The sequence below is a fragment of the Anabrus simplex genome, chromosome 7 (genome assembly GCF_040414725.1).
Source record: "Anabrus simplex isolate iqAnaSimp1 chromosome 7, ASM4041472v1, whole genome shotgun sequence".
Lineage (NCBI taxonomy): Eukaryota > Metazoa > Arthropoda > Insecta > Orthoptera > Tettigoniidae > Anabrus > Anabrus simplex.
The window spans coordinates 81,005,562-81,077,650 of NC_090271.1; positions in this window are offsets into that span (position 1 = coordinate 81,005,562).

The window sequence follows — 72,089 nt, forward strand, 5'->3', positions numbered from 1 at the left end:
TTGGAAGACAACTACAGAAATATTCTACTCCTATATTAATGCTGAAAGATAAAAATGAAAAAAATTCACATAGCAGTAGTGAAAATGCTGAGATTATGGCAAAAGCATACAGTAAACTTTTGAACTGTGAAGAACCTGAAGAACTATTACAAATTAATAAAAATACTCCCATAAAAACCAAATTTAATAACACAGATCCTTCAACATTTCAAGAATTAGAAAAAGTACTAAAAGAACCTAAAAATTATAAGGCATGCGGAGAAGACCAGGTTTTTGTAGAGATGTGAAATTATTCAAGTAGCACGGTCCGGATTTCCTTACACATGGCTTTAACTAAAATATGGATCGCTGAACAGTTTCCAGAACATTGGACAACAGCCTTAATACACCTTCTTCATAAAAAAAGGAGATAAGAGTAATCCGGATAATTATAGAGGATTGTCTATCTTCGATTGCACATACGCAATTTTTTAAAGATATTATATGGAAGGATTAAAATCAACTAGAAAAAGAGTTAGTAGAATACCAAGGAGGCTTTAGAACCTGGAGAAGTTGTGCTGAACAGATCATCACTCTAAAATTAATAATGGCATACTACAGAAAACAAAACTAGCCTATATTAATAACATTTGTTGACTTTACGAAGGCATATGATTGTATACATAGACCTTCAATGTAAAAAAATTACTTAATTTTGGACTCCATCCTAAATTAATTAAACTGATAGAACTTACTTTAACTAATACCATATCAAAAATAAAGTTTAGAGGAGAGGATTCTGAACCATTTTTGATTAAAGCAGGTTTAAGACAAGGAGACTGTTTATCGCCATTACTATTTATGTGCATTAGAATTTATAATTAGGGAATGGTGCAAGGTCAACTTAAAGAACATAAAAGTTGGAAGCTCCAAACAAAATTTAAGTTTAAACTGTTCATGATTTGCTGATGACCTTTCTCTATTGTCCAACAATATTCAGGAAACTCGACACCAAATAGTACACAGGAAATAGTACAAAAAATAGTTCTTACAATATCCGTTGAAAAAACTGAGATCATGTTTACACATCCCCCACTGGTAAATAACATAACACTTGATGGGCAAGAAAAATCAAAATTGTTGATAAATTTAAGTATTTAGGAGAAATAATATCTTATAGTTTTAGTTTGGCATAACAGAATAAATAAATTAAAGAAAGCAAATTATATTCCCAAGACAACATACAATAAAAAAAGCTTATCGATAGCAGCCAAAAAAAAAAGAAAAAAACAGCCATACAGCCAGAAATAACTTATGCCAGTGAAACCATTTTTATAACTACTAATACAGCTGAAACAGACAAAATACTTAAGACAGAAAGAAGAATAATTAGAACATGCGTAAATAAACAGTATCAAGTACGATTAGACAAAAACAAGTATAATTATTTGGGCATCTTATCAGAACACCTGACACCAGAATTAGCAGAAGAATGATTGAAAAATTATGGAATAGCAAGACCAATATTAAATGGATCACGGAAATTAAGGAGGATATAAAAGAACTACAAATAACAATAGACAATCTCCAAAAAAAATTACAATACTTCAAGACACACACACCAGCCTACAGACCAAGATCAATAAAAGGTCTAATGGGAGAGTATTTTCAACAGAACAAAGGAAGTCGGCATCTCTCAGAATTAAAAAATATTAGGCTGATAGGAAATCAAGAAATGCTTTGCATAATTGACTAGAGTGGTCCAATGTAGCCCATAAAATGTAAAATAAAATAAATAAATAATAACATACATACACCGGGCGAGTTGGCCGTGCGCGTAGAGGCGCGCGGCTGTGAGCTTGCATCCGGGAGATAGTAGGTTCGAATCCCACTATCGGCAGCCCTGAAAATGGTTTTCCGTGGTTTCCCATTTTCACACCAGGCAAATGCTGGGGCTGTACCTTAATTAAGGCCACGGCCGCTTCCTTCCAACTCCTAGGCCTTTCCTATCCCATCGTCGCCATAAGACCTATCTGCGTCGGTGCGACGTAAAGCCCCTAGCAAAAAAAAAAACAACATACATACATACATACATACATACATACTACATACATCATTACAGACAGTTATGCCTTTCAGCGTTCAGTCTGCAAGCCTCTGTGAATTTACTAAATGTCGCCACAATCCTCTATTTGCAATTAGTGCTGTGGTCTCATTTAGTTCTATACCTTTTATCTTTAAATCGTTAGAAACTGAGTCTAACCATCGCCTTTCTGGTCTCCGTCTACTTCTCTTACCCTGCATAACAGAGTCCATTACTCTCCTAGGTAACCTATCACCCTCCATTTGCCTCACATAATAATAATAATAATAATAATAATAATAATAATAATAATAATAATAATAATAATAATAATAATACACTGTATTACATCGCCGACTGCACAATGCAAATTGGAAGTTTTATAATTTTTAATATTTTAGCGTAATTTCTTTTCTGATATGAAACCATTTCCCAGTATATTAGCACATTTCCTGTGGATAATAACAATAACACTTGAAAACTTGTAGGCTGCGGATCTCCGACCTGCATAAGTGCAGGTTTTTGGCCCTTAGAAAGTATGTGATTTACATCCCCAGTATGTATTTGTTGCACTACAGGGAAGGATGGATGTAGCGGTGACTCCATTCTGCTTAAATGCGCCGGAAATATCCCATGAGATGCCCATGATTATAGTTATGTGACCTGCGGCCTATCTTACAACAATATATCATGATTTGGCTGAACAGACGCGTAATATCTACTGTTGCTTGGATGTACTCCACGAAGTTGTTCACTCGGCGGGGAAGGAGATAACATTGTCCATATTCTATTCAGTAACTAACCACTGTTGTTCATACACACCTACCTGAGAGAGGCAAAACTTCTAATAAAGAAAAATGCGAAGTCATCTCCGTACAGGTCATGAAGGCCTTTGGACGGGTGGAAGATAAAGGCTCCCACTATCCGTAATATTGGCGCTTAATGGAGTAGAGTGGCTAGCTCTACGCCCGGCCAACTCTGACTCCAGAAATTCACCGTTACTCATTTGTGGTGCAGGATGAGTGAACCTCAGGGAGATGCGCACCTCCGGAACTGGAAATCTCGTTTGTTAAATTTTTTGACTTCCTGACGGGGAGTCGAACCCGCGTCCTCCCAGGTGAACCAAGCACGCCTTTGCCACTCCGGCCAGACAGCCCCTAAATCTTCCAATACTACACCAAACTTCACAGCGCTACAGCCCCGATGGTCGTTGGCCTACCAAGCGACCGTTGCTCAGCCTGAAGGCCTGCAGATAACAATGTGACGCGTGGTCAGCGATAAGAATCCCCTCGGCCACTACTTTTGGCTTTCTAGACTGGTAGCACCTCAACTGTTCTCACGCAGGCTGAATGGACCTCTAATCAGCCTTCAGATCCAGTTTTTTTACTGGATCTGGCCAGGAATCGAATCTCTGTCTCCTGGATCTCAGTGATAGAGGTGATCCTTTTCAAAGTTGCTTTACGTCGCACCGACACAAATATGTCTTACAACGACGACGGTACAGGAGTGGGAAGGAAGCGACCGAGGCCTTAATTAAGGTATAGCTCCAGCATTTTCTTGGTGTGAAAATAGGAAACCACGGAAAACCATTTTCAGGGATGCCGACAGTGGGCTTTCAACCTACTATCTCCCGAGTGCAAGTTCACAGCTGCGTGTCCCTAACCGCACGGCGAACTCGCTCGGTGATTTTTCATTTAAGAGAAAGTACAATTGGAAAACCATCCTCTATAAACAACAATCGGAAGGAAAATGGAAAAGGTCCGGCATTTCAAAGAATGAAGGTATCGGCAAAAGAAAGGGAAGGACTATGAAAGGCGTGAAAATAAGACTCCCTAGGCCTCACAAACCTAACATGGTCGGAGTCGAAAAAGAACAAGAGTTGACGAAGGGAGGTCGGATAGGAGAGATGAATGCGAGTACCCTGGCCCAAAAGGAAGCAATTCAAGACTCAGCTAGGGGATTCATGGTCGCCAACCCATGCTCCCAGATAGCCCCTGCTTTCCATTCCAGTCGCTTCTTACGACCGTGTATGTATTTTACTGCCCCCAGCCATAGGGGATGACAGAGTTTCACTACGCAAGACATCAAATCTTCCAATAGCATTATTAGTAAGTTGTTACTAAGTTCTAAGGAATAAACTAGGATAAAACGAGTCTTTAAAAGCGTTAGAAAATGAAAATCCATAACCTGCTTCCAGTCATTTGACCGGGTCGGGAATGGAATGAATCAAGTCCCCATCTAGCGGCGAGGATAGAAATTGTGCCGACTGCCACACTCCTCTGGGGCAATGATTAATGACTGATACATGAAAACAGATTATATTGGAGAGTGTTGCGGAAATGAAAGATGACGGGGAAAACCGGAGTACCTGGAGAAAAACCTATCCCTCGTCCACTTTGTCCAGCACAAATCTCACATGCGGTGACCGGGATTTGAACCACGGAACCCAGTGGCGAGAGGCCGGCGCGCTGACATCTGAGCCACGGAGACTCTCGAAATTCAGTAATCTTTCTTTCTTTCTTAATGTGCTTACCCTCCAGGGTTGGTTTTTCCCTCTAACTCAGCGAGGGATTCCACCTCTACCGCCGCAAAGGCAGTGTCCTGGAGCGTGAGATATTGGTTCGGGGGATACAACTGGGGAGGATGACCAGTATCTCGCCCAGGCCGCCTCAGCTGCTGTGCTGAACAGGGGCCTTGGTGGGGGATGGGCTGATTGGAAGGGATAGACAAGGAAGAGGAAAGGAAGCGGCCGTGGCCTTAAGTTAGGTACCATCCCGGCATTTGCCTGGAGAAGTGGGAAACCATGGAAAAACACTTCCAGGATAGCTGGGGTGGAAATCGAATCCACCACTATTCAGTTGACCTCTCGAGGTTGAGTGGCCCCCGTTTCAGCCCTCGTACCACTTTTCAAATTTCGTGGCAGAGCCGGGAATTGAACCCGGGCCTCTGGGGATGGCAGCTAATCATGCTAACCACTACACCACAGAGGCGGACGAAATTCAGTAATACTTTCATAAATTACGAAAAATGAAAAGAAAATAAGATTGCCTGTGTCTCTGGGGGAATCTACTTCCTTCGTGCTTGGAAAGCACAATAATGCAGGCAACCAGCGACACAGTAGTCTTATATAATGCAGACCTTGAGACTCTTCAGAGGGTTCATTACTCCGCATACCGTATCGATACACTATCTATGGTAAATTGTCAGTGGTCTGGCCAATGGTCAAATTAGACATATCTGAAAGCTTGAGATAATCCTATAGAGAACGTTTAAATTAAAGACAGCTGTCACCAAAAGAAACGCACCTTATCTTCAAAGGCAAAGACATTCCGTTCTGTTGGGAAACAATCGAACGGGGCTGTCTCGCGGTCACGACCACATGTTTCGACGTAGGCTGTATTTATTGAACTTGAGAAGGCTTTTGACTGTGTCAGATGGGACAAGCTGATGACAATCCTGAAGAAACATGGAGTTGATTAGAGGGATAGAAGGCTAATGAAGGATTTGTATTTAAACCAGAGAGCAAGAGTGAGAATAGGAGATGAGTTGAGTGATGAAATTGAATTAGGAAGAGGTGTAAGACAGGGCTGCTCTTTATCACCGACACTGTTCAACATCTATCTCGAAGAAATAATCAATGGAAGTTTTAATGGAAAAAGTGGAGTTTGTGTTGGAGGTAGGAGAGTAGAATGTATAAGATTTGCAGATGATATGGTTGTGATGGGAGAGAGCGAACGTGAAATGATACACATGTTAGATACACTCAACATGAAACTATAAGAATATGGAATGGGAATTAATAAGAAGACCAAAAGTATGATAATTGGAGGAAAAGGTAGAAATATAGGGTGGAGAAGAAATAGAGCAAGTCAGTAACTTAAAGTATTTAGGAAGTATGATCAGAGATGATATGTATTGCACGACAGAAATTAAGAAAAGAATTGCCATAGCAAAAGAAGGCTTTAAGAAAAAATCAAAATTACTTTGTGGACCACTAAACAAAGATTTGAGGAAAAGACTTGCGAAGTGTTACATTTGGAGCATAGCGCTGTATGGCGCAGAGACTTGGACATTGAGAAAGAAAGATGAGAGAAGATTGGAGGTACTAGAAATGGAGGAGAATAGAACGAGTGAAATGGGAAGACCGGGTACGGGTATTACGAAGAGTTGGAGAAGAACGAAGTATATTACATATCATTAGAAGGAGAAAAATGAACTGGGTCGAACATTGTTTGAGGAGGGACTGTTTACTGAAAGAAGGAATAGAAGGAATGGTGAAAGGCAAATGTTGGACAGTATCCAAGGAAATAAATATTCGGACATGAAAAACTTTGCGCACAACAGGCAACAGCGGAAATGACACGACATGAGGCAAAATACCTAGATGATGATGACGGTGCGACAGATCTTGTCAAAATAAGATATCAAGTCAGTATGGTTCTGAAATTTTATTGCTGACGTTTGTTTTCTTTCTTAATTCTAAACACATTTATACACCTTCAAGACCATGAGTTCTAGATCATTTTCCACCATTGGCGCAGTAGAAGTTCTTGGCTGGGGCTCCAGTAGCGCAGTACCCTCCTCAAGATGCCCGGCCGCCTTCATTTGAAACGCTTCTCGACACTCGCAAATTATGATATTGGACATTTTGCAATTCTGACAAGCCGAACTATTTTTTTCAAATGCGTTCTTGATTCTTTTGTAGCCATTTATTGTCAATTTATGTATGTTGGCTATTCAGCCCGAAGGCTGGTTTAATCCTCCACAGTTCCACCAACAGCTGTCATAGGTAGCCTAGGCGTCACTGAAGTGGCGTACTAGGGAAATGAGGAGTGAGGAAGTTTTCCGTTATTTGCTCACCGAGCCAGAAGATGCTATTACATATCAGTCTGCCAAGCCCACTGAAATGCATGAGTGACATTTTGACACCATCCATAACAGGGACTGGCTGCATAAGGAATGGTAGGCCTATTACTAGCATCACACATACCTCGGTCACTTTCATACTGTCAAAGCCAAGGATGAGACTGAGACAGGTCTATGAAAGTAACGCATTTATTCTAGCCCATACCAGAAGACATAGGGCACTGTAAACACAACATCTCGCCAGCAAATGCATTGTCAATTTTTAGCTACAATTTTAAAAAAAATCTATCTTCTTCGCAGAACAATCTTCTCAAAAATGTTGTTTATTTGATTTTTGACGTATTCGTGTAGAGCGCGGTAAGAAGAGACCACTGAGAAACTACTACGAAAATGAAGGCTATTGGACTAAACAAAAATGTGATTCAGTGGGTGGTTAAATTTCTGCAATCTAGAATGAAAATTAAAGTCGATGGAGCATTATCTGATTCTGTAATCATTAAGAGAGGAGTTCCACAAGGTTGTGTTGTTGGACCTTTATATTTTCTTATTTATATACATGGTATACATGGTATGAGTAAAGAACTGGAATTACAATTAAGGTCTTTTTGCGGAGTGTGTAGTGCAACAGATAATTTGGAGAATTGTGGGCGACTACAAAAAGACCTCGGCAATGTTGTGAGATGGACAATGGTATGATGTTAAACGGAATGAAAAGTCCAGGTTGTAAGTTTCACCAGGAGGAATCGTCCTCAAAGTACCTCAAGTGGACCACTTTAAGTACCAGGATGTTATTACAAGGGAAGGTCTTCATTGGGGTAATCACATTAACGAGGTTGTTCTAGTTATGAGGGTTATTTAGGGGTTGTATATAAAGGTGAGGGCGTATAAGCCTCCGGCAGGACCCCAATTATAGCATGCTTCCAGTGTATGGGACCCACACCAAGCTTACTTGATACAAGAACTAGAAAAGACACAAAGGAAAACAGCACTCTTTATTCTGCGTGATTTCCGACAGAAGAGTAGTGTTACGAAAATGTTGCAAAATTTGGGCTGGGAAGACTTGGGAGTAAGGAGACTAGCTGCACCACTAAGCGGTATGTGCTATTCAGTAGTGAGATGGCCCCGGGTTTGATTCTCGGCCGGGTCAGGGTTTTTTAAATTGTAATGATTAATATCCCTGGCCTGGGGACTGGGTATTTATGACGTCCTTAATCTTCCGTCCCTCACACACAACATTTCACACTACCGCCATTCCAATTACACGCAGGTTCATACAATATGGTGCCAGTAGGGGCAAAAGATCCACATGGGTCGACGCCCCGAACAAATAGCATTAAAAAAAAAGCTAGAGTGGAGGTTTTAAAAGTAGGAAATATCATAATGAGAAGACAAAGTTCGAATTCAAGAGGGGCAAACATTCATTAATAGGTAAAGGAATTAGGGATTGGAATAATCAAGGGAAATGTTCGATACATTTCAAAGTTCTTTGTAATCATTTAAGGGAAGACAACCGATAGGGAATCTGCCACCTGGGCGACGGCCCTAAATACAGATCAATCATGATTGACTGAATGTCTGATTGATCGACTGACGAATCAACTGATACCTCACACGACGCTCTATCACGCCGGAGTCCAGAGCTACACCTAACTGTTAGCCGTGTGGCACGGAGATTTTAGTACCTCAAGATGGCAGCAGAATTGCATCATTCAGTGGCGTCATACCGACTCAGAAATCCGTACACAATGTAGAATACCGTAGCGAGGCAAGGGTAAATTTAATAACGATGATAATAATAATAATAATACTAATAATTTACACCGAGCGAGTTGGCCGTGCGGTTAAGAGCGCGCAGCTGTGAGCTTTTCCGTGGTTTTCCATTTTCACATGAGGCAAATACGGTACTAGGGCTGTAATTTCGAACTTCCACCCCTTTCCTATCCCATCATCGCTATAGGAGCTGCCAGTATCGGTACGACGTAAAGCCAATTGTAAAAGAGATAATAATAATAATAATAATAATAATAATAATAATAATAATAATAATAATAATAATTTAACCGGGCGAGTTGGCCGTGCGCGTAGAGGCGTGCGGCTGTGAGCTTGCATCCGGGAGATCGTGGGTTCGAGCCCCACTGTCGGCAGCCCTGAAGATGGTTTTCCGTGGTTTCCCATTTTCACACCAGGCAAATTAAGCCCTTAACACCTTAATTAAGGCCACGGCCGCTTCCTTCCAACTCCTAGGCCTTTCCTATCCCATCGTCGCCATAAGACCTATCTGTGTCGGTGCGACGTAAAGCAACTAGCAAAAATAATAATTTATGGACTCAGCTATCGCGTGCAGGCATTTTAATCTAATTCCTGCTGGCTGCCTGATCGTCAATTTCAACGTTGCGTTTAACTGTAGGCCTTGCAGATAATTTCGTGTGGCTATTACTAGCCTGTAAGGAAGACCCTCCGACGAGTTTGGACGGCATCTGCAGTGCATGGGAACTGCGTGTTTTTGTAGTGGTTTGAGAGTTGCAGGAATGTTGGAGACAGTATAAACACCCAATCCCTGAGCCAGGAGAAATAACATTTTAAGTTTAAAATCTCAGACCCGGCCAGGAAGCGAATCTGGGGTCCTTTGAACCAAAGGCGCCTGCGTTGACTGTTCTGCTAAGGAACCGGACGGCCTATGGCGAAGTGAACCGAACCTCTTTTGGGCATCCATGGTTGCGTTTTAATTTATTTATTTTGTCGGGTAAACATCAAATGAGTCACCAGATATATTTTATATGCCGACATCGTACAACATGGAGTGTCGAATAGACCTTTTTCCGCCTTTCAAAACTCCGACTACCTCTGCCGAGTTTGAAACAGCTATCTCTACCACTGATCCACAGAGGCGGCCACTGCTATGCAGATATGTACCGAACGTATACATGTTTTATCCTCTAAAATCCAAAATAATGACAAAGTGTTACTCAGTCCAGCATGTGCTCTGTAAATCCAATTTTCTACAAAGCAAGTTCGATGCAATTTCCTTGTAATTCTACTGGTTGGCCAGGAAATGATGCTTTTACGTGTTAAATCACGCGTTGCAGAGCCTCTGAAACTAATCAACAAAAACATTGCACAGAATGACCGATTGACTGTTGTTATAGGAGGCCTATTAATAATAATGTTATTGGTTTTATGTCCCATTAACTACAGTTCCATGGTTTTCGGAGACGGCAGTTAAAGCATGCTCTGTCTCTTCTGTCACATATCACCGCTAGGTAACAGTTCTGCTGTAGTTCTACAAAACTAGCCACTCAACGATGGAACAGCAGCTATTGTAAATAAGACTTTCCAGTCCTATTCACTTTTAATATTCGATACTGACTTCGGAATTGTATTCTTTTCCTCACATAGTTTAGGAATGAAATATTAACGAAAGGGAATGTGTCGAAGTTCTGTTTCACTGGAATGAAGGATTTAATGGTGAGTAAAATTGGAATCATTAACGGATCTTAGAGGAAAGAGAAAATTACTGCCATGAGGAAGTAATATTTTTCCGCATTTCTTTACGACTGATCATTCACATTTTATAGATATATTTAAACACTATAATACTTCTGTTGTGCAAACAAAGGAAACCGTGGCACAACAGCCCATTATAGACCTTCGGCTGCCAAGATGTCTGATGATAGGCAGATGGCCTGCCGTTTCTAGACTGGTCAGTACGATGACATTCTCAGCCGTATTGCTTGGCTTTCGCGACCGGTTATTTCGTGATACACCACTCCATAAATACAAGAAAACACACTACAGTATCTGCATCTTCAAGGAAGATGAGGAAATTAGGCTAACATAGCGTAGTAGCCGGTAATTGTTTACAGAAACAGCATATATTCAAGATGGCGACTGTGCGTTAAGAACTCCCAAAAGTTTGGTTTCTTACAGTCTCTACAGCCAGCAATAGCGTAAACTATGTCAAAAGCCAAAAACACTGACGCAAATAGTTCAGAGAAATCTTTTTAAGAACATGCTCGTCAAGTTGTCAACATCATCCAAGTCGTTCTTGGAAACATAGGTATCGCAGCTCCAAATAGAAAACAAGTTCAATCAACCAACCGTACAATTAGTCATTGTTCTGACAACTGATAAGAAAAAGGCGAACAACATGTTTGTAAGACAAGTGGAATATCAGCAACACAGTCGCCACGAACAAGGGTACAGCTTTGCACTGTCGTCAGGCAAGAATGTTTGAAGAAGAATCAGGTTTTCGCCTTCTTAAGTCAGTAATTTCTACAAATAGTCTTCAAAATTTAAACCGATATTTCTTTATACGACAGAAATTTAAACATTTTTGCTACAACGATTAGCCACTAGAATCGGCGTTAAAATGTACAGGATAATTCAAAACAACACCGACATCATTGAATATGTTGTAAGGGACGACAAGCTGGTCGTATTTCAAGAGGAGACTCATGTCCGAAAATACATGGTTTGATCACTGTGAGGCGTTAACGTTTCACAACACTTCGGATATAGCGATGGGCGGGCATTCCATATTTTGTAAAGAAATCTCCACTAACCGAACAAGAGTGTCCCATAATGCATTAAAGTACAGAAGTGGTTGGAGCTGTTGACTTCCAATTTGATTACATCGCCAGTGCAGATATTGGCACACATGGCCCAAGACGTGAGGCTGTCTGCTCAGTATTTCAGTCACTGTGTGAATTCGTGTGATACAGGACTCTAGTACTCCATGCCCTTGCCAGTACCCGAAACAAAACGTCTTTGACTATGAGTGCCAATCTCTGCACTAGAGCTGTGGAAAATGACGTGGAGACTCGTTCAAACACATTTATAAGAGATGGGTATCGCCAGACTATACTAGACTTAACTAAAGTTGGTGTCTGACAGGTAAGGTTGGAGGGAGGAGCACTGCACGTGCCATTTCACGATGTTGCCACATTCCAGCATTCCTTTCTACATGCTCCCATCCCTCGCTTCCGGCTCACTTGTTCCCTCCTTCATTCTGACCGCTGTGATCTGTTGTAGACTACATGGCCAGGCGGTGTCGTCCCATTTGCGATCACTCTTATACAAACAATCAGGTTCTTATCAATGACAGTGACAGGTTTGGCAACTCCCAGCAAGACGAGCTGCCCTGAATTTTTATCTCCATGGCAACCGCAGTCGCCCCACCCTCGTTTCCATGGCAACCACACAGTTACGCCCTTTATCCCGCCTCGGCAGGCAGTAAACGGACCTCCCTCTAAGAAATGTCACACACCAACTCTTATTATTAGCAGTATAGATGAACTGGTATACCAAGCCTGTTATCGAGTTTCGAGTTTAACTTCACTCACTGTCCAAATGTCGCCCAGTTTCATCGAACAGTCTGGTTCAAGGCACTGAATTCTACATTTGTGGACTCTAAATTCCATACAAATATCTCTCGAAAACTATTCGTTAGATGCAAATAAATTAATCACTATCAATTTTAATCTCATTTATTGAAATAAATATTTATGATCATTTGATTTTCTCAAAAGGAAATTTGACATCATATTTTTGTAATGTTGGAGTCTGTGAGGAATGTTAAAGAGTTTAGTTAGAATGGCTTTGCATTCTACAACGCGAGCAGAGGGCAAGAAGTACCCAACACAACAGCTGCTGTTAGGAGCAAATCAACAGTGAACCTGGGCGTGGTACTGATAGCCCGCGAGGGAGATCGCTGAACTCACTGTTGCTGTTCTCCGGCTGAGAGGTGGTATTCTTGAGATTTACGCGGCCTTCACACTTCAGGCGGAGCGGAACGTGTCCGAGTCGAACCAATTCCACCACTGAAACAAACATGCAGCAGGGAGCGGCTATTCTAAGTGAAAGCCGAGCGAGTCCGGGCCGAGACATGCGCGGCCGAACCGAGCGAGTTGAAACAAACTTGTTTGCTTTGAGGGAGTTTTCCGCGGCCGATTCCCCTTCCGTGCGCGGGGGTCGATTGCACTATCATGAGCTATGTTGCGTGTTGCTGTAATACTGCGTATCTCGTGTTCATTACCTTGCTACATTTCGAAAGGTCGTGCTCTGTTTGGCTTTGGTAGCACGTACATCCTGAAGTATGTAGTCAAACATCCTGGTACTCATACAGAAAGTATCTCCAGAAACGTTCTACGTAATTCCGAATATCCTCATATAACGAATTAAATTCTCCGTACTTCTCACTATAAACATTCAACTCATGAAACCAATAACGTCTCTTTTTACTGCCAATTTTCCGCCACGGACTATCTTAGGAGCAATAAAACAGCGGCTGGTGGTAGAGACATATCGATACCCGAGTTCTTGGACACGAACTGTATTGACCGACCGATTGGCGCGGCTTGTATGAATACTCGGCTCGATTTTCCCAGTTCGGTCACGCTCCGCTTCTCCTGCAGTGAGAAAGACGCCTTGTAATGCCATTTCTCAGCTTTCATTTAATGGAATGAGATAAAACCAAACGCAGGGAAATTCTTGAAGTATGCACTTTAATCCAGGTTAGTTTCATGAAAAAATGGATGAGTAGTTCTTATATTTATTCGATCTAAACACAACAACAGGCAGATACACAAAACTTTCCAAAATTATAGATATCGTTACCGCATCGTGTATTCTATCAACCCTTTCAAAATCGCAACGTAAGAAAACTGATGACGACATTCCTCTGTATTAGTACTTCTGAATGAATTACAACCAAAAACACAATGAAATATTAATTGCCGCCGACCACGCATCAGAAAGGACACAACGAAGAGCAACATAACTAGCAAAGACGACCTGCAGCTCATGTCTAAACAAGCGAGATTAAACACTGCCACATTTCGCATCACGGTATGTGTTCAACCCAGAAGCTGGTTGGATCTCAAAAAGCACCACCAAAGGTGATACGGTTATAAGGAAACAGCTGGCGGTGCCGTATAGTGATGAGAAGTGAGGTAGTTTGCAATTGCTTTCCTTACTGTACCAGAAAGAGCTATTGCAGCATGAGCAGCCCTACAAGTAGCACCTTTCGTAATATCCATACACACCAATTCGAATGTCATTACTCAGCACCACTCATACATCAGCAGCTTCCAAACTGTTACAGCCATTACTTTTTGTTCTGGCATGTGTCAAGAGACAGGTGTAAAAATAGTGCGTCTATCAAGAAATAGCAACAGACTAACGCTTCAGCTTATCCAGCCTATATCTGGGGTCGCTGGGGCCACCCAGGCTCAGTTTGGCTCCGACCGAGGGTTTAACGACAGGTGCCCTTCCTGATGCCATGTGCTTTTCCGATCCGAACCCCAGTCATCCGGGTGAAAAGCCAGTAGATAAGCCTTTGCACTTATCAAGTCCTTCCACCCACCCCATATTTCACAACAGGGTAAGTACCATACTTTGTTACATCCTTACTTTTATTTAATTCTCTCGTTTACGGGCTCCCGAATTATTCCAAACATGTTCGCACGGTGTTACGCTCTTTTGGGATGTCAGTAACGTGATATTCGCAGTTATGAACTACACTCAAAGATCTTTGGCGACACATTTGCGTCAAATAATACAATAATAATAATAATAATAATAATAATAATAATAATAATAATAATAATAATAATAATAATAATAATAATAATAATAAGTCCCACTACTTTTGAAGATTTTCGGAGACGCCAAAGTGCTGGAATTTTGCCCCGCAAGAGTTCTTTAAACGTGCCAGTAAATCTACCGACACGAGCTTGACGTAATTGAGAACTTTCAAATACCACCGAATTGAGCCAGGATCAAACCTGCCAAGTTGGGGTCGGAAGGCCAGCGCCTCAACCGCCTGAGCCACTCCGCCCGGCAATAATTAAATTAAAAACGCAGCCTTAGGTTTCAATCATCTATCATTACTAGACCTCGGATGTCAGGCAAAAACCTACTCTGTTCCTGAAGAGAGAACTTAAAATGAAGTATGTATACGTTTCATGTATTTATAAAGTAAAAGCTGTGGTCCTATAGTGCCTAAAAAAGCCTAACTTGAAGTTAAACTTTTTTTGCCTATTTTGCTATATATTATCTCTAAATAGATTAATGCGGGCGAGTTGGACATGCGGTTAGGCGCGTGCAGCTGTGAGCTTGCATCCGGGAGATAGTGGGTTCGAACCCCACTGTCGGCAGCCCACTGTCACCAAAGACTACGGTCGCTTCCTTCCCACTCCTAGCCCTTTCCTATCCCATCGTCGCCGCCAGACATCTTTGTCGGTGCGACGCAAAGCAAAATTGTAAAAAAAAAAAAAAAAATCGATTAAATGCTTTTAATTTATTCCGAGAAACTAAAACATTTACCGACTTGTTTTCAATAGGCGTATATTCTTGGAAATACTTTTCAAACAAAATCTTAAAAGCGGGAATCTGTAAACCACACTCCCTGCAAATACTTAAGGACTTAAGTCTAACACGCCCGTAGTCTGCGTGCCACGAGGCGTGAGACAGCGTCCATTGACCCGCTGGGAACAAAACTCTTCATTTCATTCTCTGAGTACATTTCTGTTGTCTGTCTGTTTAGTGTATGTATTATGTCGAAAGTGCAAGTCGTCTTTAATTAAACAGTCGGTATAGAAGTTCCCTATATCACATCGGATGGCAAAGTTATATTCCGTAACGTTTGCAGCAAAGACGTGAGTGCAATTTGTTTTATATTTCCCCCTAAAGAGTTATGAATTTAGTAAAATAAAAATGGTAGTTAATTGATAAATGCTTATTAAACTACGTAAAATGCCTAAAATATATTTTAGAACCCTTTTTCGTATTTGACAGTCTATTTTAGGCACCTAGAGTATATTTATTTTTTAGCACCTAAAATCTGAGGTCTAACTAATATCGTTCTGTGGACCAGTGGTAAATTGTCACCCTCCGGATCCGAAGATCGTGGGTTCAAAACCGGCAGAGGTAGTCAGATTTTTGAACGGGGAGACAATTCCATTCGACATTCCATGCCGTACGATGTCGACATGTAGAAGATCTCTGGTGAAACATTTGGTGTTCAGCCGGAAAAATGAATTAAAACTCAGCCACGGATTACCCACAGAGATCTGGTTTACTGTGTCATCTGGTGGGGTAAAACAAAATGTAGAAATTGGCGTGCAGTCTGTCTATAGATGTCGTCAAATTAAAATGGCTGTACACGGTTGCTGAGGCCACAAGATTTATTATTATTATTATTATTATTATTATTATTATTATTATTATTATTATTATTATTATTATTATTATTATTATTATTATTATTATTATTTGCTAGTTGTTTTACGTCGCATCGACACAGATAGGTCTTACGGCGACGATGGGACAGGAAAGGGCTAGGAGTGGGAAGGAAGCGGCCGTGGCCTTAATTAAGGTACAGCCCCAGCATTCTCCTGGTGGGAAAATGGGGAAACCACGGAAAACCATTTTCAGGGCTGCCGACAGTGGGGTTCGAACCTACTATCTCCCGAATACTGGATACTGGCCGCACTTAAGCGACTGCAGCTATCGAGCTCGGTATTATTATTATTATTATTATTATTATTATTATTATTATTATTATTATTATTATTATTCCTGCCATTATCCGGTAGCGACAATTGGGAATTCGACGTGAGGAAGGGAGGGGACACAAACATTAATAGACAACAAAAAGTACCAGTGATCTGGGGAATATAGTAGAGGGTAGAATACAAAACTGAATAGAAAAAATAGCTACAAAATTGTAGATTGTTAATGCTCACCGAGCGAATTTCACCAAAAAAGTAAAGGTTGAGAGTTTACTAACCTAACTGCAGTATTATTGTAATGTTTTGGAGATTCTGATTCACTACTTAATACTCTACAATAAAACTCTCACCAAAGGAACAATTACTTATGTGCGCAACTAAGGTTTTGTGTCATCAGATAGTAATCGCGCTTCTACACGCTGCTGCGCGAGTATCCACTACTTGCTGTGGCGCTGTACGAATATGATAGTTGCGTCGAATGACTTTTTGTGCGTATTTCCTTTAAGTATTTGTGTAATATTTAATTAAACTAAAGGAAAGAATTAGAGTTCAGGGTTCCAATCAATCAATCAATCAATCAATCAATCAATCAATCAATCAATCAACCAATCAATCAATCAATCAATCAATCAATCAATCAATCAATCAATCAATCAATCAATCAATACTAATATGCATTTGGGGCAGTCGCCCAGGTGGCAGATTCCCTATCTGTTGTTTTCCTAAACTTTTCTTGAATGATTTCAAAGAAATTTGAAATTTATTGAACATCTTCCCTGGTAAGTTATTCCAATCCCTAACTCCTCTTCCTATAAATGAATATTTGCCCCAGTTTGTCCTCTTGAATTTCAACTATCTTCATATTGTGATCTTTCCTACTTTTAAAGACAACACTCAGACTTATTCGTCTACTAATGTCATTCTACGCCATCTCTCCACTGACAGCTCGGAACATACCACTTAATCGAGTAGCTCGTCTTCTTTCTTCCAAATCAACCCAGCCCAAACTTTGCAACATTTTTGTAACGCTACTCATTTGTCGGAAATCACCCAGGACAAATCGAGCTGCTTTTCTTTGGCTTTTTTCCCGTCCCATACACTGGAACCATACTCTACTTGGGGTCTTACCGGAGACTTGTATGCCCTCTCCTTTACATCCTTACTACAATCCCTAAACACCCTCATAACCATGTGCAAAGATCGGTACCCTTTATTTACAATCCCATTTATGTGATTACCCCAATGAAAATCTTTCCTTATATTAACACCTAGGTACTTACAATGATCCCCATAAGGAACTTTCACCCTATCAACGCAGTAATTAAAACTGAGAGGACTTTTCCTATTTGTGAAACTCACAACCTGACTTTTAACCCTGTTTATCACCATACCACTGCCTGCTGTCCATCTCACAACATTATCGAGGTCATTTTATAGTTGCTCACAATCTTGTTAATTATTTATTACTCTATACAGAATAACATCATCCGCAAAAAGCTTTATCTCTGATTCCACTTCTTTACTCATAACCGAGCTCGATAGCTGCAGTCGCTTACGTGCGGCCAGCATCTGTGTTCGAGAGACAGTAAGTTCGAATCCCACTGTCGGCAGCCTTGAAGATGGTTTTCCGTTGTTTCCCATTTTCACACCAGGCACATGATGGGACTGTACCTTAAGGCCACGACGATTCCTTACTACTCCTAGCCCTTTCCTATCCCTTCGTCGCCATAAGACCTATCTGTGTCTGTTCGACGTAATGCCACTAGCAAAAAAGTCTCTACTCATATTTATTTATTTATTTATTTATTTATTCGTATCAGAAACAATACTTCATATAAATTATTAATTAAGAATGAGAAAATTAGATAGGTCTAACTGGTGAAAACATACTAGAGGTATTTTCAAGTAACAATTATGTCATATCGGACCAGAATTTGACGAGATCTCGAGTATTTGGTGTGGCCTTTACCAAATGTTGCATGGTACGAACGAGAGGGCAGAGTTGCAATTGAGGTGCGCCATGGTTTGTTCTTCTTCGCAGGCACAGACGGTTAACTCTTCAGATAGACCCCACTTCTTCATATTGTTCTTAGATCGACCGACTCCATACCGCAGCCTGTTCAGACTCTTCCATGTAGACCACGACTCTTCATAACCGGCTGGAAGAGTTTCAGATGAACCCATCCATCCCCATTGAGATGGAGGTTTCTGGATCTCCAGGGAGCTAGTCTTGATGACTGAGGTGACTCCGAAAGGCACTCATATCATTTATATATATAAGAAATCATAAAGGTCCAATAATACTGTCTTGAGGATCACGTCCAGTATATTCTTCCCTTTAGTTGGTTTCATCACTTTCTGAATCAGCTGTCCTTCCCATTTTTTATAATTCCTTTTTTTCAATTGGCTAAAATGCTATACAATATTTTTTCTCCACAAAGTGTGGGTAATCTCGCCCCTCCCCCTTCCCCCACGCTAATCTTCGCCACTGTTAACAGTGTTCTGGATAAGGAGGTTCAGACTAACAAGTATATCCAGGTATTGCATAGGGAGAGGCTGTTGGAAAGCAATGCCTGTGCAACGCCTCAAAGGAAACTATCACCTAAGGGCAAAAATGCTGAAGGCCACAAGGGAAATACCCCCAACGGTAAACATTGTGTGGTTACTGATTGGTCCAATACGCTGACGGTCCTTCGAAGGTTATCGGTGGCCATGGTAAACAAGTGACGATGTATTTGTTCATACAAGTTACTCATTCCAGTTCATTATCCAGGAAATAAATGTAAAATTTTCCAGGCTCTAAAGCCATCTTTCACCGGGCTCAACCGAGCAGAGGAGGGGTGGCCACGGCTCTACCGTGGCTCTACGCCTCTGTATTCGGGAGACGGAAAGGAGCTGGTCCCCACTGTCGGCTGTCCTGAGACTGGTTTTCGGTGGTTTTCTATTCTCCTGCACTAAGGCGAATGCCGGGAAAGTTCCTAGCATAGGCGACGACCGCCAACCCTCCCACCTTCTCCGGACAACTCCTTCTCCGATACAAATCCCCTAGCCTGAGAGACGGCGTCACCGTCTAAGAGGCCCGCCTCCCTCTTCAGGGGAGGAATGAAAACATTTAGTAGTAGTCTAAAAAGCGGCGGTTGGTGATGATGTCTGTTTTAAGGACGAGATTCAGCAGCACGTGTACTTAATTATATCAATTAATTGATGCTTGACGGTAGCAGATGTGACTAAACTATTACATTACATGATGAAGCAATTATTATTATGATTACGCTGATCAACGAGGAAGAAGAAAAAAAACTGGAGGAAAAAGTGAAGGGGAATTTTATACGTTCTTTCCTCATTTGATGGGCGATGAAAGTGATTTTTTACAATACTTTTGAACGAACACTGGTACCTTTAAAAAGATACTGTCAAAAATTGCTCACGAACTTCAGAAAGAAAACACAACATTTAAAGAAACCATAATTCGAAGGCAGAAATTGGCCGTGTGTTTGATGTAACAGAATTTTTATTAATTTTAAATGAGTGATTGTTTTATTTATAATGACTGTATTAAAATTCTGAATTTTTATCACGAACAAACTCAAAATTGCAAGATAACTGTACAGCTGTTTAAAAATGGAAATATGTCACTATTTTCATTCAACACACAAAATGAATTCAAGTCTGTGATGGGTTATTTAAAAATCTAGGCAAGTTCTGGTCCACCTCTGTGGTGTAGTGGTTAGTGTGACTAGCTGCCACCCCTGCAGGGCCGGGTTCGATGACCCGGCTTTGCCACCAAATTTTAAAAGTGGTACGAGGACTGGAAGGGGTCCACTCAGACTCGGGAGGTCAACTGAGTAGAGGTGGGTTCGATTCCTACTTCAGTCATCCTCTAAGTGGTTTTCCGTGGTGTCTCACTTCTCCTCCAGGCAAATGCCGGGATGGTACCTAACTTAAGGCCACGGCCACTTCCTTCTCTCTTCCTTGTCTATCACTTCCAATCTTCCCATCCCCCACACACGGCTTCTGTTCACCATAAAAGGTGAGGCCGCCGGGGCGAGGTGCTGGTCCTCCTCTCCAGTTATATCCTCCCGACCCAAAGTCTCACGCTCCAGGACACTGTCCTTGAGGCGGTAGAGGTGGGATCCCTCACTGAGTCCGAGGGAAAAACCAACCCTTGAGGGTCAACTGGAAAGTGGGGTAGGGAGTGAAAAATGCGGGCATTATGCTCGCTTTATTGAGCCTTGCACCTGGTATATTCACACTGCTGGTCCAGTCATGGAACGGTATGATCACACTCCAGTCAAACATTTTTTGAAAAGATCGTTGCTTGCACGAGCTCGTACCTTGACTGCTAGTGTGAACAGTTCCCATCAAATCAGTTCAATAATATCTGATTGGATCTTGACTGTAGCGATACCGTAGTGTGAATCATCCCTTATCGTACTGAATACAATCCCGCTTACATGTAACTTACGAAAAAAAATGGGTTAGCAGATTCTGTGTTTATTCAACCCGCACCGAATGAACGCCACAGAATAAACTTTCAGAAACGATTGATATCTTCTCCGCATCTTGTATACCTTCAGCCCTCTCAAAAATGCATCAAAAACTAATGTACGGGCAGATACTACAATTCTTTTGTTGCTTTCTATTCAAAGGTATAGGTGGTAGTACCATCTAAATGTCAACACTCGGTACAACCTAGAAACATCCACAAATATTTTCCCGAAACACTGTTTTACATATACGTAGGCACTCTCCAAAGCCGAACGTTTTGCTCCCCTATTCTTTTTTGCAGATTTGTTATTTCTGATCCCTAAAAGTCCATTAACCACAAAAGAGTTTTTACGGGCGCGTAGCTGTGAGCTTGTATCCGGGAATTAGTGGGTTCGAACCCCACTGTCAGCAGCCCTGAAGATGGTTTTGTGTGGTGTCCTATTTTCACATACCTGCCTCTGTGGATCAGTTGGTAGAGTGTCGGCCTGCGGGTTCAAACCCGGCAGAGGTGGTCGGATTTTTGAAGGGCGGAAAAAAGTCCATTAGACACTCAATGTCGTACTATGTCGGCATGTAAACGATCTCTGGTGACATATTTAGTGTTTACCCGACAAAATTAATTAAATCACAGCCATAGATGCCCAAGAGAGTTTCGGTTTACTCGGTCTGCCATCTAGTGGGCCTAGAGTAAAACGGAACGTCGAAATTGACGAGCAGACGGCCAGATTGCGTCAAATTGAAATGTCTGCACACGGTAGCTGAGGCCATACGATTATTATTATTATTATTATTATTATTAATCGATACGGCCACCTGTGGGCCACGTTTACACAATCTTCCTTCTGTCACGCAGACTGATACCCTTCTCTTTACACTCTCGCCAAAGATTCTTGAGTCTTTGACTTCTTCTTGCTCGTTCTTCCACCGAGATGTTCCGTGGCTTCGCATGTTGCTCTTCAGACGCATCCCTCAATCCCGCAACCTTCTTCCTAAATGATGTCCTTTCTTTTATATCCTCCTCCTTGATACCTATTTCTGCCAAGTCATTGTGCACGTGTGTAAGCCATCCCGGTTGTTTTTTCCACCTTTCCTGCAGAAGAAGTATCCTGTTGGCCAATATCTCAGGGTTCATTGTTTTGATATGTCCATAAAACGTCAGTCTCCTTTTTCTCATCACAGTCATGATTCTTTCTACTGTCTTGTAGAGCTCCAAATTCGATCTTAACCGGAATGTGTTTTGGTCACTTGTCGACTTTCTAGGGCCTAAGATTTTTCGCAAGAATCTTCTTTCTCTTTTTTCAAGGACTGGGTCAGCCATCCTCGACAAGGTTTCTGCTCCATAAAGGCACTCTGTTCTAACCACTGTGCAGTAATGTTTTAACTTGGCCTGAATTGAGAGAGACTTGGACTTATAGGTGTCATGACATAGTCTGAATGCCAGCTCCATCCTTCTCATCCACTCCTTTAATCCCTCCTTCTCATCTCCATTATTATTATTACTATTATTATTATTATTATTATTACGAGGCAAATACCTTAATTAAGGCCACGGCCACTTCCTTCCCACTCCTAGGCATTTCCTAATCCCATCGTCCCCATAAGACCTATCTGTGTCGGTGCGACGTAAAGCAAATTCCAAAAGATGTTAGAAATGTCTTAATCTGGTCTTGGATCTCTAGAGAATAAGACTAACTCCTCGTCCACGTCGTGGAAGATGGACGACGGCATGGAACAGGGAATGGCTTGTAGGGGCAAAGTTAGAGTGGTGACTGCGTGTGCACCGGGACTGCTACGGTACCTAAAGGACCTACAGGAATGCCTGAAAACTGACTCTTGTGGTGAAGTCCTCAAGGGCATTTTCGGCGGAGAAGACGACCTCTGGTATGGCGAAATTTACTAATGAGGCAATACTTCCTTTCGGTCATGGACGAAATTGTAAAGGAAACAATGGAAGCCTATGAAGATAAAGAGTAGAATATTATTTGCAGATGATGTGATCTGCGGAAAGAACAGTGAAGAAGTGAAACCACAACTAGATGTACTGAAAGAAAAACATTGAGAAATATAGCGTGAAAATCAGTACAGAAAAAAGCAAGAGTATGGTGATGTCGAGGGGGGAAAGGTAAGGAAAGAGCACTGTGGAAATTGGAAGTCAGAGTCTGGAAATTGTGGACAGCTGTAAATACCTAGGAAGTGAATTAATGCAAAATGCTAGGGTAGACATGGAGATTAGCAGGAGAGTAGATCAGGGCAATGCAGTCTACCAAAATGTAAGAAAACTTCTTTGGACCAAAGAAGTACCAAGGAAAAGTAAAGAGATAACGTACAAAATGTACTACGTTCCCATGCTGACTTCTGCAGCTGCGACTTGGACTTTGACTAGCAGGCAAGAGAGTATAATTCAAGCCAGTGAGATGAAATTCCTAGGAAGTATGATAGGGTAGACAGAGTGATAAATGAAGATGTTAGGAAGGAAGTTGGGATAGGAAAGCTAAATGAGAGAATTGAAAAGAATAAACTAAGGTAGTTCAGATATATAAAGAGGATGGAGGAGAATATAATTCCAAGACAGATTTTTTTCGTGTGGCTATTTCTAGCCGAGTGCAACCCTTGTAAGGCAGACCCTCCGATGAGGGTGGGCGGCAACTGCCATGGGTAGGTAACTGCGTGTTATTGTGATGGACGATAGTGTTATGTGTGGTGTGTGAGTTGCAGGGATGTTGGGGACAGCACAAACACCCAGCCCCCGGGCCATTGGAATTAACCAATGTAGGTTAAAATCCCCGACCCAGCCGGGAATCGAACCCGGGACCCTCTGAACCGAAGGCCAGTACGCTGACCATTCAGCCAACGAGTCGGACTCCAAGAAAGATACTGGAGGCAAAGTGCGAGGGAAAGAGAGCAAGAGGAAGACCTAGAACAAGGTGGATTAAATCAGTGAAGAGCGGCATAAGAAGACGAAATTTAGACTGGGACAAGATCGTGGAAGAGGAATGATGGAAGGAAAGAGGAATACCTCGGCCCGGCAGTTGTTGGATAAGGGGAAATAATGATGATGATGATGATGATGATGATGATGATGATGATTTCCTTTCGGGGTTAATAAAGGGGAAACCACTGCCTTGTGAAGAGGGATATTCAAAGGCTGAGAGAGACAACTCCTACAAAAATTCCCGCCCGGGGCTGAGATTTTAACCGTAATTAGTTAATTCCACTGGCTCGAGGAATGGTAGGGCCCATTCTCACAGACGCGCAGGTCACCTGTAAGATGTCAACTCGAAAGACCTGCCTCAGTCTTCTCCGGAGGCCACACGCCATTATTATTATTATTATTATTATTATTATTATTTTGCTAGGGGCTTTACGTCGCACCGACACAGATAGGTCTTATGGCGACGATGGTATAGGAAAGGCCTAGGAGTGGAAAGGAAGCGGCCGTGGCCTTAATTAAGGTACAGCCCGAGCATTTGCCTGGCGTGAAAATGGGAAACCACGGAAAACCATCTTCAGGGCTGCCGACAGTGGGATTCGAACCCACGCCTCTAACCGCACGGCAAAATAATAATAATAATAATAATAATAATAATAATAATAATAATAATAATAATAATAATAATAATAATAAGGTTAGAACAGGATAGGGTGGCATGGAAAGCTGCATCAAACCAGTCTATGGACTGATGACTCAAACAACAACAACATTATTTTTAATATTATTATTATTATTATTATTATTATTATTATTATTATTATTATTATTATTATTATTATTATTATTTTCATCGTTGTGCCCCAGTAAAGAGCGCGATTGAACTTATTTAGCTGATGTTGCCTTTTTCTTCTGCCAAAATCTTTTCATCTTCACGCTGTGGCTTTTCTTGCGATCTTCTTTGGTGGTAATGCTTGGATGATGTGTAAAGCGGTGATTGTCGACTAATTTTCTGAACTTCGAGCAGTCATTTTTCTATTTCTTTAACTTTCATTGATAGGGCAAGGTTCAGAATTCGTTTGGTCAATCTCTGATTACTCATTCTGAGAATATCTCCGTAAAATTTCAAACGTCGCTTCCTAAAGGTGTCTAGCACAGGTCATGCATGAGATATCCTTATCATCCAGATCCCCCTGTACTACTACAATTATTATTTACAACATAATTACAATATAAAAATCCTGGATCTATGTAAATGACCGATTTTACAACTATGTTGTATATTATACATCCAATTGTCGATCAGGGCATTATTTTCCTAATTTCAACAAAAATAAACGTTCCGACCAACAAAGGCGAAGATCTAAACAAAGAGGTTCAGATAAATTGCATTATGTATTTATCCGGATAGACATTCCAGTAGTTGCAAGTACTGTGCAACAGTGGAAATTAACAGGGAGTTACGTAAGAAAATGTTGCGCCTCTCTGGCGATGGTAGAGTGACGTGGCAGGATCTGTGGCGACTTAAGTAACACGAGCATTGTGATATCCAAAGTCTAGGTGCGCATCCAGCATTACCAAGTAGAACTGCGTAATTACCGACATCACATTCGACTGATACATGAAATATTTATTTCACCTGGAAAAATTAGAGATAGGAATATATTCACTATTGTGTCTTGCTGTGGTGGTTGGATGTGTGGTGTGTTCTATGCAAATGAAGAGAGGTTCAGTAAGAAGAACATAAATACCCAGTCCCCGAACCAGGAGAGTTAACGATACACAGTTAAAATCTCCGGTCCGGGCCGGGAATCAAACCAAGAACCCTCTGAACCGAAGGCCAGTGCGCTAACCATTCAGCCAAGGCTGCGATGTTCGCGTCACGTAGGTGTGAGCAGCATTCCGTAGACGGTAGGTTCGAATTCGGTAGCCTTGAAGATGTTTTCCTGTGGTTTCAAATTTTCACATGAAGGAAATATTGGCGCTGTATCAGCGTTGCCAACCGTAGCAGAATTCTGCTGTGAATAGCAGAATTGAGGTTTTGGAACAGACGGCAGACTGTGTATACACTGACTGACAGAGCAAATGCAACACCAAGAAGGAGTGGTTCGAAAGGGATGAAAGTTGGGGAAAAACAGAGACGGCACGGACGAATAATTGATGTTTATTTCAAACCGATATGCAGGTTACACAATGCGCACGGCATCGACTCAATAGGATGTAGGACCACCGCGAGCGGCGATGCACGCAGAAACACGTCGAGGTACAGAGTCAATAAGAGTGCGGATGGTGTCCTGAGGGATGGTTCTCCATTCTCTGTCAACCATTTGCCACAGTTGGTCGTCCGTACGAGGCTGGGGCAGAGTTTGCAAACGGCGTCCAATGAGATCCCACACGTGTTCGATTGGTGAGAGATCCGGAGAGTACGCTAGCCACGGAAGCATCTGTACACCTCGTAGAGCCTGTTGGGAGATGCGAGCAGTGTGTGGGCGGGCATTATCCTGCTGAAACAGAGCATTGGGCAGCCCCTGAAGGTACGGGAGTGCCACTGGCCGCAGCACATGCTGCACGTAGCGGTGGGCATTTAACGTGCCTTGAATACGCACTAGAGGTGACGTGGAATCATACGCAATAGCGCCCCAAACCATGATGCCGCGTTGTCTAGCGGTAGGGCGCTCCACAGTTACTGCCGGATTTGACCTTTCTCCACGCCGACGCCACACTCGTCTGCGGTGACTATCACTGACAGAACAGAAGCGTGACTCATCGGAGAACACGACGTTCCGCCATTCCCTCATCCAAGTCGCTCTAGCCCGGCACCATGCCAGGCGTGCACGTCTATGCTGTGGAGTCAATGGTAGTCTTCTGAGCGGACGCCGGGAGTGCAGGTCTCCTTCAACCAATCGACGGGAAATTGTTCTGGTCGATATTGGAACAGCCAGGGTGTCTTGCACATGCTGAAGAATGGCGGTTGACGTGGCGTGCGGGGCTGCCACCGCTTGGCGGCGGATGCGCCGATCCTCGCGTGCTGACGTCACTCGGGCTGCGCCTGGACCCCTCGCACGTGCCACATGTCCTTGCGCCAACCATCTTCGCCACAGGCGCTGCACCGTGGACACATCCCTATGGGTATCGGCTGCGATTTGACGAAGCGACCAACCTGCCCTTCTTAGCCCGATCACCATACCCCTCGTAAAGTCGTCTGTCTGCTGGAAATGCCTCCGTTGACGGCGGCCTGGCATTCTTAGCTATACACGTGTCCTATGGCACACGACAACACGTTCTACAATGACTGTCGGCTGAGAAATCACGGTACGAAGTGGGCCATTCGCCAACGCCGTGTCCCATTTATCGTTCGCTACGTGCGCAGCACAGCGGCGCATTTCACATCATGAGCATACCTCAGTGACGTCAGTCTACCCTGCAATTGGCATAAAGTTCTGACCACTCCTTCTTGGTGTTGCATTTGCTCTGTCAGTCAGTGTACAATGCGAGTCTCACTCGAGTTGCCACTTATTCCCTGTGCCGTGTCTAAGCAGGCGAATGATGCAATTGCTGCCTGATCCATGTAGCTTGCCCGGTGATATTACGGTTTCAGCTAGTTTACGATCAGCTTTCGTAAAGCGGGAATGCTTTTTATTCAGCTGTAGATTTTTAAATGCAATTCACACCAAAATGTTGAAGATTCATGAGGCTGAATTACAGAGAGCGAACCGGAATACCACCACACGTTGTAACACTTCTCTACAGGCTGAGGGAGAACATTTTCAACATTTGCTGTAACGGGGTAAGTTTCATTGTTTTTATATCTGATGTTCAATCTGATTATTATCCATTCATCGAAGTCGATGAGTTTTCTACGGGTGTATGGGAACGATATGACGGCGACTGCGCTCTCGGTTACCGACATGCAGCTTGCAGGAAGACCGGCAACTCTTACGAGACTCACCCAGTAGCAGAAATATGAAACGTAGCAGAATTTTATATCTAAATCACAATCGTTGAAAATATGTTCACTTTCTCTTTACACCTCCTATTCTCGAGAATAAACTTTTTGTAACTTTACCTTACCCTTATTATATTTTATATATGTTTATTTTAAGGTAACCGAACTGATTAGTCTTCTGGCATATTACCTAATATAGCTTGCAGATAAGCAAAAGATACTAGGTTGGATTCTCGACTGTCAGATAATTATTTCCATGGGGCAGGCCTGAGTGGCTCAGGCGGTTAAGGCGCTGGCCTTCTGACCCCAACTTGGCAGGTTCCATCCTGACTCAGTCTCGTGGTATTTGAAGGTGCTCAAATACGTCCGCCTCGTGTCGGTAGATTTACTGGAACGTAAAAGAAATCTTGCGGGACTAAATTCCGGCACCTCGGCATCTTCGAAAACCGTAAAAGCAGTTACTGGGACGTGAAGCCAATAACATTATTATTATTATTATTATTATTATTATTATTATTATTATTATTATTATTATTATTATTATTATTATTATTATTATTATTTCTCGGGGTGAAACTATCTCTACATAGTCGATGTGTTTTATTAATCTTTTTTTCATATTCCAAAAGTTGCCATGTTCTGTGAGTACTGTATTTTTGATCCGTAAACTGCACTAGCGGAAAGAAGAGTATGATAAACGGAAGATTAAATGCAAACGAACACGCAAGTTAACTGAATTCATTATATTTCCAATAACTTGCAATTGACCACATTTTCATTCAACCAATAGGAAGCAGTGAAACAGTTTATGTGTTAGCAGAATTATGTCACGATGTTGGCAGACTTTTGTTTCGACAAGTTGGCAACGCTGGGCTGCACCTTAATTAAAGTCATGACAGCTTTTTTTCCATACTTGCGTCACGAAAAACCTTCCACGTGTTATTAGGACGTTAAACCATTAACACAAATATTATTGTTGTTATTCCTGGCCTTTTCCCAAGTTTTTGGGGTCGGCACATGATATGGATTTGGCCCCTTTTATGGCCGGATGCCTTTCCCGACGCTAAATTTACCTGGAGGGATGTATTCACTATTGCGTTTATGTGCGATGGTTGGTGTTGTAGCGTTTTATTTGTAAAAAAAGAGAACTGTGTTAAGAAGAACAAAAATACCCAGTCCCCGAGCCAGAGGAATTAATTATACGTAGTTAAAATCCTCGGCCCCACCGGTAATTGAACCACCTGTCCGATGATTACCTGAGATCCACTATGAGTTCACGTGATTTATCCAAATCACTATTTACTTCCTTTTTCCCTTTCTAAGTTTCTGTGTTACTGTCCAGAAAGGTTTCCCTGCCAATTTCCAGGTTATTACCGGAATGTTCCAATGACTTCCCCTTTGATTCAACAATTAATTGTTTCGTTCTGTTAATTTCATCTACCTACAATTCATTGTCTGCGTCAGTCCTTGTCTGTCAGCCTGGTAAGACTTATTTTTACGTTCTCAAGTTGCCCTCACTTCGTCAGTCCACCAAGATGTTCCTAAGCATTTCTTGCTTTTTCTTCTACGGCATTCCTGAATGCTACCCATTCGCTTTCTTTATCCTGAACCTGGTTACTGTCTACTGATTGGTACTTTTCAATAATCATGTCCATGCACTTCTGTCTAACTTCCTCTTCCTGGAGATTCTCTACCCTTATTCGCCTGCAGACAGATTTTACTTCCTCTATCGTGGATTTAGATATAGTTAAGTTCATCATCGAAAAATCCCCGGAATACCCGGATATTCCTAACAGATATTCTGAATTCAAAGTCGGTTATGATAATATAGCCTATTACGAATCTGGTGTCCCTATCCTCCCATATGTAGCAGTGAACAGCCTTATGCTTGAAGAATGTATTCGTAACTGCTATACCCATACTAGCACAGAGGTCCAATAAACGCTTTCCATTCCTATCAGCTTCCATATCTTCCCTACATTTACCCATCCCCTTCTCATATCCTTCAGTTCTCTTTCCAACTCTTGCATATCAATCGCCCATTATCACCACTCTATCCTTGCTCTTGACCCTAACTGCGATGTCTGTGTTTCATCATCTTCGTCAACTGCACCCTCACATGGCGGAATAATTCTCGTCCTAATTCCTCCAACTGTTAAATCTACCCACGTTCTTAGCTCATTTACGTACCTGACAGAAACTATGCTGTGTAATATTCCTGATGTACACTCTGTTCTTCTCTTTTTTTAAATCCGTTAAGAACACTTTATAATCTCCTCCCCGTTATCTCCTCTAACCTGAATATCATTAAACCGTAGCACATCTAGACGCATCCTCTTTACTGACTCAGCTAGTTCTTTCTTTCTTTCTTTCTTTCTTTCTTTCTTTCTTTCTTTCTTTCTTTCATATTCCTCAATAATATTGATAGCTCCCCATCGAATTCCATTTCGTTCGCCAAATTGTTTCGAAGAAGTCCCTTGCCTGTCAGATGAAAGCGGGATCCCGTTACTCACATAGGTCCGACGCTTGCTTAAAACGTTCTGAGCTCGGTAAATTTTGTGAAGTAGGATGCTACCCTACTTGTACATAGTCCCACTGAGGATCTCCCCTCTAACGGATTAGGGACCATCAGCGGATTGTATAGTCGGTCCTAGCCGTTTGAGTATAAGGAGGGCCATGCCAGAATATATGTCCGGGATGTCTACTCCTGGTATCCCAACGCTCAAGACCACTTACTAGGCCACGCAGTCGTTGCGTATGGTTCAAGAACTAGGATGTGACTGCAATAATAATAATAATAATAATAATAATAATAATAATAATAATAATAATAATAATAATAATAATAATAATAATAATAACGCACACGGTAAGTAAACTTGATGACACGGATTTTTCTTATTTAAGGACTTTAATATGTCAACGGATTGTGCTGGACTCGATTTCGCAACACTGTCAAAATAGTACAATGTATAATATCCAAACGTCAGCTCTATCTGTCATAAATACTCACTCAGACCCAAATACGTTGTGTTAGAAATTGCGCAGGTATAGACAGAACATGTCTCACTAATTTCTGACTGGCGGTTGCGTAATACCGTATAAGCTATCGTAATATTGTCACACATTTCTGCCATCGAACGGTCAAGGTCAGCTCCAGTGCTCCACGATTTTACTACATATAATATGTAGCTACGTCGTTCGAATGTCCATGTTTACAACGGCTATTCTGCATGTAATATCTTCCTGTGATCTTTACGTCACTTCACGGAAATGCTATGGTAGCTCCATACTCTAAGTCTCTGGGCACCTATCCCCAAAAACAGGTCGAAAAATATCGAATTGATAAGGAGCCATGCTTTTCAGACTGCTTCTTCTTCTTCTTCTTCTTTCTTCCAAACGCTGCTCCACATGGTCACAATGGATTTGAAATTTTCAAAACAACGTGTGTGTGTGTGTGTGTGTGTGTGTGTGTGTGTGTGTGTGTGTGTGTGTGTGTGTGTGTGAACTATTTAAAATTATATCACCAATGGGTTTTGGAAATCCCATTACTTAGAAAATATCCCTGAAAATATAATGGGAAGCCATGCTTAGGTAAAAAGTATGTTTATATCCAGACTGTTCTCTTACCGTGAGAGTTGGCCATGCGGTTAAGGACGCGTAGTTGTGAGCTTGCATCTGGGAGATAGTGGGTTCGAACCCCACTGTCAGCAGCCCTGAAGATGGTTTTCCGTGGTTTCCTATTTTCACACTAGGCAAATGCTGGGGCTGTACCTTAAGTAGGGCCATGGCAGTTTCCTTTCCATCGTCGCCGTAAAACTATCTGTGTTGGTGCGACGAAAAGCCAGTTCTTAAAAACTGGGAATAACTCCGATGGGTAGCCTGTTCGCTGTTGGCTGGAGCAGGAGGGAACCAGCCATCCCTGACAGATAACACACATATCTCCCCTTTCCACCACTTTGCAGCTTAATTACCGCTCTGTTAAATTAGCATTCCAAGAATTATGTGTGCAAGTACAGTTGATGTGAGCGAATGTGTATGCGTCCGCGTGTGGAAGTGGTATGAACAAGTATGGGCTCGGAAGAGTGTATTCAGGGGTATGTGTGAGGGTACGAATGACTGGATCTTGTTACTCTTAACATGTATAGCATAAATTAAGATTATTATTATTCTAAGAGTACAGAGTTTGGAGTATACATGTGTAAATTTAAAATTGTCTATACATCTGTAAATATTCAGTAGAGTTTATGTAAATAAACATATGTGGGGATGGAGCACTTCCATGCATGTAGGCCTTGTCCTTTCTACATCTAGCACCCCGGGATTGTGCATGTAAATTTTAATAATAATAATAATAATAATAATCTAGGATGGCCGATCAGCGACCTCTGTTCTAGCTGAATAATTCTCCGAAGTTCAGATGAAGATGAAGAAGGAGCATTGATCGTCTAACCCAGTAACTATGATATTACATTTATTGATTCAAGGGGAAAGAAGAGATTACTAGTTGTCCATTCGCATGATATATTGAATTGTTACAGATTACAAGTTCAGTATACACTGATATCCGAAACAACTGGTAGTTGTATAACGTTGAACAAGTTACAGTTTAGGTGGACATCACTTGTATGCTTCAGCTTTCGTGTATTTGATCTCGTTATTTATTTATTTATTTATTTATTTATTTATTTATTTATCTGTTTTCCCTCGGACTCAGCGAAGGATTCCACCTCTACTCCGTCAGGGGCAGTGTCCTGGAGCGCGAGACTTTGGGTCTCGAGGATACAACTAGGAAGGAGGACCAGTACTTCACCCAGACGGCCTCACCTCCTATGTTGAGCAGGTGCCTTGTGGAGGGTTGGGAAGATTGGAAGAGGGAAGGAAGCGGCCGTGGCCGTAAATTAGGTACCATTCCGGCATTTGGCTGGAGAAGAAGTGGGAAACCACGGAAAACCACTTCGAGGATGGCTGAGGTGTGAAACGAACTCGTCTCTACTCATTTGACCTCCCGATGCAGAGTGGACCCCGTACCACTTTTCAAATTTCGTGGCAGAGCCGGAAATCGAACCCGGACCTCCGGGGGTGGAAGCTAATCACGCTAACCACTACATCACTTTTTTTTTGCTAGGGGCTTTACGTCGCACCGACACAGATAGGTCTTATGGCGACGATGGGATGGGAAAGGCCTAGGAGTTGGAAGGAAGCGGCCGTGGCCTTAATTAAGGTACAGCCCCAGCATTTGCCTGGTGTGAAAATGGGAAACCACGGAAAACCATCTTCAGGGCTGCCGATAGTGGGATTCGAACCTACTATCTCCCGCATGCAAGCTCACAGCCGCGCGCCTCTACGCGCACGGCCAACGCGCCCGGTATCACTACATCACAGAGGCGGACTAGTTTATATTTAAATCTGTTAAATATTTACATTTTTTAAAAGTACCAATGATATGCTAAATAAGGAATTCTTTGTATATTGTTTCTGAGTGCAGTTTACGGTTTATACAATTAAAAATACGACTAGAAGTAGACATTAATCCACTTATATTAATTACAGAAATAGCATCCTTTTCGGTTTATGCTGTATGAAGCGCGAAGTGAACCTTAACTGACCACAATTTTTCAGAATGGTTCTATTTTTAAAAATATCTATCTGCTCTCCAGATAAGCGAACATAATGTTACAAAATACAGCCTATAATAACCTGGAAGAAACAAGCATTCTCTTGAAGAAACAATTACTTCCATCGATTGAATGGTTTCAGAGGTTACCCTTCATATACAAAGAAACAAACTCACTTTCTCTCTTTACAATATTAGTATAGATATTAAGGTTATAATTAGCATAATCAAACAATATTAGGGAGTATCACATTCCCACGGACAGCTGCGTACACAGTTTGGTCAGGTTAGGGGTTCCTTTTTAAGACGTTATTCAGGCGTAATTTACCGACGTTTCAATTATGTTTACTACTACTACTACTACTACTACTACTACTACTACTACTACTACTATTATTATTATTTATGAAGCACACCTACGAATATATATTAAAAAGTTGGAATGAAAATAATGAAATTCACTCTCACTAAGCTACGCGGTTCGGGGTGTATAGCTGTTAGCTTGTATTCGGGAGACCGTGTCATCGAACCCCACTGTCGGAAGCCGTGGAGGTTGCTTTCAATTGTTTTCCATTTTTACACCAGGCACATGCTGGGACAGTATCTTATGGCCACGGTCGCTTTCTCCCAAGCCCTACCTTGTCCTATCTCATCGTCACCACAAGACGTCTCCGAGTCGTAAAAAAACCACAACTCCTCTGAATGATGAAGACAACATGTGTACAAGCATGATTTAGCTGGCCGCATGGTGTAAGGGTAGCGTGCCTGCTTCTTATCCGGAGGTCCCGGGATCGATTTCCGGCCAGTTCAAGGATTATTACCTGCATATGAGGGTTGGTTCGAGGTCCACTGGGCCTATGTAGTTACAACTGAGGAGATATACGATTGTAAGATAGGCCCGGTCTCGAATGCCTAGAGTAACAGCCGACAGGACGTCGTGCTCACCACACGACGCCACGGGCTGAGCCGCGGTTGCCTGGTAGGCCAACGTCCTAATATCCGACAGCGCCAGGGGTTTTGATTTTTAAAAGTTGATCCGATAGAATCTGAGGATATTCTTGCAAAACGAAACATGTCATTAGACTTATAATTGTCCATTTGTTACAGGTATGTCATAGTGTTCTAAGTGTTACATTTTGTGTGTCGACGGACTAAAATCTTAGATGATCTACAACGTAATAACTGTGCCGACATCGAAAAATGGCTTCCTTCTAAACAACAACAACAACAACAACAACAACAACAACCTGATAAGACAATATGATGCTGAATTCACACTCTATGAACATTTCTCAGATATTGCTCCTTTGTAGGTGTTACGTTGAATGTGAGAAACTACCAAAGAGATTCAATTAATAATAATTGTATCTTCTTTCTTTAGCATGTCAGGACGTTGGCGATCATTACGGTGAGGGCGATCTGCTGCCAGTCGGAATAGATCTTTAGTGCTAGAAATTCTGATGCACACAATGAGCATACTGTTACGAATGTTCGGCGTGAGGACGGCGGAGTTCACCCTCACCTTGCGTACGAAACTGACGGAATGAGAAAAACATCGATCGGATGTGCTGAAAGGTAAACAATTGAGGAAGTTATAAATAAAAAAGAAAGATCTCAATGGATTGTCACGGTGCGTAGAGATATTTATATCATAAAAACTATACTGTATAGTTCAGCCCTTAGGTTTTTCTTCAAATTTTTCATGTTCTCCTCCATGAGACAAATCTTGGTCTCTTCTGAAACACCGCAGTTTAGTAGTAGAAAACTCCTCCCTTCTGCGCCAATCCAGTTTCTTTCCAAAATGACAATGCACAAAGAGAACAGTCCTACGTCCTTTTCATACCTTGGCTTTGTTGCAATAAAACAATAGCAGCCTCATTATTTTTTCCTGCCACAAAAGTTTCCAGATGGTACAGATGGATGGGTGAAAAAGCCAGTTTCGAAGTTATTCACAGTACAGTTAACATAATGACGCTTTGTTTTCCTACAGATAACTGTTCTATTTCAAAACCTTGATAAGGATTTCATTACAGTATTGACCTATTGTCAGAAATACTGCACTGGTCATCTGAACGAGTCTATGTATGAATAGAATTGGTCACATTTCTATATTTAACGTAGTGTCACAGTAATGACATTACATCTGGTTTGTGTTGTTCTTACACTGAGGAATGGGGTGGGGGTGAAGACTGAGCAGGTGAAGTTAGATCTTACACAGTGGAATGAGCATTTTAGTGTGCTTTCACATTTTCTTTTCAAAAATAACTGATAACCTTACTTACAGCCACAAACATATTTTGGATTCAGCAACGTTTGAGCTATGCATGCATACCTCGTTTTTCAAAATTGGAGCAAAACCACTAACTTCTATAAATACTTTTTAAAACCATTTTTCTACTTTAAATGTGTTTAAATTTTCACATTGCATATTAAAAACATCAAAAGTTACGTTTTCACACACAACATGATACATTTATGAAACATAACATACATACTCATCGTTGAGAAATGAAAAAAATGTGTTAATTGTGGAAATTGGCTCCAGTCGTCGGCCGTGTGAGACCGTGCGGCTATGAAGCTGCTTCGTTAGTACCTACTTAGTATCATAACAGAATTAGGTTCCGATGATGTGCTACTACATGGTATTTTTTAATGAGCTACAAGCACTGCAGAATGTGTTCGAGCACTCTGTTGACGTTTGTAGTACGTTGTAGTGGATATACAAGCACTAGAACTTAACGCCGTACGGCGTACGTCGCTCGACCTCCACGGAACATCACCATCGACGTACGGTGCTCATCTTCAAAGTATTTTAAGCCAAGCGATATATACCACACGCTGAAATCACTGAAACCCATTCCTTTAACGCTGTTTTAAGAAACGGAAAAGTAATGCTATTAAGGACCATTTATTTATTTATTTATTTATTTATTTATTTATTTATTTATTCTCCAATAGAGATATCAGCTAACAAATAGTAAGTGACCACGGGCGGCCTGAAACAAGAAACAATTACTTGCATTGTTGAGTATCAGTATGCGTAGTTTAGTAATAGGATTGACCCTTATCACGTGAAGTTAAAAAGGTGATTGAGTATTTTAAGTGAATCTTCTATCTATATATATAAAATACGAGTTTTGTCTGTACGTTGCTCAGAATTTAAACATAATGGTATTTCTGTACCCGTCGTTTTCACAGTAACAAGGAAATGCACTTTTTGTCTGTCTGTATGGGCATCACGAGGAAATGGCTGAAGAGAATTTAATGAAAATTGGTATGTGAAGTCGGGGAATTAGGCACTACAATCTAGACTGTAAATACTTCAATTCACGCTGGATGAAATGGTAGTTTAGGGGAATGCGCCTAAAATGTATTTTAAGTACCTATGCTATTGGTCCTTTCGAAAAGTATTACATAAATTTTTTTTTACAATTGGCTTTACGTCGCACCGACAGGTCTTGTGGCGATGATGGGATAGGAAAGGCTGTAACGTTCCAGACGTCACAGTGTAATTATGTTAATTTTATTATATGTAATTAATTCAGGAATTTAACGTCATGATATTTATCTTGGTATGTAATTGTATTATAATTCATGGTTGATCATTTGCTCACTATCATTTCATTACTTTGTAACTACGACTTGTAAACGAGGGCTGAATATCCTAATATTCACTTAGATTCTTGCGACATTCGTTTAAATTTAACTTGCAGTAGATTTCCTCTATCTTGCCACATCACCGAGGAAGAAGGAAGGACAAATTTAGACATCAAATTCTGGGAAAAGCGAGCACGTGTTCAAGCGTTATAACGACAGCTACCGTATTTCGACCAGAATAATTCAAACTGATCACCGCCTATATTTTCAAAGGAGCGTCATGTTGCCATGGATACTGAGTGAAAGGGCTAATAGAAGAACAGTTGATATCATGGTTAAGACCCATCAACTCTAATATCTGGAGTGGGGAGAGACGTGTTAACTGATTGGACCACGTGTAGCGACCTGTAATTAGAGCCAGAGAAGGTTATAAAAGGGCGTGTTGGAGCTCTTGGCATCATTCTTCTTGATTCTGCATTCATTATTATTATTCTTCTGGATTCTTGATTCTTCGATCTTGTATATCGCTGTAGGTCTGTGAACTTGTCTTATGGTTGTTGTACCATAGTGGACTAGTGTGATAGTTTATCACTTCTACATTAATTACTGCGTTACCACGACGTGGTACTTAGGAATTTCTGAATGAGGGGTGTATAGCCACTCTCATCAGGAAGTACGTACAGCTCGGCTACTAGACCGGTTTGTACCAGTCTAAGACAATAGGTAGTATTAAACTAGATAGAAATGAAACTTCAGGGCACATTTTCAGTAAAGTTGGAAGGATTATTAATTGTGTATCCTCTCCACATAACCCAAGGAGGTTTTTCTAACTATGACTTAGGGCTCATCTCCAAGATATAGGATAGAGCATAATAGGGAGTGTTAGTGTCGAAGCCATCTTCCAGTTAGTGGTCGGTGCACTCAGCAAGGCAGGAATGGTACTTAGCTGCAGATGAAGAGATCTCAAAGACGACCGGTGATGTTCCAGCTACAAGGATGGAAGCTTTCCAAGGACCAGCAGAACAAGACTACATGGTGAGCAAGCGAGATAAAAATATTGCAAGTTTTCGCGAAGTAGAGTCATTCAACTTTTTGTTAAATTCATTTCCTATTTTAAATTCAGTTCTCGTTAAACCGTCGTCATTTATATTCAATATAATAAATAGTATTTTTCTAGTTCACTTTAATCAATCTGCCTTAATTAGCCTTTTGATTTCTAATTCTCCGACTTAATGATTAGTGCACTATCCACCCCTGTGATAAGAGTCCGTCCAAGCTTGATTATAAATTTTTATCTTTAAGTCATCAATTTAAAGATTGGCGCCCTTAGCTTGCATGGTTGCATTTCTCGTTCAATGATTGTTCTCCGAAAGGGGAAGTCACAAGGCCTAGGAGAGGGAAGGAAGCGGCCGTGGCCTTAAGATGCGATGGTGCGAAAATGAGAAACCACGGGAAACCATCTTCAATGCTGCCGACAGTGGGGTTCGAACCCACTATCTCCGGGATGCAAGCTCACAGCTGCGCGCCCCTAACCGCACTGCCAACTCGCCCGGTGTATAAACGTTTACATTTGTTCATTATTCTGTTGACAGTACAAGTGAAATGAGCTCAGTGTAGCTGTATCGTGAATTAATGAATAATAAAATAAATAAATAAAATAAATAAATAGATAAATAAAGTTTCTTCACGTAATGTCACAGAGGCATATATAAGATGAGTAAGTTGCTTGATAGGCTCAGCACTTAACAAAAACGTTAAATCCCCAACACCGCCGAATGCCTACGATGTTTCACTGATGGGTGTCCACTGCGATGAGGAAGAAAAGTGGCAGCAGACATAATTCGTTAGACTAATCTCATTTCCCTATATCTACCTACCATAACAGGAACAAAGGATGTCTAATCCTTTACGTCGACAAACAAAAATTCACTAGTGTGATCGGACTCTTGGCGCATTTCGCAACACGGTATCTCTCACAGGTCTTCCCGCACATTTCATTAACACACACTGCATTTGGTATATGAAACACTTTGTTGGAACACACTAAATGGTCTCACTAGATTGCGTCTGTGATGTAGAAGCTTCCCCACTTTTCTCTCTTCTTTCCATGCAGCTCTGTTTCTAGCTGGTTAAATGATGTTGTAGATGGCAGCACCAGTATGTTGCGGATTTCTTCCGTGAAGTTAAGTCCTGTTGAGAGTTCGTAACACGGTCTGGACGGAGTAACTTTAGAGAAGAATAGCAAATTTTTCATGTATACTGCTTTCACTCTCGTATCAGTTCCAACCCGTGTGTGATTATCGGTGAGATTTTGACATGGAATATCTTCATTGTTTAGGTTACTTAGCATAGGGATGCCATTCATCGCTATTAATACTACATCCTTGATGTGACTTGTGTAGGTAGTTCCGGATGTTTTCAGCATGATACCTAGATATTTATTTGTAGATGTTCTCCATTCTTATGGCAGGTTCTGTCTTTTAACACCTTTCTTCTTCCTTTGCGGAAAATAATCTGCACCGTCTTCTAGTAGTTAATTGTAAATTTATTGTCTTGTCTGAGACAGTTTCATTTAAGAATCTGGAACTCGGTGGGTCACCCTGTAATACACCTTTCATATCTGTGATTGGCTTCGGAAACATAATATGTCATTAACAGTTACGTATGCAAGGATAATCCGGTTAGTGCGTCCTATAGCTTCCAGTTTTCCCAGCAGTTTCCCCTCTGACAATCAGGTCAAACGCTCATCGCTCTTCCAAACTCGGAATACGATCTATGCCAGTTTTTACTACGGCTAGGGAACACTCCAGTCTCCACTTCGTACCCTAGCCGTGACAACAAAGCACAATCAGGCCAAGACAACCAAACTGGAAGTCGGCCTCCCACCACTATGCCCAACTGTATCCTACCTGGCGTAGATCTTGCCCACACAGACGATGTTCTGTTCCGATACCTGAAAAATGAAGGAATCCCGATTATAAACCTCCGGAGAATACATCAGAACTACATGCCTACTGACCGGGTACTCCTCCAACTTTCTCAGAACGAGCTGTCCAGACAGCAATAAGATATGGAATTTTCATCAACGCCAAACCGCACTACGCCGAGCCCTGCCCACCCCAACTGGAAAACGAGTTCGGACCGGACCCGGGAACCAAGCCACCTTGCCAGCCACCTCCAGTAAGGACACCCCCATACATCCCACCACCCCAGCCATCAACCTATCCCCTCACTACCCTAGTCACTACCATCACCACCACCATGGCCACTACTCCTGCCCGCAGCTCTCCCTACACCCCTACAACCACTACCACCATGACCCACTCCTCCCCTATTATGATGTCCCCCGTTTCCCTACCCAACCCAACCCGACCAGCGACAGAAGAAGCAGCCCACAATACCACCATGGACACAGAAAGACCACCGTCACCGCCACCAGCTCCCGAGTCCGAGTCCGAGCCCAATAGAACAACCCTGCATCCACCAGCTCCAGAACTTCACACCAGCTGTGTCATTAGAGGAGTGAATCCAGCCATCCCACCAGAACTAATAAACCAAGAACTTCAACGAGCAGGACTACAGCCGAAGAAAGTAAGCAGAATCCACAACGCAACAGGACCCACCTACATGATAAGAGTACAACTCCAGCTCCCCGAAGAAACTCACCGCCTGACCGAAAACGGAATCCAGCTCTTCGGGAAGCACCATCGGGTGGAAGCATCACGCTCCCCTCCGCAAAAACCCATCCATCCCAATCGCAACCCTTCCCAGAACCATACCCGTCCCGCTCCCCCTACCAACTCACACAACAACTCCCAGCTCCTTCTACTACTCCTCACCTCCCTAGCAAACATCACCTCCTTCTACCATCAAATCATCCCTCTATTCCTTCCAAACAATCGCAACCTCATTATAATTTAAGTCTATCTATGTAACCAGCCAATGTATGTAAACCGTAAAATAATTCCAATTAATGTATGTAACCACAAAGATATCAATAAAAAGCAAAAGAACGGATACTGCACCTTAGCCAAGAGGCCAATCCCTCACTTCAACAAATCCAAAGCTCCTTCCTTTTAACATCAAACCTCTCCAAATCCCCGAACCCCGCCAAATCTCCTGGCCAGAGAGAAGGCGTAACCTTCTAGGTGGCCCGCCCGTTCCCTTCGGGAAGGGGAATGAAAACTTCCCCCTTGGTCCTTGGTCAAACGCTTTGCTGTGTTCCACGAAGACCGTATAGTTTTCTGTTCAGGTTTCTTAGAGTATCCTCAATATCATCAGTAAGATTCCTTATCGCATTCACTGTGGATCGTCTTTGGCGAAAGCCGAAATGCTCGTCCACGAACGGTATGAAGACAAGTCACCTGGTTGTGTCAGTCTCACCGTCATTAATCTTGTGAAAAGTTTAAAAACATTTATTTCTAACGCAATACCACGATATAAGTCAAGGCAGCTAGTGTTTCTCTTTACTTTGTATAGAACGTCATTGAATATCTCCACTTTGCATGGATTTCATGTATTTCAATATTATTCATTGAAGAGTTATGTCTACATTTTTAGCAGTACATCAGCCGTAAGCTACTCGTATACAGGTATACGTTCATTGGAAATGTCATCGATTCCGGCTGATTTATTGTCCTTGAGGTTCTTAATGGCATTTTTTTCTTACTTCTTCCTCCGTGAAGGGCTCAAAAAACCGTTAAATCTAAAATTATTTTGACATTAAAGATTTTACTATATACAAAAATACTTCAGACAAATGGTGGGGCTGTACCTTAATTAAGGCCACGGCCGCTTCCTTCCAACTCCTAGCCCTTGTCGGTGTGACGTAAAGCAACTTATAAAAAAATAGTCACTTATAAAATTCATTAAGGTAGCTTTACTGTTAATGTTATTTTTTTATTATTAATTTACAGCTTGCTTTACGCCGCACGGGATAGGAGTGGGAAGTACGCAGTCGTGGCCTTGATTATGGTACAGCACCAGCATTTGCCTAGTGTGAAAATGGGAAAGCACGGATAAGCATCTTAGGGCTGTCGACAGTGGGGTTTGAACCCACTATCTCCCGAATGCAAGCTAACAGCTACGTGATCCAAACCGTGCAGCCACTCGCTCGGATTATTATGATTATTATTATTATTATTATTATTATTATTATTATTATTATTATTATGAACAAGCACGTGAGCGTTGATACCGTGGACATAGCTACGGGACTTCCAATTTTATGCGGAATCCAAACCACAAGACTTTAAATTTCAAAAGCCCCACATGCATTGGACGGGATTCGAATAGCGGCCGTCTTGGTGAGAAACCAGACGTAATGTCAACAGCTTATTAAACCCCCATATCATCATCATCATCATCATCATCATCATCATCATCACCATCATCTGCTACCTTTTAAACGCATGCCGTAATGAGGTACAAATCACCGTTCTACCAGTACTAAGACGCGACACGTGCCAATCCGCAGAAAAGCACTTCAGAAGTGAGTGAAGGTTTCTCTGATATTCGACATGCACTTGTGTCAAGATACTCGTTTAAACATGAACTGTGTTACTGGAAACTCTGCGCCTCAAGGGGTTCCGAGTAAAGCTCATGATTGTATGCCTTGGCGCCGGTTTCTAGAAACTGCTTATCGATACTGAATTATATAGATAGCGATAAGTTGTTGGGTACCTGAAGGGTCGATAAAGTCCGTGGAGTGATGTAGAATACATATATCAGTGGAAGTTAATTGATGATGATGATGATGCTTGTTGTTTAAAGGGGCCTAACATCTAGGTCATAGTTCCCTCATGGTATGAAATTAGACAAAATGTAATGACAGTTTAAAAGTCCAAAATCATCCACTGACCAGAATTCAAAACGTGATGACGAAGAGTGAATGGGTGAGTATGAATTTAAAACAATCAGTGGATCCGACCCGCAATGCCCTATATTCCCAGAAACTGACCACGGACTGCTTCTAAAGCACAATCCCGAATCAATGATGCTTGTTGTCAAAAGTGGTCCAAAATCCAGGTCATCGGCCCTTCATACTGGTACTTATCGTTAGTAAAGTAGAACCAAGGTATTTGTCATGTTGCGGTACTAATCAAAAGTAGCGTAGACTCGCGGTATTCCACACATTATGGTACTACTCACAGGTGATGCAATACGCGCATGTAATGCAAACCTATGCTGTTCCTCACATAATGCGTACTAATCATATGCAGCGCAAACCCACGGTGTCGCTCATATATTCACAGGCAACACCCAGACCCGTGGTGTTTCTCACATAATGAAACTAATTACAGGCAACGTAATCCCGTGGTGTTCCGCATCTAGTGGTACATGCAAGCACAGAAATGGTGTCCCGACGTAAACAATCAACACTGCCCCACTCCAGTACAGAAAAGGAGGAGATGGAGTGAAGGGGGTAGTGTTGAAGGCCACTCCAGTACCGAAAAGGAGGAGATGGAGTGAAGGGGATAGTGTCGAAGGCCACTCCAGTACTGAAAAGGAGGGGAGGGTGTGAACGGGTAGTGCTGAAGGCTCTGTGTGTGTATTGCTATACATCCACCACTATGCCCGTTTCAATCTCAACAGTCTTGTAGCGGGCTGTCTACCTGCAGCAGTGCGTTAAGTGTGGAGGTGGGGGATACCATGCTATGTTTATACCGGGACACCATTTCTGCGCTCGCGTGTACTAACCACGGGTACTGTAAATCCCACCCTGATTCACATTCTGTTGCTACTAATCACAAATCTAGTGTGTCCTAACATAGTCGTACTACTCGCAAGTAAAGGCGACCCATGGTGTTTCCCGCGTGATGGTACTAATTACAAGTAGTCTCATGGTTCTAATTCGATCATCCCTTTGTCGCCCCTTTTAGTCACCTCTTACGACAGGCAGTGGATACCGTGGGTGTATTCTTCATCTGCGTCCCCTACCCACAGGGGGATGTGTGTGTGGTGCGCGAGAGCTATTTTATTTCGGTGAAGTCCGCCGGGAAGCCGGTTAGGAACCCCCTATCCGCCACCTGGGACGCGTCACGTGGGAGTATCACCTCTTCCCCCGCTACGTCAGCGTGGTAGGTTCGTGGTGAAAATTAATTATGAAATTCAGACGAGAAATAAGAAATTTACTCGCGAGATTGACCAATTTAATCTAGTCTTAGAGATCTGAATACCACTGACTGAACTAGCGTGAAGCAGATTGATGCGCATTAAGTAGATAATCTCCGATCCAGAAATATATCTAAGCTTACGAGGTACCTATGGAACAAAAACATGGGCTATTACAAAGTAAGTGATTAATAACATACGGTAAACAAAAACAACACTTTTTCCTTTGCGAAAATCAAATGATCATAAATAATATGTCTCTCGGTCATGGCCATTCGTCAACGGCTACTAATTTCAGATGGCAACCAGCCATAAGACATAGCCTGCACGGTTGCTAGGTAACATTGTCTGACCTCCATCCATACGTTACATCACTGTCTGCACGGCTGCTATGGTTACACTTCCGTCACATATTTTGTCATTTAGCGTCACACAAATTTTCGGTTGATCCCCAGCCATAAGACATCATGTCCGGAATGCAACCGTACAATTAATTTTACAGCCCGTATCATTTAGCTAAATCGCTGGGTAATTTTCGTTAATCAAATCAACTAATTTATTTTATGCTCGACGATGCCGAAATAAAAATATTATATGCCAGAAAACTGAATCTTAATGAGGCTCATTATAGTTCAAGTTTCATTATGATACAGGTTCTCCGCCAATCAGAGTTCAGATTTTAATTATGATACAACTGTTTGATCAGTTAGGTAAGGATAGCATCGCACCTACACTCAACGCACTAGCTTCCCACTTGTTTCAAAAATCAAACATGTCGGACACACACATATTAACATCAATGCACTTTCTACTTCCAATATTCCACAACCACGCGATAAATTGCAGCTTTCAAGAATAGAAAGATTACTTATTTGTCGTATGGCTTCTAGTTCCTTGAGTGTTCGAGGACATGTGCGGCTCGCCAGGTGCAGGTCTTTCTATTTGACGCCCACGGATGGCTTGAGTATCTGGACGTTGGATAATAATAATAATAATAATAATAATAATAATAATAATAATAATAACAACAACCGGGCGAGTTGGCTGTGCGGTTAGGGGCGCGCGGCTGTGAGCTTGCATCCGGGAGATAGCGGGTTCGAATCCCACTGTCGGCAGCCCTGAAGATGGTTTTCCGTGGTTTCCAATTTTTACACCAGGCAAATGCTGGGGCTGTACCTTAATTAAGGCCACGGCCGCTTCCTTCCAACTCCTAGGCTTTTCCTATACCATCGTCGCCATAAGACTTATCTGTGTCGGTGCGACGTAAAACCAATAGCACAAATAAATAAATAAATAAATAAATAAATAAATAAATAAATAAATAAATAAATAAGCTAGTGAGAGGGTGAAATCCGGTGTCGGCACGTTACCAACTCCTGTCGAATAACACCAAGGGGTCCGTTCAAGATTAACAATCACCATCCGATGGACAAATCCCATCAACAGCCCTCACTCCATATGGTAGCCGTGCAGAGGTTTGGAATTCAATCCAGGCTTTTGGCACGTTATCTAGTGATTAGAAATTGTATACCACCATCTCTCCTATCCGGCCAGCCAACATGGTGTCCTCCCGACGATTCCCATCAGCGACGGATCATGAAGTGATCATTAAATGTCCCATTAGCGATGAGCTATAAACACTCATAGTCCTGAGTTTCCCGTTAGTGACGCAATGTTTACTAATTGTGACAGCTCCCTGGTAAACTCCTGCTCGAGAATGCAGAACATATTTGGTTTGATAACTCGTCATTCTGTGTCTAACTTTGTTTCAGTCCGGTTCATTACGGAGTTCATTTCAACTACGAGAGGTAACCCTTGCCTTATGTATGAGGGATATGGCTATGGGTGACGACGGCAAAACAAAAACGGGGTAGTGATGTGGTTGTGCGCCAACGAAAAAAGAGAAAACGAATATAGTGGCGTCCATGGGTCTTCCGACAGGCCCACCTCAAATCATAATTGGGTTGCTAACGAGAAAGGGGCACGCAGTCCTGGTTAGTGCTAACAATATTGATCTTTTCACATTTTTTCTTGTTAAGTTTTATACTATCATAAACATTTCATTCTTAGATCTCTTCCGTCACTTGCATCAAATATTACACTCGCAGTGCTGCACAGATATTCTCTTAGCCTTACTTAGGTAGGCGGCGGCATTCCTTTGTACGCTACTGCCACTGTAACTCCAATGTCGAAAGTAGTTCTTCGTTCCTAAGAAGAGCCGTCCGTCGCTGAAGGGAATTCGTCGCTAATGGCACCGTCGATAAGGACAATGCACCGCCAACATTATGATGGTGACTTTTCTTTTTACCAACGGGACTCGAACCGGCTGACCTCCGTGTCAGACCATATCGACTTGACGCCTTAACATCATGACCACCAGGTGGGCTAGAGAGTGGAATGAGAGAAACAGGCAGACGAAAGACATCCTAGCTAAAGGGTAATTCATATAGGGAAAGTTTGGAGGAGTCAAGTGACAAGTAGCGTAAACGGGAGAGGACAATCTAGTCTGTCTGTCTGTTAGGTCATCAGCCTAGAGGCTGGTTGGATCCTCAAATAGCACCACCAAAGGTTATGAGGTGTACTATGCAAGATGATGAGTGAGGTAGTTTGCCATTGCTTTCCTCACTGGGTCAGAAAGTACTATTGCAGCACGACTGACCCTATGAGCAGCACCTTTCATAACACCCAGATACACTAGTCATGCTCTGAATATCATTACTCAGCACTACCCATACCCCAGCAACTTCCATATTGTCACAGCTATGGATGTTGACTGGGACTTCGGTGGAAGCTACACTTTACTCTGGCCTGTGCCAAGAGATGGATGCAAAAGTACTGTATCTATCAAGAAATGACAGCAGGCAGGACAATCTAGTATCCGTAGTTAACTTTCATTCAAGCGGGAAGCAAGTTGACGATTCGTCTGCTTTTGTACCCCGCCACGAGACTATCCTGACTCCGCTTCCCTTCACCACATGGCTTTAAAGCATTTCCTTTTCAAGAACGAGGAAATTACATTGGGAAGTTCTTACAATGTAGTGAGAAATATGAACTTTCGAGGAAGGTAGAGCACCGCGATTATGTGGACAAAAGCAAGTGAGGAGGTTATGTTTGAGAGCCTTGTCCTCCAATTGAAAAACAGATACTTCATTAATGGAGAAACTGAAAGTATACACAAGATATTAACATTTCTGAAAACAGTTTACCGGCAAGAATGGTCGAACTGTTGGTTCTTACAGGAAAGGGATCATCTGCAGGCAATTCTTTCAATAGGGTATCGGACGCCTCCGCGCATGTCCCATCTACGAACCCAAACCCTAACCCAAGTTTTTCCTCTTCCTGTCTTCTTTCGAAACACTTTTGTACCTCTTACAAGTCCAACAATAATTGTATACAGGCTTGGGCATTATAACGTCAGACTTAGGCCAATTGCCGGGCTGAGTGGCTCAGACGGTTAAGGCGCTGGCCTTCTGACCCCAACTTGGCAGGTTCAATCCTGGCTCAGTCCGCTGGTATTTGAAGGTGCTCAAATACGACAGCCCCGTGTCGGTAGATTTACTGGCACGTAAAAGAACTCCTGCAGGTCTAAATTCTGGCACCTCGGCGTCTCCGAAGACCTTAAAAAGTAGTTAGTGGGACGTAAAACAAATAACATTATTATTATTACTTAGGCCAATTACTCAACGCATTTAATAGTAACTTCGTGTCCCAGTTTGAGTCTGAACAAAAACAACGGTACGCCACAAAATTTCCGCGCACGCTTTAATCAGATAATCACAAACGACGGTTTCAAGTTTAGAGGTGTCTATTAGTAGTACTCGACTTCCCTAAACTTCCCCATCTAAATTAGCCTTTAGCAACACAGATTAATGGAGAACTGAGTCTACAGCAACTCTCACAGCCAACTCATGATTACAAATGCACTGGCTGTGAGGTGATCACTAACCTCTGCTCAGGAGACGGCTTTAAAGTAGAATGGAGTGTGTTACTTTTATGCCCAGCCGCGTTTGCCATTAAGAACAACCCTGGCTACCCTAAGGCAACGTGCATCTCCAACATCGGTAGTCTTGTCCTTAATTGTGAAACAAGCATACTTTTACCACTTCGAAAGTGAGCTATGAAATTAATATAAAGATATTCAAAAGCTATTGTTCTAATACAATTAAAACCTTGCGTAGTTATAGATAATGCATTATTGCAGTTATAATAAAAATATTTGGAAATTTCGTTTGAACGGACACATAAATAATAATAATAATAATAATAATAATAATAATAATAATAATAATAATAATAATAATAATAATAATGAGACTCGAATCTACCAAACTAACGATGAGAATCTTTGAATTTATCAAGAAGAGAAAGACGGAGCTCTAATGGTTTCGATAAGTGAGATTGGACTTGACGAAGATGGGGATTCCGGAAGATTACATCATGGACAGAAATCGATTTAGACAACTCGTTAAAAAGTTCCGCGGTTTTCAGGAGACGGGGAAACACTTGTGAGAAAAGGGAGGTCCTATACATAAGAACAGAAGAAGGAAGTAGGAGAAATAATGAAACGATAGTGACAGAGTGAAGGCAGAGAAGGTGAAAATACTGCAAAGATTGTCAAACGTGGTCCATAGACGGCCGAAACAAGGGAGAAATAATAATAATAATAATAATAATAATAATAATAATAATAATAATAATAATAATAATAATAACAATAAATTACTATAGGTCTTGGACAAGCTGGGGTGTCGGAATTTTGTTCCGAGAAAAGGACTACGTAACGTGTCATATTTAAGTACCCTTCTTTTCTTTGGCAGACCATACCAACCCCGCGGATCCTCCGTGCCACAGGCGGCAGCGTGCCGGCCTCCCTCCGCTGGGTTCGGTGGTTCAAATCCCGGTCACTCCCATATGAGATTTGTACTGGGCAAAGCGGAGGCAGAACAGGTTTTTCCCCGGGTACTCCGGTTTTCCCTGTCACCTTCCATTCAGTAACACTCTCCAATATCATTTCATTTCATTCTGTCAGTCATTAATCATTGCGCAAGCGGAGTGGGACAGGCTTCGGCAGCCGGCACAATTCCTATCCTTGCCGCTAGATGGGGCTTCATTCATTCCATTCCTGACCCGGTCGAATGACTGGAAACAGCCTTTGGATTTTTTTCACCGGCCCCGCGGTCAAGGAGTAGTGAACCTGCTTCTTATTGGTAGGCCCCGGGTAGATTCCCAACCAGGAAAGGGATTTTGACCTGAATTATTCTTCTTCTTCTTCTTATCATAAATTTCCTTTGCGTCGCACCGACACAGATAGGTCTTATGGCGACCATGGGATAGGCCTAGGAGTGGGAAGGAAGCCGCCGTAGCCTTAAGGTACAGACCCAGCATTTTCCTGGTTTGGAAATGGGAAACCACGGAAACCATCTTCAGGGTACCGGGTGAGTTGGCCGTGCGGTTAGGAGCGCGCAGCTGTGAGCTCTCATCCGGTAGATAGTGGGTTCGAACTCCACTGTCGACAGCCCTGAAGATGGTTTTCCATGATTTCCTATTTTCACACCAGACAAATGCTCGGGCTGTACCTTAATTAAGGCCACGGCCACTTCCCATTCCTAGGCCTTTCCTATCCCATCATCGGCATAAGACATATCTGCGTCGGTAAGACGTAAAGCAAAATAGCATAAATAGCATCTTCAGGGCTGGCAACATTGGTGTTCGAACCCGCTATCTCCCGGATGCTACCTCACAGCTGCGCGTCCATAACCGCACGGCCAACTCACTTCACCTGGATTTGAGGGCTGGTTAGAGATCGAATCAGCCTAGATGGGAACAGTTGAGAAGCTATTTGACGGTTCTGGTCTAGAATGCGAAGACTAATGGTCGAGAGTATTCGGCACGGTGATAACGTGTTACCTCTTAATCTGCAGGACTTCGGTCTGACCGGCGTCGCTTGGTAGGCAAACACTCATCAGTACTCCAGCGGGCCATCCGGTTTGTTTTATTTGGCAAACTGACCGCGCTGAGATTCGAACACTGAGCACAGAAGGTGAGTGATTAACCAACTGCGCTACTCAGGCGGTCTCTCGCTGAAGGACATCTGCCGTCTGAACCATGATCAATACTTCGCTATCCTGTGGAGTCTACGTCGCAGTTAATCGATCTGCGTGGATATGAGAGCGCTCATGCGAACTGTGGGCGAGCGGGCTGTTTTGTCGAAGCGCGTGCTAAAATCACTATCTGAGTATTTCAGCAAGACATGTGAAGGCTCAATATTGTGCGAATTTTAACAAATTATTCTTGTACTTGATGACATACCTACTGCGGCTCAGTACTTCACATAGCGGTTTTCGCATTCGAACGATAACCTCAAAATTGTTTCATTTCATTTGAAAGTGTGGCCGTAATAACCGTGCAAGTGAAACACAGGGGGGGAAAAAAAAGGAATGAATAACAGAAAATTCTGCAGTCATATTTAATTGCAATTACCATTGTTATTGGTGATAAAATACATGTAACCTATAGCTTGTAGGAAACAAGAGAAAAGAAACATTCTTTTCAGCTCCAATAAGAGCAAAAAGCAGGGGTGGACTTAACTCGATTACTGCACTGAATTGAATAGCAAAATGCAGCTTTAATAAAGCGTGAAGTACAATCCTTTTCTTCTTCTACCGCTTCTCCCACTCCTATGGGGTTGCGGGTGTGAACTGTGACGTACATGTGGATTTGGCCCTGTTTGACGGCCGGGTGCCCTTCCTGACTGTAAAGGGATGTAATCTCTATTGAATATTTCTGTGGTGGTTGGTAGTGTGATGTGTTGTTCGAGAATGAAAAAGGAGTGTGTTGGGATAAACACGAACCCCCAGTCCCCGAGCCTGAAGAATTAATCACACGCGATTGAAATCCCCAATCCGGCCGGAAATCGAATCCGGGACCCTCTGAACAGAAGGCCTCAACGCTGACGATTCAACCAAGGAGTTTGACAAAGCGTAAAGCAAGGTGATTTTAATACAAACATCTCATAGTCATTCACGAATTTCCAGCTCTTAACTGATCAGGTTACAATACAGAAAACAAATATTGCACCATTAGAGAGTTCTTGTTTCGTGCACTGCAGTTATCAGTAAAATATGGAGCTGCCATACTTCTTGGTGCAGCAGATTGAGCAAATAATAACGGAGCATGCTAAGGGAATGTCCAAACGGGATTCGTCTTGTCCGGCAATCCATGCTGTCAGGCAACTAACTCGATATGAGTCTTGAACAAACATGCTTTTATTAATGGAAATAGCCACACAGAATGCGCATGTGTCTGATCAGTTTTCTTAGCGGAGTCCGCCATCCGTCTTATTTCTAACAGAAACGAAAATAAGCCGAGGCAAGCCCAAAAGAAGACAGTCCATGTTGGAGCTTGAGGACGAAAAATTGAAGCTTCTCGAGAGGGACGTAGCTGAAGAGGAAAATTTAGTATTCTTTAAGAACACGTTAAAGGAGTTCAATTCTATTACAAGGGTAAGGTAAGGGTGTATTCTTCCCGAAGGCAGCTCCGAACCTCCTCAGAGGTGTGCCTGAGCCGGAGTTTACGTGCGGTAGGGTGGCCAGTTCCTTTCCGCTCCTCCATTCCCTTACTCCCCACCACCAGCGCGCGGCAACCCATCCAAATCTTGACCACGCCCAATGTTGCTTAACTTCGGAGATCTCACGGGATCCGGTGTTTCAACACGGCTACGGCCGTTGGCCTATTACAAGAGAGAAAAGAATATTACTAAGACTTCGATTCCAGGATATACTGTACTTTGAAAGGAAATTGTTGGTGCTTCAGTGAGTGGTGGACTCAAGAGTACTGCTCCACTTCGCCATGTACTTCAACTTGCAGTGAAATGACGACCAGTTTCCGTTCGTTAACATGTAAGCTCATGGATTTTCATTATTTTGTAACTACTGATGAAAACCTACAACCTGTATTCCAGTCATTGACCGGGTCAGGGATGGAATGAACGAAGCAGATATAGGCTATTAGTACGATGGGGTCGCCACTCCCAAAGTGATTTATTAATGACTGATAGATGCTATGAAATGAGAATGGAGAGTGTTGCTGGAATGAAAGATGACAGGGAAAACCGGAGTACCCGGAGAAAAACCTGTCCCGCCTCCGCTTTGTCCAGCACAAATCTCACATGGACCGACCGGGATTTGAACCACGGTATCCAGCGGTGACAGGTCGACACCCTGCCGTCTGAGCCACGGAGGCTTGTAACTACTGATAGCCTACTTAATTTATTGTTCCGAATGGAAAATAAATAATTAAAACAGAAAAATATTATTACCTTAAATACCTACCAGCCTTCCTTCCGTAGAAATCCGTTCACGATAATTTAATTTTGCCAGTATGCCTCGAATACTTCACATAACACGACGAAGCAGTTATTTTTTCTTCAATATTCTGAAGTACCCAGAAAATTCTTCAACATGGATCAAAATTTTCGGGAACAATGTATATTATTCGCCATACCTTTATCTGTCCGTATTTACCTCATGACACCTACTTCAGATTTAATTTCAGTTCGATATTTTCACAGACCGGTAAATAAATAATAATCATATGGCCTCAGCTACCGTGTGCAGACATTTCGATTTGACGCCATCTGGCTGTCTGCTCGTCAATTTCGACGTTCCGTTTTACTCTAGGCCCACTAGATGGCAGACAGAGTAAACCGGATCTCTCTTGGGCGTCTATGGCTGAGATTTAATTAATTTTGTCGAGTAAATACCAAATGTATCACCAGAGATCTTTTACATGCCGACATCGTACGACATGGAGTGTCGAGTGGACTTTTTTTAAATGTGACATAATACATCAAGATGTGTTGCGCACAGTGGACCGGATACTGGCTCTACTCACCGTCAGTTTTATTTTTTTATTTATTTACATTTTGGCATTTGGTCCGTAAGACCATGCTGCCAGCTCTGTACATTTAGAAAACAGGAAGATCAAATAACAACATCTTTTTACAACATGGGACCTTTCATGGCACTCTGACTAAATGGTGATAGGAAAGCCACTGTATAGGAACGTGGGTTGGATGAGAACAGTTTAAATACAGACTATAGAACAAACGTATCACAATATTAAATTGGCTTCACTTAAAGATTTGTCTATTGCTTGATATATACGGATGTCATGCCTGCTTAACAACGACGAAACGGAAGTGGGAAGTGGAAATTTGAGTTGTATAAGCGTTTGGTATAAATTCGTTACTTGTGGTTTGTATCTAGTGCATCCTAAAATTGTATGGTTGAGGTCTGCTTCTTGATTGGGGTCAGAGAGACAATTTGGGGAGTCTATAACTGAGTCTGATTGGGGTAAGATGCATGTCCAAGCCTCTTTCTGATAATTGACGTGATATGGCGGCGAGTTAAAGATAGTAGATCACCGTCAGTTAGCCCTTGCGTCAAATGGTTTCATCGTACAAGTATATGAAAACCACTATGAACTCATCTGATTCTCGCAATCTCAGGGTGAGGTAATTGTTTTTAGTATATAACTTGGCAAACATTAAACGGACATACATCATTCTTGCACCAAATAAAAAGCTCATATTTTCTCTTTGAAGTAATGTTAAAGGAAATAAAAGTTGGACTAACATGGTTCTTGCATCCATGACCCAATCCTTCAATTCGCCTTCTTCGTTGAAAGAGTAGTTGCGACGATTGTATGAATTAATTATGAATGTCAAAATGGATGAGTGATACCTAAGTTTGCTAATTGCTTAGCGGCTCTCCTGGGCACTCAACTGATAAGATCATAGAGTTCCGTAATTATCTACACTGCTCGAGATTGGAGAACATCCGAGCTCATTACCTCATTATCCGAGAGATAGGCATGAACAGATGCTGAGAATAAACACATCTTGCACCATCGGCTAAATTCATGTCCGCGTCCGTAACGTAAAATTAGCACTATTAGCTGCCGCCCTCGGAAGATCGGGTTTGATACCCGATTTAATAGTGGCAGGAGGGCTAGTATGTGATTAAAGTGATGCATGCAGCTCACCTCCATAGAGGGGTGTGCCTGAAAAGAACTGTGCCCCCTCGAGACGAGGAAACGTTAATTTTAGTTAACTTGATCAGCGAGTTCATAAGTGGAGCCCCGAACAGTGGTTGTGAAGTCTCTCGGGGCAGTGGAAGGTATAGGCTTCCACTATTTGTATAAGCTTGGTTTCAAGACTCGACGCATGCGAGGTGCAAGGAGCGAAGCCTGTGCTCTGTGCTACCTTTGCAATGACGTTTAGTGCGTTTGTGGTTTCTCATATTGCGAAGTCACGTTCCGTCAAATGGATCTCGTCATCTGCGTGCTACTTCTGGAAGCGGATACGGCTGATGAAGAGGAAATTCTAGACCACTTTTTTTCCTGGGGAAGACAGTGATATCTTCGTGGCGCTGCACGTTCAGTTGAAGCAGACGTCACCACTCTTCCAAAAGGGCGTCTTCAAGGCCTTGTAGTGTTTGGTGGTGGTAGATTTTACGCTCGGATGCGTTGCTCCAGTTGGTCTCAGACATTCGATCGGATTTAAGTCGGGACTTCTGGATGGCCACTCCATTCCTTGCACGTTGTATATACTCTTGCAGGAATGTCCGAACGATGGTGGCATCACGCACTCTAAAATATACTGCGTGTTCTTCCAAGGTGCCTTACGTGAAGAATCACATGTGGCACTAAGATCTCGTCAATGTACCGACAAACAGTTATAGCTTCGTTGTGAATGATGAGAAGATCGGTTCTCGTATCAAGCCTGCCCACACCATAACAGATCCACCTCCATAAGCAACGGTAGACTGTATACAGCTGTCGAATGAAATCGCTAATGTCTTCGCCTGACTCGCAGACGACCATCTGAACGATATAACACGAAACGGAATTCGTCCGAGAAGAGCACAAGACTCCAATGTCTTAGCTGACAGTGCAGATGATATCTACCAAATTACAGTCTCCTGACATGGTTTCTATTCAGCGCTGGTACTTGAGCGGGTCGTCGGAATCTTAAATTGGCCTCTCGAAGCCTGTTTCTGACGGTGTGGTCACTAACTCGTACTGTAGGTGCCTGCTCAAGGTCCACCTGTAGTACTTGTGCTGTAACTTGACGGTTTCACTCCTGCCCTGGGGTTGTTTTCCTTTGGTGGCCCATGCCAGGGCACCTGGCAAAATTTCAGTCTTCTGGAAACGTTTCCACACATACCAAATCGTATTCTGAGCAACCCCTAGCATTCTGGCAAGCAGCAGCCTTCTTGAAGCAGTGTAAGTGCACGAGTAGCTTCGTTCGAAGACAACTGCTTCTCCCGTTGCCATCCTCGGTTCGCACGATTAGCCATCACTTGGAAACACTACACTCCACACAGAATAAACTTCGGACATACTGTGAATTCTTGACTGAATGGTCAGCGTTGAGGCCTTTGGTTCAGAGGGTCCCAACACTTTACTCTTCATATTCAGACAACACATTCATTACACTACCAACCACCACAATAACACGCAATAGTGATTACATCCCTCCGTATAGGGTTGCGTCAGGAAGGACATCCGGCCGTAAAACAGGGACAAATCCACATGTGCTACACAATTCGCACCAGCGACCCCACGGGTGTGGGAAAAGCGGTAAAGAAGTAGAAGAAGGTACTTTGAATCGAGGCACTCTTACCTTCCAACTAACACTGACACCTCCCAAACATCCGGATGACATTGGAGCCCCCAGTTATGTAAACAGGATAGTAATAGTCCCTGTCCCACCCCCACTATGCATTCGTACAAAGGAACATCTAAATATTTTTTTTCTTTTTTAGCAGAATAGGCTAGGTACGCCAGCACTTAGTCCTGTAGAGTATCATCTGTTATTTATTAGTAACATCCTATCTCTGGACGTCAGCGTTCTTTATTATTATTATTATTATTATTATTATTATTATTATTATTATTATTATTATTATTATGATATGCGAATAAGCCAATTAGGATTACTCAAACGTGCTAAGAGGTGTGCATTTATCTTCCTTTGTGCCCATATTGCTTTCATTCTTTTACTGCGGGGTTCTTTTCTGTCTTCGGACCAGGTTGTTCCAGTATTTTTCTTTGGTCTTCCTCTTGGTCAAGAACTTGCCGTTTGTGAATTCTGGATCTGAAGATTACCCTCTTTTGGACATCTACTGGTGTAATTCCTGCCTGTTTCAAATCGGTTTTGTTTTCACCAGTCCATTTCATTGTGTCTGTTCTGGCATTCACTCCTGTTTTTGTAGAATTCAACTTTTTTTTTTTGCTAGGGGCTTTACGTCCCACCGACACAGATAGGTCTTATGGCGACGATGGGATAGGAAAGGCCTAGGAGTTGGAAGGAAGCGGCCGTGGCCTTAATTAAGGTACAGCCCCAGCATTTGCCTGGTGTGAAAATGGGAAACCACGGAAAACCATTTTCAGGGCTGCCGATAGTGGGATTCGAACCTACTATCTCCCGGATGCAAGCTCACAGCCGCGCGCCTCTACACGCACGGCCAACTCGCCCGGTAATTCAACTATTTGTTTGGTAAGTCTGTCTGGATGCATTATTTTAATATGTGCATTATTATTATTATTATTATTATTATTATTATTATTATTATTATTATTATTATAAGAAGAAGAAGAAGTAGAAGAAGAATAAGAAGAAGAATAATAAGAAGAATAAGAAGAAGAAACAAGCAAGTTTTGAAGTTCCTAACCCACATCTGCTAGCGCTGTAGAAGCAGGGATTTCTACGATTCAAGATGAATGAAATACAACTAGACAAAGAAAGAATATCATACTGTATTTCGTAATTATGGTAACTAATTCTCTCAGATATCATGGTATTTCTTCATATTTTACTAGCCTTATTTCACCTTGCTGAGTATTTTAATATCACTGAACGTAGAAAAGATCCCCGGCTCCTTGGCTGAATGGTCAACGCGCCTGGCCTACCGGTTCAGAGGGCCAAGGATTCAATTCCCGGCCAGGTCGGGGAGTTTAACTTCGAATAGTTATTTTCTCTGATTCGGAGACTGGACACAGATTGCAACACGAGTACTTTTTCTATGTTTCGTTTTCTTCTTCACGAGCTTTCCTCGCCGGGCTGAATGGCTCAGCCACCACCACAGATATACGCAATAGCGAATACATCCCACCACATTGAGTTGGCTTCGGGAAAGGCATCTAGTTGTAAAACTGGGCTGAATCCATACAAAATGCCGATCCCAGGTAACTGAGAAAAAGCAATAATAATAATAATAATAATAATAATAATAATAATAATAATAATAATAATAATAATAATAATAATAATCTTATTGGTTTTACGTCCCACTAGCTAATTTTAAGATTTTCGGAGACATCGAGGTGCCGGAATTTAGTCCCGCAGGAGTTCTATTACGTGCCAGTAAATACCGACACGAGGCTAACTTATTTGGGGTCAGAAGACCAGCGCCTCAACAGTCTGAGGCACTCAGTCCGGCGAGAAAAGCCCAGGAAGTAGAAGACCAAACATAAAAAAAAATTACCCTTGTTGCAATCTATGTCCAGTCTAGCCAACTACCATTTATATGCGTTATTTTGTCGCCAGTGACAAGTTGCCATTGTGACTTATGGAACTCGTGTGTGAGCATGTGTGTGTTAAATTTGGTCATTTCGAATAGTGATTGGCAATTATCTATGTATGAAATCTGTAGAATCTGTCCGCCAATTTATTTATTTTTTCTTGGGAGGGGGCAATTTAATTTTTTACGTGTTTCAGACTTAATTACGGCAGGTCGCGGCAAAAATCGATTCGTATAAGGCTGTTATTATACTTAACCCACCTTCACACGAAAACCATTGAAACCTCGTCGGCTACTGAGGCCAAGCCAGGCTGCCGCTCGCTACTAGGATATATTTTGTTTTCAAATCCAAATTTGAACAAGGAAACATGATATGAAAATGTCTAAATACCTCTCTTAATATTGGATTATGCCTTTGCTGACAAGAACTAGTGTTTACAGTGCACTATGTCTTCTAGTATGGGCTGGAGCAAATTTGTTACCTGCCTTATCCTTGGCTTTGACAGTATGAAAGTGACGGGGTTGGAACACTTGCACGGAGTGACACTTGCACGGAGTGACACTTGCACGGAGCCCTTCATTCTGTCTAACAGTACTTGGCTGAGTCAGACGTAGGATGGTGACATTTGCACGGAGCCTCGATTTTCACATATTCCGGTATTAACAGACGCGAACAGTACCACTCATAGCCTCGAGTGAAGATCTGGCCTACCTCCTCGATGTAAATGATTGAAATCATGCTCTCTGTTTCCTTCACACCCTCGCCTAAAACTATCTTATTCTTCCTTTAGAGCCAGGCTGAGTGGCTCAGACGGTTAAGGCGATGGCTTTCTGAGCCCAAGTTGGCAGGTTCGATGCTGGCTCAGTCCGACTGTATTTAAAGGCGCCCTTTGTCGGTAGATTTACCGGCAAGTAAAAGTACTCCAGGGGGGCAACATTTCGGCACCTCGGCGTCCCCGAAAACCGTAAAAGCTGTTAGTGGAACGTAAACGATTATTATTCCTTTACATTTACTTTTTTTTTTGAAATCTACGCGGTAATACGTCAGCAGATATTTATTGGCACTGTCTACAATGTACGATGTCCATTGCAAATCAACAAAGATTCTGCTTGGTGAACTCCATAGCTGTAGAAAAATTATTACCAGTTCATCATGGAACACCAGATATCAACTGTAGCTATGAACTAAAAAGGCTTCTTTCTATCTATCTATCTATCTATCTATCTATCTATCTATCTATCTATCTATCTATCTATCTATCTACCTACCTATCTATCTATCGCGTGAGTATACCCCTCCCCTACTTCTGAATTTCAACCTTCCTTGGTCCTCCGTGCACGTGTCACTGTTTGTCTTACCCAGGGTTAGTAATTTCCTGGAATATTTGGCGTTCCGTGCAAATGTCAACACACTTCATCTCTGTGCAAGTGTCTCTCCGTGCAAGTGTCACAACTTCGAAAGTGACTGAGGTATGAGCGATGCTAAGTAACACCAATCCTTATGCAGCCAGTCCGAAATGAAAGGTGTGAAAATGTCACTCATAAGGTCGGCTGGTATGTACATTTCAGTGGCTTGGCAGACATATATAATAGCAACTTCTGGCTCGGTGGGAAAAGCAACGGGAAACTACCTCACTCTTTATTTCCCGAGAATGATACTTTAGTGACGCTTAGGCTATCTATGACAGCTGATGGCGGAGCTGTTGAGGATTAAACCAACCTTCGGGCTGAATACTGAACATACGTAAAATATTGGATTTAAGAACACATGTTTTTTGCAGATTCTGATTGCCAAAGACATACGGGCTGTGTGTATACAACAGGGCACACTTCGCTAGCCATCGGTGTCTAGCTCGCTTCACTCGACAGCTGCCTTCCATTTAAATAACTGGCAACGGCTTGAGGCTTCACTGTACCCACCTGTTTGTACCAACAATCATTCTCGCTACTTTCACTTATATTACAGCCAATTTATACCGTGTGGACAAAATAAAACTGGCCCGAAAAATATATGACGTGGGATTGATCCTTGTTAATGAACATCACAGAAGATGCTGAAATGGCCTCATTTCAAGAAATGAAAACATGAAGATTCAAAAGTCCTGACTCCACTTCACTCAGAAACCACCAGCAGAACTAAACACGCGAAGGTCCGTCTGAACTCATTAACTCATGCACAACAGAAAATTTGTAACGATACAGGTGCAGGTCCTTTTTGATAATGTTTAGACACGACGATCCCTTCATTCCCACTTACACAGATATATGGCGTTGATATTTCGTCGGTCTTCGTTCCAGGCTTTCCTTCACTTGAGCAATGTTTCTGGTGTTCGAACTCTCTTCGGTTAGTTACGGTTTTTATTCGCTACAGAACCCGTTTCACGTCATATTGCACTAAATTTCATATTGCTACTTTGTTGGAGGTTTCTCCAAAACATTTCAGTCTTAAACTCTTGCGCAAACAGTTCCACATCGGTTTCCCACGAATCGTGCTTCGTACAACCAGTGACAAAGTTCAGTGAATGAAGTCAGAACGGTCGATCCGGCAACACTGGCGACACACAACGCTGCACCTGAGTAGCAGCAGGTTTTAACCACTTGCTCCCAACGTTGTTCAGTTGAGCATCGTGTGTGTGCCATGTAAGACCTGTTTGACACAGTCCGTGTTTAGTGCGTTGGTTCTGAACTACGAACAGGAACATGAACGACCAAAAGATCAATGTACAGTTTTGTTTTAAGCTTGGCAAGACACCGAAAGAAACACATGCGAGGCACCTTTAGAGGCTTCACAGGATTTTGTCGAAACGGCGGATGCGACACCAAATTTATTGAACTGTATTGACACGGAGGATGAAACCTGGTGTCTCAGGTACGGCCCTGAAACAAAACGGCAAAGCATGGAATGGCGTTCTCCGGGATCCCCTCGTCGGAAAAAGATCAGAGCCGAAAAGTCACGCATCAAAACGATGCTCATCACCTTTTTTGATAGCCAAAGCATTATGCACAAGGAATTTCTACCTGAGGGAACGACAATGAATGCTGCACGGTAATTTGAAATTTTGACCCGTTTCCTGAAGCGTCTACGCACGACCCCAGTACGCACAACAAGGTTCATTGTTTTTTGTCCATGACGCTCGCCCACACACAGCCAATATCGTCAAACAGTTCATGGCAAAAAAGAGGGTGGTGCCACTTGAACATCCCCCATACTCGCCAGATCTCAATCCTCCAGACTTTTTCCTATTCTCACGACTCAAACTCGCTTTGAAAGGAAAGAAATTTTACGATACTCCTTTCATCCAACGAAACGTGACGAGGCTTTTGAACACCATCCCAAAGGAAGCCTTCTTGCAAAGTTTCCAGGACATGTATCGCCGATCTCAGCAGTGCATAGTTATGGGAGGGGACTATTTCAAAGGACAGTAAGGTCACTGTCGTACATTGTTCATCTATGCTGATAGTACAGGACTATTCACCGAACTTTGTCACAGGTTGTATAACGCTCGACAATGAACACGCACTGTTCTATCGTGAGCACCATTTTGTGTTGCATTCAACTGGTCACTAAACACCTCTGCTCCTCTCACTCGCTCGCACGTAATGACACAACGACGTTCTCGGGAGATGCGCACGCGCAGACAAGTGACACCGACCGGTGCATCGAAATCACGGTTTCCAGCATTTCCTGTGATGGTCAGTTCTGTTCATTAACAAGGTCAACTACGTGTAAGACTTGTAAATATCTTCGGGGTCAAATTTAGTATGCCCACCCTGTATAAAACATCCTGAATCCACCCAGTTTTCACTTCCGTACAGCAAAGTAGATCTGAAAATAGATCGATGTTAAGATAATTTCGTCAGGGAGCTGACATCTTTCTTACAAAATACAGTTGACCACAACTGCGAGCTCACGGCATTAGCTTTGTTATACCTTGATTCAATTTCACGTTACTAGACTTCGGAGAATACATCTATAGAAATCCATCTATATATTAATTTTTTTAATGAAAACTAAAGTCAGTCAGTCAGTCAGTCAGTCAGTCCGGCCATTCTATCCGGTGGATTTCCTTAATTTTTTAAACTGAAAGGTATTCATGCACAGATTTGTCATCAGGTACTATAAATCACTTAACTTCCGCCTTCCTCAAATTATTTGATTTTTTCAATTGTTTGTCTCTTTGACGCAATCATCTGTTTGGTTCTAATTGAGGTTCGCAGTTCGTTTTGGTCTAAAACACTCATTGGATCAAGCGCTTTCTTTTGAGGTAATAACTACTTACATTGGTAGATTCTGAGAAAAGTTATGAGTACATTTGTCTCCATGATGAAGATCTTTGAAGGACTTTTTAACAGTTCGGCGCGTAGTGTTGTTCCAAGGAGCGTTTAATTCAATTTCTTTGTGTGATGTATTTTCAAGTGTTTTGTTGACATAATATTGCCACAGCAGATCATGTGCTTTATTTCATTAACTCGAAACTTTGCAAATACATCCGTGAGGATAGTAACGAACAACACCATACTTTGTACACTGCGGGCGGAGCCAGCGAGAAACTGCTAGTAGTACTTGAAATGGTCCACATGTTCCATTTTCGTGATCCTTGTATGATGTTCATATAACATTCGTAGTACCCCCTTTTTTTTTTTTTCAAGCTCCAAAATATATTGCTAACTCTCAGCACAGTTGACCATGTCGTCTATGCCGAACTACATACTACATTTCCACCGCACTGAATCACTCGCTGCCATTTACCTTTCAGTAAATGATCTATGCACACTATAAACAACGAGGCTGAAAGATTACAGTCTTAGTGGAGAAAAACATAAACGTTTCATGAAGGAATAGAGAGGCAAACAACGTGGATTTCTTATCCCAATCTAAGAAAAAAAATCCAGAAAAAGGGGTTCAATACGTCAAAGTGCAAGTAATGCTATATCCCTAAGTTCTTGTTGAAGTGTTTAGTTTTAATCGAATTATGACAGAAAGCTCAGAGTAAAGTAACAGTCTTATGGTTACAAGGCGAGAGGCTGATTGGAGAACAAATAGTACACTTGATTTCTTCTTGGATCCAGTCAAGTCTAATTTTAACTTACTCTACCTAGGAAGATGCAGACTTCATTAAATCTAATAAGAACTCCCCACGAGCCTGCTACGCAAGCGTAGCAGGGGGAGAGGTGATACTCCCACGTGGCGCGTCCCAGGTGGCGGATAGGGGGGTCCTAACCGGCTTGCCGGCGGACTTGAGGGAAATAAAATACCTCTCGCGGACCAAACACACCACCCCCTGTGGGTGGGGGAGGCTGACGAATAATACACCCACGGTATCCCCTGCCTGTCGTGAGAGGCGACTAAAAGGGGCGACCAAGGGATGCTTGGATTAGTACCATGAAACTACTTTTGATTAGTACCATCACGCGCGGAACACCATCGGTCGCTTTTACTTGCGAGTAGTACCACTCTGTTAGGTACTCCATATTTTTGTGATTCGTAGCACTCGAGCGGGGGTTCAGTGTGGGTTTCCAGTACCCGTGAGTCGTACCCGTGTGTGCAACACCACAGGTCTGGGCGTTGCCTGTGAGTTGTACCCGTGTGAGCGACACCACGCGTCTGGGCGTAGCCTGTGAGTTGTACCCGTGTGAGCGACACCACGCGTCTGGGCGTAGCCTGTGAGTTGTACCACTATATGAGCGACACCGTGGGTCTGCGTTGCCAGTGATTAGTACCCACTATGTGAGGAACACCACGGGAATGCCGGCGCCCGTGCTTAGTACACCTAGGTGAGCAACCTCATCGGTTTGCGTTGGCTATGAGTGGCGCCATTGTGTGAGAAACACCATAGGTCTGCGTTACCTTTACGACGTACAATACTTGTGAGTAGTACCTTAATGTTTGGAACACCGTGAGTTTACGCTACCTTTGATTAGTACCGCAGCTCGAGAAATATCATGGTTCTACTTCTCGCGACTTGTACCATACTGAGGGGCCGTAGACCTGGTTTTTGGACCCCTTCCGACATCAAGCATAATCGATTCAGGACTATACTTTATAAGTGGTCCCTTGGTCAGTAATACTATTATTTGTGACCGTTTTTGAGTCGGATCCACTGTTTTTTTGTTTCTTGTTTGTTTTTTGTTATTTTTTTGGGTTCATGTCCATCCATTCATTTTTCATGACATTTTTATTTATTTTGGTCAGTGGATTTTTTGAACTTTTTGTTATTTCATTTCGTACTATTAGTGGCCGATGACCTCGATGTTAGGCCCCTTAAAACAACAAGCGTCATCATCATCATCATCAATAAGAACTCCAGTACTGGAAACACACCTGAGAACCCTTACTGTGACTGTGGTAACGTGCCTCACACCGTTCTTCATATTACTTGGACTCTCCACATCGAAAGTTTAATGAGACAATGTTGAACTTCCACGAAGCCATGGACGAAGCAGTACAGTGATTAAAAATGCTGGACATTAATCTGTCACAGTTTTCAGGTTTTATTGATCACGGACCTATTCCGTCTTGACTTTTCATGTAAATACGTCTGAAAATAATATGTGATTAAATATGTATCCCTATGCCATACAAAATAAAAATAAAGGTTACAGTCCCTAACATTCGAATCAATTCAGCTCAGCGGTATGGGAAAAGGGAGTAAAACCTGATTGAACTTGGATATTTGTTATTGTCTGAGGTGTGTATTATTTCTAATGAAGGAAGGTGTATAATATTGTGCGTCATTCAGCTCGGGGAATTCCCTTACTCAGCACTGCGTGTAGCGATTCACGAGAAATCCCTCAAGGCCAAGGTCGATTATCCGTCCACCGGGCAGAGATTGTCCAGAGTCTAGAGTAGAGCCAAGGTCAATTTTCCCATTATCATACGGAGGATGTCCAAGATTGTATAGAAACAGGTGGCCTCCAAATATGTAGATCATGCAAAGGACTTAAAAGTGCAACAGGTACGAGTGGCTGTCTAGTCAAATTTAGCCGTACAATTTAACTAAATCCTCCGTGAATGAAACTTCAAAACGAAGGTACACAATATGCACGCCCTACCAGTTGCAACCTACGCGCCTGAAACGGACATTTTAACGCTCTAAAGCTTGTTGCAAGAGGTGACAAGTGGACCAAGTCTGCTGTAGGCTACGTTTACACTAGCAAGTTCTTGCAGCAATTTACTTGCACAGAGCAACTTGCTGACAGTCTCGTGCAAGCAGTGTGAAGGACATTTCGTGACCTTCCGCAAGTTACTTGCACCGATAGAATCCAATCCTATTTTGTGCAAGTGGAAGGCGCAAGTTGGTAAGTAGGTGATCACATTTCACACAATGGTTTCTGTTTGTATTGTAATTTAATTTGGAAAACGTAATTACAATCATGCAATCATCACACATATGCTCAATTTCTTTTTTCAGAAATGGAGGAAAAACGCGAATGGTCCAGGAAGGACACTAGTGAATTGATACAAAAATCGAGAGCTTCCCAGAAATTTAGGACGTTCACAGCAGTGAATTCAGAGATGGAAGTAAGAAATCCAATACTTTCAGCACAATTCTGGAGGACTTCAACACGTCACCGAAGGAAATACTGTGAAAATGGCACAACTTGAAAAGACAGTTTTCCCAGGATATGAAGAAAATTGCAAAATTAAACAGTGGCTCCTCAGGGATACCGGCCGATACTTGATGGTCGACGGGACTTGTCATAAGAAGCCGCTTGAGCAAAGCAGCAGATGACTTCCCGGATGAAGGAACTGCTGGGTAACCGGCGTTGGAACATTTTCGGCCTAGAGAGAATTAGTATCACGTGGCGTAAAAGAAGCACACATGCAACGAATATAAAGTTGCCAAAACGTAGAAAATTTAAATAGTTGAATTAGAATATGAAATAATATTTTCTACCAGTGTTTTACCAAACAGATTTGTAGCTCTTTCTCGTTTACCACGGGTACAGACTGGGCGGGCCCGTTTGTTGTGAGTTTGATCTCTATAAGAAAATCATAGAGAACCTTTGTCAGGAAGCACATTTCCACTTCGTTCTGATCAATTACGGGTTAAACATCATTAAGGAGAGAGATATACCATTCGCCACTCTAAATTCCATGCTTTTTCACATTTTAAAACTCCAGGAATTCGTATTCGAATGGAAATTAGCACGTTTAATGTTAACTACCACCGCATTCATAGCACAATCACAAATTTAAAAAACTGTTACTTATTTGTCATCAGTGCACTGTAAATTTTGCTGGCGTAATTTGGGCAGTGAGCAGCGTTTTTACCATATATACCCTAATTATTTATTTATTCAAATGATTCGTGTTCTTTATTCATAAGAATTAAGAGTGCTGCAGCACATCTCATCTGCCTGTATGTCACCATTTTGGTTGACTAGCACTACACGCACATGTAAACAGTATCTGGAAGTTATTGCTGCAAGTTACTTGTGAAAAACTTGTACAAGTAACTTGCTGAGTTTTCTTGCATGAAGTGTAAACCCAGCAGCAAGTGCCTTGCAAGAATTTGCAGCAATAACTTGAACAAGTCACTTGCTAGTGTAAACCTAGTCGTACAGTGGAGACACCACGGATGGAGAGATGGGCGACTCCAAGTGAAGTGGCAAGACGATATCCAGCACCATATGGGGATAAACTGGTTATGGATTGAAACTGCCCAACACAGAACGGCATGGGAACAATTGGGAGACGCCTATGTTTAGGAGTGGACGTTGGAAGGCTAAAGAAGAAGAGGAGGAAGAAGAAGACGAAGAAAATGTCCAAAGTGCGTGGCATACAAAATTGGGAGTCTTGTGCGATTTATCCTTTGTTCAAAGTTTGTCCAAACTGAGGCCGGAACAGAATGCTTCCTAGTTTTATTTTGCTATTCCACAAAGAAAATTATAAATTCAAGGGATAACATAAGTCTTTACCAGCATGGCGTTAGTTGGATAATATGAACTACTGGTACTCGGCTAATCTTTTAACATTTTCCTCAAGGATTTACAGGGGATTACCGGGCGAGTTGGCCGTGCGGTTAGGAGCGCGCAGCTGTGAGGTCACATGCGGGAGATAGTGGGTTCGAACCCCAGTGTCGGCAGCCCTGAAGATGGTTTTGCGTGGTTTCCCATTTTCACACCAGGCAAACTCTTGGGCTGTACCTTAATTAAGGCCACGGCCGCTTCCTTCCCATTCCTAGGCCTTTCCTGTCCCATCATCGCCATAAGACCTATCTGTGTCGGAGCGACGTAAAGCAACTGGCAAAGAAAAAAGTGCAGGGGGGTGAGGGTCTACTGCCATTCTTTTTCCGGGAGTTTAGGTCATTTACTGAACATCTTCCAGATAATCAAGTCTTTACATGGGCCTATGATGTGTGTTACGTGTTTCGTTAAGAAAGTTCTTATTTTTCTTTGGAGAGGTCTCCTCTCAGAAAGTTTGTCATCATTATGGAATAATTTTTAATAGTTTGTGTTTCTCGAATCCAAGTTTTCGAGTTGCGAATGTTGAACCATTGCCAGAGGAAGATCTTCCTCACCAACCTCCAAGTTTTCCATTCTATCTTACTTTCTATCGTCAGTTGTATTAAGCTGTATTTGTCATTTCGGAAGATGTGACCGAAATAAGCTACTTTGTTGAGAGCTACCGTTGTACACATAGGCCCGTTTTCTTCAACTCTGTGTTACATTTTACTTAACAAATCTTAACTAACAATTGTTATTTATTTAACACTTCGGTAAAAAGCACCCTGTTTCAAGAACACATTTCCAACATTTGTTGCGAAATAATGGTTAAAGGTATATGACCACGTTTCCGTGAGATTTCTGAACGCGTTTGGCAATGAGCGTCTTTTGTTTCTTTACATATAGCGCTCAGAGCGGCATATTGGAATTGTATTTTGTCATACATGGTTGACATTATTATAAGTTAAGGCACTGCCTTCGTGATCTCCAGGCCGTACTGTAGCTCTAATGACGTCACGCTTTGGGTGGGACTTGGAGGCGATACGCATCCGCTCCGCTTGAATTACACACTCGTTTAAATTATTTAAGAAACTACTAATACCTTATAGAACCAAAAACTATTCATAAATATTTGTTAGTTCTGACATACAATGCATATCCTTCCCCGTAACGTTCTATTTCTCGCGTATATCCGTTCGTTTCCGTGAGTACAGGATAACATTTTGGGACATATTCTTGCGTTTCTCTCCATTCTCCAGTCAACTGAAACATTCACATCATACACACTGATAGAAAACAAGCAATCAATTACCAATATAATATGCTACAAATGTAAATTATTTCTGTAGCACCGATTCAGTGCCTACAAGGAAGATTACGAGTAAGCTAACCTCCAACAATAACAAAACATTTACTGTCACTGTCATGAAATTCAGTTACTATTTCAAAAAAGTAGTATTTTAAACAGCAAATAATGCCTATGCAATTATTTTCATATTCAATATTTATGGAATAACCCTGTTCCATTGCCTATGATATGAAGTTTGATAGGAAAAATCTCAGCAGAGTTATTTCACAATACATTTCTACCTAAAATTGTACTTAAATATGCAGATACGCCGAATTCAAATAAGCCGTAAGTCTGATTACATAAAAATATATCTAATGTTACCCATGTTCTTGAGAAATTTTAACTCACCATCTGGATGAGAGACTATTATTTCCCTCAGGATTTAATCTTCAGGAAATTGGTTGATACACACAACTGTTTGGTGATTCACTATTCGTTTTCCCCTAAGAATAGCCTTCTTCCATAACCTAACTCTTTCTTCATCAGAAGAAAACACAAGTACTGGAGTGTACTCTCCTCGTTTATTTGCTTTGCAGCCAGGCACGCATCAACTCTTAGAATGGTGATTTCTCTCACTGATAACCTTAATTCAATTATATACACATCGTGGTTGATAATAAAACCCTGAATGCACTAACTCAATTCATTTTACACTAGGGATATAACATTACACAAATAAACTACAAAATTAAAACACTTCAGAGCGATATTCGTTACCTATAGCCTCACATGATTACACGCTCACACTAAGTTTTCTTCACTAATTGAGGACTTTTCACTTAACAATGCAGTCTGATTTATGTTGGAGTAAACATGCGGCCAACGTTAAAAATTTCAATAAAACAGCGAAGAATTCACATGTAACTAAACTAACTCACGTGCTAAACTTCCCCCCTAATGATCAGCTGATTGTTTTTCCCGCGCTTGCTACAGTATGGCCTGTACTTCACGAAGGCAGTGGTTATGGTTAGCAGAGACCGCTAAGACGAATATGTGCAGTAAGAGGCAACAAAAGCGTTGTTATAATGAATACGAGACACACGTCATCATAGATTTAATTTCAAAGTATACGAGTGTGCATGAAAAATAAAAGAACGATCTGTCATAGCACTATATTCGATATATTACATCGTGAGTTTGGTCTAAGGCTCCTACAACACCGGGGAAATGTGATAACTGATTTGTCTTCAATGACTTTCTGCGGGGAAAGTAATGTAATTACCTTGCCAATGCTGCAATGGCAGCAGAAACTCTGTATAATTAGGCCTATTCTACACACTCTTGGCTTGGACTCATGAACATAGTCGCCTACAATTACATGAGAAGAGTCTGAAGCATAAGAAACTACTGCACTGGAGAAACTGACTAGTTTCTGTTTGTGTGAAACTCTAACCTAGGATATTTTCAATTTCTTCTACTACCTTCTTCATTATGGCTTTGGTAATTACCTGTAGGTATCTTAGCAGAAAATGTTTTCTGAAAACTGTAAAAAGTATGTTTTATTAATATGGGTCGTCCTTTGCCTTCTTCAGTTTACAGATAGTTTTCATACAGCAGTAAAGCTTCAAATTTACAACTTCTGGACGGTGCCATTATGAAATGTTAACAGCTGTTAAGCGGCTTATCACAGTATTAGCAATTCTTGATGAGACGGTGATTTTGTTAAATTGTGTGTGTCTACTTAACAGCAGTGTTAAGCGTTAACATTCGTTGAAGAAATATACTTTTTGCAATGTTAATTCTGATTTTCATTTCTATATCCGGATTAGAGAGCTGTAAATAGACCAGTCTAGGAGCGACAGGCAAGGTCACAGATCCGGCTAATATTCGAATTTCCAGTGGTTACCCTTGAGTTGCGTAAGATATCAGCAGGCGCACGTAAAACTGGGCGATACTATAGGAAGAAATTCACGCCTCGACTTTCAAAGTAGGTTATGTACATATCATACAGAATGAGTACTGAAATACACTGTCATATTTTGTTTTATTTTGGCCGGACTGGATAGCTCAGGTGGTAGAGTACTGGCAATCTAAGCTCATGTTGGCAGGTTCGATTCCATCTCAGTCCGGTGATATTTGAAGGTGCTCAAATTCGTCGGCCTCGTGACGGTAGATTTACTGGCACGTTAAAGAACTCCTGCGGAACAAAATTTCGGCACCTCAGAGTCTTCGAAAACTGTGAAAGTAGTTAGTGGGTCGTAAAATAATAATTATATAATAATAATTAGGTTATTATTATTATTATTATTATTATTATTATTATTATTATTATTATTATTATTATTATTATTATTATTTCAAAAGTGGAATATTATTTCAAAAGTGGAATAAGACACCTGTGACAGAAACACATGATACGAACATTTGAGGAGTTCCAGGAGCAGAAACAGCGACCAAGAAGAAACAACACTGCACGGGTGAAAATAAAGAAGCTACGAGCAAAAGAATGAAGGAATAATAATAATAATAATAATAATAACACATCTGAAATACTGATTATTTATTAAAGTTGTAGGACAAGGAAGAAAGAAAAATCTTAAGATTTTTTTAAATCAATCTGTACAGGGGGAATATGGATGATAAAGGAAATATCATGATCTGTACCAACAATCAGAGAAAATCTCAGATATATTTATGAAAATACATTTGCAATTTTACGGACATATTCTCAGAATGAGTAATCACAGACTGACCAAAAGAATTCTGAACCTTGCCCTATCAGTGGAAGTAAAAATAATAAAAAACAATTTGCTGCTCGAAGTTAAAAAAATATCTTCAGGAAATAGGCATCGCAGATGGCACTGTATTAGATAGATCTAAGTTCAGAAAATTAGTCGACAATAACTGCTTTACACACCATGCAAGCACTACCACCAAGGAAACCTTGGTCAGAAGATCGCAAGAAAAGCCACAGCGAGAAGATGACGAGATTTTGGACGAAGAAAAGCAACGACATCTGCTAAATAAGTTCAATTGTGCTCCTTAGTTGGGCATAACGAAGAAAGAAATAATAATTATTATTATTATTATTATTATTTCAAGGGAAAAAAAATTACTTAACCTGAGTAAGGTTCAAATGCAGGATCAGTTCAAGAAACCTCAACTAGTGCCAATATAAAGGAATCTGCCAGTTGACGAGGTCTGCCAGGGCGATTACAAGTAATGATTGTAAAGGGAAACAAGAGCTTGCAGATAAACACTGTCCCTCCAAATCTTCGTCCAGCGCAAAGTTAACATCGATCACAAAATGGCAAGGTTTTGAAACCGGGATGGAGACAAAGTAGCCTTAATTCAAAGTAAATAAGGTAAGTTTTTCTCCCTTCACATCCTCAAGAAGTGACGTTAATTTACTTCAGGTCAAGTACTGGAGACTTACAGTTTTTATAAACTCTGGAAGTTTCCTTTCTCAGAGTAGACGAGGGTAGTTGTACAGAACAAAATAAGGGGAGTGGGACAAAGTCTTCTTCGGAACAATGCGATCACCAGTGACTTGCCTGCAGAAGCTAAGTGTCAGCTTCTTTTAGAAACTAAACTTATTGTTACTGAACCAGGGTGGGGCTGCGTCTCCTTCTATAACCTTAGAGGGAATTACTGAATACCGAAACTACTGTCTGTCGAAATCATTTGCAGTACTTGTTTACTCTAGCCCAGGTCTGAAGTATAGTGTTTAGAGTGCACTATGTTTTCTAACAACCTGTTGTTATTTCATTGTGGATGCAGTATTTTTGCATCTATATTTAGGCACAGGCCAGAGCAAAATGCAGCTTCTACCGCCTCAGACTGATTTATGGCTATGGCTGTATGGAAGCTGCTAAAATACGAGTTGTGCTGAATAATGGCAGCAGGTCTGTAACGACTAGACCTCGGATGTTAGGCAAAAACCTATTTTGCTCCTTAAGAGATAACTTAAAATGAAGTTGTATTCATACGTTTCGTGAATTTATAAGGTTGAAATGTGGTTTTATAGTGCCTAAAAATGCCTAATTGACATTAGTATCTATATTTGCCTATATTGCTAAAATTAATATCCCCCTCCCCTCCTCTTATCATCTTCTTCTTAGCGTTTGTCCTGT